This window comes from Raphanus sativus, unplaced genomic scaffold (assembly GCF_000801105.2).
Source record: "Raphanus sativus cultivar WK10039 unplaced genomic scaffold, ASM80110v3 Scaffold0057, whole genome shotgun sequence".
Taxonomy (NCBI): domain Eukaryota; kingdom Viridiplantae; phylum Streptophyta; class Magnoliopsida; order Brassicales; family Brassicaceae; genus Raphanus; species Raphanus sativus.
The window spans coordinates 6,586-76,564 of NW_026615380.1; the positions used below are offsets into that span (position 1 = coordinate 6,586).

Sequence of the window (69,979 nt, forward strand, 5' to 3'; positions counted from 1 at the left end):
ATCAAATCAGTTACTATATGTTCACGTTTTCGTTAATTACTATATAAGTTTGGTATAGTTTCTAAATCTCCATGCTCGTAAGTCGTAATATCATTAATAAACAGCTCGTGTTGTTCCAACTCATTTTCAATGATTTCACCAATTCTCTTTACTTTAATTACATAACGACTACTACTATGTTAAAAAAATTCCATCGGAATTACGTACTCGTTTATAAATATAGCCAGGAGACAGGGAATTATAGAAATAAGTTCATTGAAATCATATGTTATAGAGAGATTCATTCTGTTTCACATGAATACTACTCAAAAGAAACATATACCGGTCCTAAGAAAAGACTATTTATACCGATAAACTAAACTGAATTTTAATTCAAACCGGGTAAAACCGTAGATAAACTGAAACACTTGGCAACTAAACCGAGAAAACCATAGTAAGGAATTTAGATTGGATCAAGAATCGGCCCACGCAGCGAACACCGGCATCTGAGGCAAAGTATGCGAAACGGCCTTGAGCTCAGCATTAGGGTTCGTAGTCCAAGAACTCATGTTTCCTACCACATTTGCGCCAAACACCTTCTGACCAACTTGCGGCAACGTAAAAATCGCGGGAAAACTCAAAACTCTCTCCGGACTACTCACTTCTTTGTTGGAACCACCGTCCACGACAGCGTTAACAGCGGTTTCTTCGTTGTTGTTGTTGTTGCGAACCACGATGCTGTTGATGTTCCTTCTAGCTAACTCTCCAGACAAGAGTGTGTTACTAGCCATTATGCGATCAACGTCGTACCTTGTTATATCAAAGTTAGTCACAGCGTTTGTGCCACGGAACTTGATAGCTGCTACATCATAGGCTTCCGCAGCTTCTTCTTGAGTTCCTAATAGTGTTCAAAAACATTACGTGAGATGGAATCTATTTAAAAATAGCTTTTAATAGACGATAATTATCAGTGAGATTTACCAAAAGTTCCAAGGTAGAGATCTTTGTTTCCGGCGACTCTACCGATCCGAGCTTGCCACCTTCCATGCTGGTGATGTCTAGTACAAAGAGAACCACAGAGTCAATATTTGCATTTTCTAATTTGAAAAGAAAAATAATAATAAAGTTGAATAAATGTATGTTGAAGGACCTTGTGACTCCTCTATAGATGGAAGCACCCCTAGAGAAACCACTGCTTTTCCTTCTCAAGTGAGCAACATATTCTTGTCTAGTCATGTTCTTCATGTCCTCAATCTCTTGCTGATAATTCTCCACCTTTTAAAACCCATTAAAAAAAACTCAATTAGCATAATATTAAACATTAAGGTCAAATGAGATATAAAGTAGGAATTAAAAATTCAAAAGGGAAGAGAAAATGGTTTACAGAGAAATTGGTGTGAGTAGAGGGACCCCAGTACTTGAGTGCAGCTAGATCATATGCTCGAGCAGCTTTCTCCTCCATATCATAACCTCCTATAAAGATTTAATCAAACAAAAAGCAGTCAAAATCCAACATTATTTTCCCGAGAAAATTTAGGGGGAAATCATGAATCCATGAAGATTGAAGTGTGTACTTACCAAGATAAACTGAGAAGAAGATCATCAAGTCATAATCACAAATAGAGAAAAAAACACCGAATGTCAGTAACATGTCAAATAAAAATTATATCATATATTAAGCCTAAGAAATTAAAGTAGATTATATTTAAAATTAATAAAATAAATAATGCTCTAGACCTTGTCTTCCTTTTCTGCTATGACCTTCCTTCTTGAAACTATTGTCCCATAGATGAGCTTCATACCTACCAGTCCATCTGTGTCTGTTTCACATGATTATAATTAACCTTTGAATAAGTACAAGAAACTTTACTAACCAAAGTCAAATAATATTTAAAATTATAACAAAAATAAAACAAAACCTTGTAACGCCTCGGTATTGAGAAGTTCGTTGTCCGAAAGTGTCAATAGATTTTCTGTGAACAATCTGTTTCGGTCCAACAACCATTACTTCATCTTGTCCTCTCTTCTTCTTGGCAGCAGCCACCATTGTTGTTGTCTCAAATCCAACACTTGTCTCCACCAAAGCTTCAGAGATCTGATGGTGGTTTTGAGTTTGGTGGTTTTGGTTTTGGTGGTGGTGAGTGCCAGTGATGCAGCTAGATTGTGACCCAGGGCTCATGGACAAACTCAGTGACTGTTGAAATTCCCCATATACCCCTACATTAAAGGAACCTCCTCCATGTGTCAAACCAGGGTCATTCTGGTAACTTCTTGTTTCTTCCTCATGGTGGTTTCTGGCTTGTGGGAAGCTAAAAAACTCTTGAAAGTTTGTGTTGCTGTTTGGCTCATGAGTGCTATTGTAGAATAAACTATCTAAGCTGAGATCCATGGCTTCTTTGTTACTTGTATTGTTGTGATGGGTCCCAAAGAAATCCTCCATCTTTGGGGGTGAAACTGAAAAGAAAAAAAGAAAAAAAAAACTCCTTAAGACCAAACATGTTCCAATCTTTCAAAAAAAAAAGAACAAAAATGTTCCCATTATACAAGACACAACAACAAGAAAAGTAAATAAGATTATCAACTTGTTGATAACCTAATTCACATTACTACTAACCTTGAGAATGGTGATGCTGATTTGAGTGAGAAGATCTGTTGAGAGCTTCCATTAAGCAAAGAGAGCCGTCAGATCTGAGTGGCATCACAGACATTTGAGAATACATTCCCCCAGCTGCTGAGTTAGATCCATAGCAAACTCCATAGTTGCTACTGTTATCACTAACAACAAGTTGTGGTGGAACAGAAGATGTAGCAGCTGAAGAAGAGGAAGATGAGTAAAGAGCTTCTCCTCCTCCCATTTTCAACATATTTGAAGACAAAGAAAACCCTAACAAATTAGTCGTGTTGCCATGATTATTATCATCATTATCACAAAAGGACTTCATTCTTCTTTTCTTTCTATAATGTATCTCTTTGTTCTCTCTCTCGTTTTTGTTTTTAAATCTCTCGAAGTGGTCAGCTAATTAGTAATCATTGGCTAAACAACGAATACATCATCTTTTTTTTTTCTCTCTTTCTGTAAGCTTATAAGAAAACTCAAAGTTTTGTTTTATCTTTGTTTCGGATGATAAGAAAAAAGAGAGGAAGGGGCTTTAGAATATAAGAGAGGGTTTTTGAAAGGATAAAGAGAGAAGAGCAAAGCACAAATTTGCTGTTTGAATCCGTTGGGATCTGTGTTCTTATTGAGAAAGACGTTTCTTCACTTTTTATTTCATTTTTTTATTTTATTTCGCACTTTCAGCCTTACAAAATTCATTTTATTAATATGATTTCTTAAAAGTCTTCGAGGACATTTTGAAAGTTAATACACTCACTGTTAAGGCTAATAGTATGAGATATGAGTTACAATACAACTGTCAACGCACCCACGCTCTTTTGTTTCTATCGTTTTTCTATTGTCAATACAATAGTATGCATTTGATATGTTCTAAATCGACCTATATAGCAAACATTCACAGATTGAACTCAGCTGATTCGAGATTCTTTACGAAATACATAGCTAGCAGGTTTCAAACAAGAATAAGTTTGAGATTTCTAACCTAATTCTTAATAAATAATTAAATATCAAGACTCGTTAAAATATAAATACACTGAAAGAAAATTCCACTAGATAAATGATAAATCTATGCGAGTTAGTAAAATAATGGTAGGACACTCAATACGCACTCTCAAAACATTTCATACCATTAGGCGTTAATCTTGTGTGTGACTCATTTTACAAATATGTATATAAAATAAAATTGAAACTAAACGTTTTTCTTTTCGTGAATATACGTACGTCTCGTTACTGGGACAGAGAGAGAGAGAGAGAGAGAGAGAGAGAGAGAGAGGGATACGAATACAAACCTATAAACCGACAAAACTATATAGAAGTCCACAAAAGGGTGGAGAAACATCCAAAAAATTACATGACCGACCGTAGAAATTAACGACGAAACTTTTGGTCACGGCTCTAAATGACCCGACATATATAACTCTGCATCCTTTGAATTCATCTGTTTATTTCGTGATCTTCCGAACTCTCTAACCTAGTGGGTCTCTACTCATATTTATATTTGATTTACAATACACTAAATGATATGTATATACACTGCGCTGTCTCTATATGAGTGACATGTTTGTAACTCCAGCTACAAATTATACTTAAAAGCTTAACTAGGAAATTTTTTTGAATAAAAAAAACTTGAATTGTGCCATAGCGGCATGTTTCTGGTTATGTTGTAAGCAGCATATTGTCACGCTTATTCTGTAAGATGTTATGGCCCGAGCCGTTGGACAAATTTATCGGTGGTGTTGATCCGATGCACAGAACAAATAAACTGGGTTAAAAGATAGAAGAAAAAAAAACAAAATTTTGGATAATTTTTCCACATTTTGTAGATGTTGTTTGAAATTTTACAAAAGTAATTTATATACGTAATGTATGTTTTCGCATGTATCTGTTAGGAGTAAGATTTTCTTGTGTACAAGCGATAGTTAACTAGATATGTTAAAAGTTAAACATACGTAGGCCCCCCTGTGATGTCTGCAATAACCAGATGCAATGTAGGATAAGACATCTCTACGGCGCCGTTTTGCTCAAGAACCGCCCATGTGACCCATTCATCTTTTATCACCATGACTCAAGTATCAACCTTTTCAATTTTAAAATGGAAATAGTTTAGTCAATTAGTGATCAATATTCGTATCTTTAAAATATTTACATTTCTCATGTTCTTTCCTTTCTTATTTTATTTACATTAAACCTTACTATTACTAAGTTCGGTAATTCTAATAACTTCATCACTCAGCTTATACTATATAACGTTTTGGTTAATCATTGTTTTTTTTTAATTTTAAGGTAATCATTGTTAAACCTTATGTTTTTAATACTTCTACATTAGTTTCTTAACATTTCATGAGAGTTCTCTTCTGCAATTACAAATTGTAGAAACAATTACAAATTGTAGAAACGAAAGAAATGTTATTATGCTCTCGCTTTGCCATTAACAAGTCCAGAAACCTTTTTAAGTTTAGAGCAAGAAACGTTTTTTCCTCTTTGATAATTTGCTTTTAATGTACAGTCGTTGGTCAGAATACCTGCAGCATGGAGGAGCAGAGGGAACATAAATACGAATATATAGAATAAATCTTCGATATTATAATTAGTTTTCTATTGTAACACGATATTTTTCACACTTGCGCAAATTTTGATAGACTAATCAGTTTTTTGTTTACTAGTAAGAGGTATTTGTTTAACCGAGAGTTATGCGTCGAAACATGGATTAATTGAACCTGGTCATATTTTATTTATTTAAAATAGTCAAATTTTCTTATGGATAAAAATTGTTACTTCGATAAAGATTTTTTTTATCAAAGTTAATATTCTGCTAACGACGATGGACTAAGCGGTGATAATCTTTGAAATTTTAAAGTAAAAACTTTTATATTAATGATTAAAGCATTAAATGATTGATCCTTTAAATGTGCATATATACGGGAAAAATTCCTTCGAGTAGAAGATAGCGGCAATTCTATTATATTTTTACATTCTTTACAAAATCAGTTAAAACGGCGGTGGACAAGTATATCTACCCTTATACTTACATAACATACGATCAGTTACTAATACGAAATCATTATATCCTTAAGTACAGAAAACATAGTATCATCAAATAATAGACAGCGATGATTTGAGATTACGAAAGAAATTACCTAATATAGTTTATTTATGCATGAAAGTGATCAAGCGACAGATTTTCTAGTGTGAATGATTTTGTTGGAATGCAAAAAGGGATAGTGGGAGCAGTTGTTTTGGAGGGAAAATCATATGCACGAAGAGGTCCCTCTTTCCTCCCTTTGATTTTTGTAATGATTAATAATTCCACCAAAATTAAAGTTAAATAGTACATAGTACCATTTTGTATCCAATTATCTTTGTTTATGTTTTTCCATAATACTCATCCTATTTTCTATTCACTTTGATACCATTAATCAACAGGCGACATGAACAAAACGTCAACAACCGCAAGATCGCGACGGAGAACAAAACGGGAAACGTTCTCATCATTCAATTTCTTCTCTACTCACAGACGAAACAGCTGTAGATCTTTAGGACAGAGACGACTCTTTGGCTTCATACTAGTTCTGGAGTGACCATTGTACCCCTGAAGTGTACATGATTATTGGTTTAATTATAATCACTCATTTAATTTTTATTTTCTTATCTAATTTTCCGTAAAGAAATAAAAAATGTAAACGTAAGTATATAGTATTTCATAGATTCTTTCATATCTTGAGTTCTAGTCTTGTTTTGACCCAAAAAGAAGAGTTCTAGTCTCGTTGGAATTTCTATTAGGTACACGTGTTTATATCTACGTACGTAAAACACGAGATTCTTATCAAAACACTGAACAAAATTATCAAAGATAAATTTCATCAGAATCACATCATCTAGCTAAAGAAACCCACGACTTTCATTCTGGTCCATTTTTTGGGGTACGGATTTGAATAAACAAACCAGTTTAATCTAGTATCTACAATCAAGTGCAACATATAGAACTATCCATAAAAGCAGAAACATTTGGTTGGTAATGTCAGCGAAAATACATTAATGCTATTCTCATCCAATTGTTGACAAAAAACAGTTTCAAAAATATGTAGTACCTCACATGTGAGTAGTTATCGAACTTAATGCAAACGTACCACCAAAATGTTTTTTTTAAATTGTTTTAGTTATTAAATATTAAGATGTTAGGAATTAGGACCATTTATTTGTATTTACATAAAATTTCCCGAATGAGACAGAAATGCAGGAGATTTTGCATGTATGGTGAAAGAGAAAGGAGAAACACAATAATAGACAAATCATTAAATCACGATAGATAATTAAACTAAATCCTACATATATGCAATATATTGTATGTGTAGTGTATCTTTTTTTGGATCAAATATGTGTAGTTACTAGTGTATCTCTGTGCGAGAGAGAAAGAAGAAAGAGAAATATTAACGTTGACGTTTGATGACAGGGATAGATTGGTAATTTAATAAGGTACTGAGAATCCAACACGAAATCTAAAATTAGATTTTGCATGCAGAGAAATTCAACTGCCAAATACACAGAGAAGATGAGAGAGTGAAGACAGCGACCCCTTAACAGGGCATGTCTTCTACTTTTTTTTTCTTTTTCGACTTTTTATTACGATTCGCATGCCTTGAAAATAAATAGCCCATTGGGCTTTTTCGATGTATTTAATTATTTATCACAAACAATACTTTTGATTTTGATCGGATGTTCCCGAAAGGACTGATACTATTGAAGTATTGATGTAACTCTTTTCTTTTTTTTCTTGTTCTATGTTATAAACCGCGTCTCAGTGGCGGAGATAGAGCAGTGGCATGTGGGTCAAATGATCCATGTGAAATTTTTTGAGAAAAGAAATTACATGTAGTTGTTGCATAAAAATCTAAAGGATTAAGCTTGTTGACCTTTGTAAAATATAAGTGTTATCAATTTGATCCATCATCCATGTAAATTAATTTTTTTCCCTCAGCCCCTGCCACGTCTAATCGGGATTTTTATTAGATTATAGCGTTAAGTCAGTAGTCAACTAAAGTAAATTTATAGCTTTTTGGTACAGCGCTAATCTCAAAACCTGCAAGTTTTTGGTAGACTTTTAAGTGCCAACAAAACAAGATAACATAAAATAAACTGAGAAGACGGAACATTCTGCAAGTTTTTGGTAGACTTATAAGTATTTAAACGACAAAGAAAAATTAAAGATTCTGTAACTATAGGTTATTATTATACGAGTAATTTAAAAACTGTAAAAATTGGTAGGTCTGAAATGTCGTAGTCCAAGTAATCGAGGCCAATATGTCACGTCACATCTGAATTCTTATGTCATTCTCTCTTTATTCTGCATATTCATTAACCATGGATTGGATTCATCTTTTGGCGTCACCTATACTGGTATACAAATATTGGTTATTAGATTCATGCACATTTATTATTTAATAAATAAAAAACTAGCCTACGTACGTATAGTATACATGCAGAAAGGTCATAGCTATATTCCACTCCGTTGAAAAGAAACTACGTATAGAGATACTTGTCTTCTTAAAAATACTCCCTCCGTTTCATAATACTTGATGTTTTAGAAGGATAATTTTGTTTCAAATTAGTTGAAGTTTTGAGATTTTAAGGTTATTTTAACTTTATTGGAAACTGTTCAACCAATTAGATTTCACAGTCTTTTTTATTATTGGTTAATTGATTTTAAAATTATATCTTTAAAATATTTTTTATTAAAAAATACAATTTTCTTAATCTTTGTGCACTATGGTAAAACATCAAGTATTATGAAACGGAGAGAGTATTTATTTAACAGTTAGATATTCTTTCACAAAAATTGACAAAAAGGCACTGAGGGTATGTAAAAGCTTGCGAAGTTGCTCTCCTTTGTCTAAAGGGTAACAAATTCTGATTTATTTTCCCAAAAGAACCAACTAATGGATTAAAAAAATCATGTCTAGCAGAAATCCATGATCGTCAATTCTTTATCAATTTCAAGATATCGCTTTTGTAGATCCAAGATTCAACCAATTTACTATTGATTCTATGTCTTCATATCTCCTGATATTCTGTTATAATAACGAAATCATCCTAACAAAAATTTATATATCAAGAAAACTCCAAACCCTTAGCAAACTAGGAAGGTGCCTCTTATACTGATAGTCTGATACATGCCTCGCATGAGTTCTGCAAGATCCTTTTTGAATTGTCTTCCAAATTTTAACCATCTTTTTTTTCTTAACACTGTTTATTGGCTTTGGCTTTTCATGAAAAAAGCAATAAGAATGAGACCAAAGAGAGGGCTTTGTGTCTGGTTTTACCCTTTATGTCTATTAAATTTATATGAAACAAAATAAAAATAGCCAATAGATAGAATTGGAATGTACTGAATATGACAGGCATACAACTTTTTTTTTTCATTCTGCTCTATTGATATTTGTAAGTTGTCAATAAGATTTTAGTTATGGTGGACAGGTCTGGATCATTTCTATCTAGAAAAAGTCATGGCCTTCAAATCCTGCATCCATGTTTACGGTTCATAAATCATAATCATGCATATAGAAAGTTTTTTTGCGTATGGAGGTTAATAAATTAATTACAAAGATAAATTTCCTTGAGAATTGTAATTTTAAATTAAAATTTTATATCCATTTTGTTTGTACCATCTTTTATGAAGTGAATGTGTGTTTGACAAAATTATATACTCCCTCTTCTAAACAAGTGGATTTTTAATGATTTCAATAATTATAATTAATCCAACATGTAATTAAGAAATGATTTTTGTTTTATTTTAACTGATGTTTTCAAGTTTTCATGCACAAAATTAAATGTAACTGATGTTTTTGACCATGGGATGTATTCAATTTAACATTTTGTGATTTGATTTTTAATAGAATTTTAGATGATTTCAATAAGTTGGAGAGATTTAAATGATTTTTGTTAAACTACTCTAAAATATCACATAAAATCATGAGATTTGAGTATTATTTTTTTAACTAAGAAAATTTATCCAAACACTCTAAAATCACCTGAAAATTTTAAAGTTCTACAACTTAAATATTTTTCAATAACAGTAGATTTCATAATATTTTACGAAATGTGAAGTTCAATAGCCGTGGATTTTAAATGAGTTTTTAAAATTCATGTTTGAATAACAATAGATTTTTCATTTTAATGCAAATCACTTAAAACTCTCGAATACAATTCCTTTGAAGTGATACGGAGGAAGAGTGCTTGTTATGGGGTTTTTTACAATTATATACTTATTATTGTTAATTTGTTATAGCTTATAAAGCAATATTTAAAGATTGTTTGTAGGTTATTTTATAAGATAGTGTTTTGAGGAAACGTCAGAAAATGTTATTGATAGATATTAAATTGCTGTTGGTCGAAGCTCAACGAAAGATATGATCGAAGCTAACAATTTGTATCGGAAGGATTGAGGTCCCTTTTATTAATTGGGCCTTGAACCAAGGCTTTAGTGAATCTCTCCTCTTAACTTGCCGTTGTTTTATTTTATATCGATCATGATTAAAAGGCCATTCAAAATCCAACACCTATTAGATTAAATATTTATTGGGCCTTAATTTGAAAGGCCTTTAGTGGACCATTATAAATATACTTTATACTTTTTGTCGACAAAATATACATTTATATATGTTACAGTATCTTTTTTTTTTGTAAATGATATGTTACAGTATCTTTCAATTAAATTCTTCAAATTTTCATTAGTTCTCATCATGCAAAGTTTGTTTTACATATTAGATTTTATATTTGATTTCATTTTAAATTAAGCCATTTTGTTTCTATTCGGAACTTGCACACTTGACAATATGACGTCACCAGAGCTATTCTAGTATCTTATCTTCGTGTATTTTCTTCTTTTGTTGTCTAGCACATGCATGAACGAAATATCATCACGTGTATCGAGTAGAAGAGCGAAATGTACGTTGAATGTATAAAATCTTGACACAATGGATGAAATTAAAATGGTGACCCATATGAATACTACTTATTTTGTATAAATTATCAACAATAACAATAGAGAGAAGGTATATGAAAATTACTATGTGACGGAGCCCATGCTTTGATGTCTTATTGTGTCCCATGTCTCTCTTTATTTCTAATTTATCTTTTAGTATAAAACTTGTTTTGAATATATGATTTGGACCCATGCATTATGCATGTTCATACGACTATGCTTCCAGCTTCCTACCAGCAAACATAATCTAAATTTATTCACCTTTACCATACAAAGAAGTAGAGTATCCATGATCGAGAATTAAGATTCGTTAGTATCATTCTCACGTGTTAATTATGAAAATCTATGACATGTTAAATATGTATTTTAGAAAGGAAATTACGTAGGCTATATCATTTTTTTGGTAAAATATTAAATAGGCTATATCATTTCGATAGAGCAGATTATATAATATAAGAACCGTATTCGTGTTAACAAAAAGAAAAGAACCTTATTGTGGTTTAATAGTAGGGTAGTAATATACGAGCTAAAAAAAAAAGTAATATACGAGCTCATCGTAGATGAGAAGAGACCATATCTAAAACAGAGCAATTGGTTTCAAAGTAAAAAAAAACATATTTTACCAAAAAAGTGAAAAAAATATTATGAAATCGTAAATAAGCGGTATCTATTCTATTAAAAGAGGAACATTCTGAAAAAATCTACCTATACAAAGTTACTGTACCTATTCATTTGAATAACAACTATTTTGTCTTACCATCTATCTTATTAAAGTAGAAGTACTTTAAGCTTTTGTTTGGTAATAGAGATAAAAGTTTTTAAGAAATTAAATTTTGTTTGGTAACAAAGATAGTAGAGAATTTTATTTTTTCCTTATTTAAATGATAGATTTAAGTATATAATATCTTTTCCTAATTTAAACAATAGATTTCTTTAATAGAATGAATCTTAACCAAAATTAATTTCCTTATAGATTTTTTGTTAACATTTAATATTTTTCAATATTTATTAATAAAAATAATATAATAAAATCACGCATCAAAATCAATTTTATATATCATATAAATAAAATATAAAATATTTTATTTATAAATTGTTCGTATAACACTATTATAATATAACTCCAATTAGTTATAAATATTAGATTTTTATATGATACACTGTGATATAAATAGACGATTAAAATCACATAAAATAATTATTTAAGTAATAAATAAAAATTTTGTTTTAAAATGTTATACTAACAATTATGTAATACATATTAATTTACACACACACATATATATATTATCATTAGAACAAAGAAAAAATTGAAGTGAAAGCAAATATTTATACAGACACGGGTCAAACTATAGAAATAAACAACAATGGCGTAAGATTTTTTTTAACAAATTATTTTAATTTCAAATATGTTTATATATTTTATTTATTTATAAATAATTTTATTGTTATTAAGAATGCTAAGATTTTAGAATTGGAAAAAATTATGACCCATCTCTATATTATTTTTATTAGGAATTTAAAATTTATATAAAAATATTTTTTAAACTTTTAATTTTTATTATAACTACAAATGTTAATTTTCAATATAAATTTATATTTAAATATTACAAATATATCATTTATAAATAAAAAACTAAATACTTAAAATAAATACCCGCCCAGTTGGGCGGATCAAGATCTAGTATATATTATTAACCTAACTTACAAAATAAATCGTATATCTAGCTAACAATATTTATTACGCCTAATTAAAACCAACAAGATAAAACTTCATATTTTTTGTTGACCACGATACTATGGAACACAATATATGTTTTACACCATGCAATTTAAAGTTTATTATTCATTGAGTCAATCCATATATTATAATCTTATTGATGTACAATAATCAAATCACATGTATTCCTCTCTTTGAACAAAACACGAAGACGTCAAAACTCTGTTCAATAAAAATGTTCAGAGCAGATCATACCATAACCTTAATGAAAGAAGCCATTCATTACCGATCTGCCACAATGATTGTTCATATCAAATCATACCCTAACCTCGATGAAAGCGTACACATTCATTCTCGACCAGCCAAAATGATTCAGAGCAAAACCTAACATATATTATATCATTTTGAATCAAACTAATCCGCCAACATACTGTATCATTTTGAATCAAACTAATTAAGAAAATAGTAGAGCTAAATTCGTTATATAACAAGTATATTCTTTAATAAGGTTCTTAGTTCGATCTTAAGCTGGCAAGTACTTCATTCATTAGTTCATTGTCATCGATCAAATTTAAAATCTGTATTTACTTATCTATCGTGACAAAACTTTAACAAATAGATTCCAGTACATATATATTGTTTTGAGAAAGGGTTTATTCAATATATTGTTAATTAGAATATTAAATAAGATTTTAAAATAATATTATCTACCCTACTTTAACGGAATATATTTTCGAAACTATATATGTTCTATACGATTTAAGAAACAGAAATCTTAAATGTTCGAATACTTGATCTACAAGTTTAGTATTAAATACCATATGTTATCAATTTGTGTTCAAATCATGGAATACTTGATCTAAAAGTTTAGTATTAATAACTATACATAATCAATTTGTGTTCAAAAAATCTCTTACCTACAAAATAAAACATGTAACAATATTGTATTTTTATATTTATTTATTCTTTATCAAAAATAAAAAAATATTTTATATTATTCGTTAGATTTTCTGTATTTTGAAAGTTAATATACAAGAAAAAAATTGTTAGTTGAATTGTTCACACATATATTTATTTCGGTTTACTAAAATCTTCAAAAAAATATATACAATTTTCATTTTCTAATTTAAAAACATTCCGAATTACCACGTTAGCTCGACTCTGTACATACCAACATTGTTTATTTCAATAATGTTTTTTAAATCGTCCTTTCCTAATCATGATTCTGTTTTAAATATTTTGTGCATACACTTCATCTTATAAAAATTCATTAAAATTAAAAAAAAATTACGGAAACAAACCCGCGCTTTCTAAACGCGGGTCAAAATCTAGTATATATGTTTGAATCGCTAACGAGTACATTGCATATGTAGATCTTAACGAGTAAAAGTAGGCTGGACATGCGGGCCTTCGGATATGGTTTGGATCGGGTCCTATTGAATCCAAATTTTTTGGGTTCTGAAATTAGGATAGTTCTGGATCGGGTTTTGTCGAGTGCGGGTCGATCTGGATCTATAATTCTAAAACCTGTAAAATAGGGGTAATTTTCGAATTTATGTCGGATACGGATCGGGTTCGAGTATTTTAGATCAGAAAAACATGACATACTATATTTAGTCAATCTTTATCATATATATCTAAAATTTTACAAAATGACTTAAATTAAGCTATTAATAACTAAAATAAAACATGTTTAAACTCAAAATTTTTAACATCACATTACTTAAAAATGTTACAAATAATAACAAATATTATTAACAAAAGATATTTCAGCTAAATCATAAAATAATATATAAGGTGGGTACAACTCGGTTTTTATCGGGTCAGATCTATTCGGATTGGGTTTTTTTGGGGTCAGGGTCTATTCAGGTCGGGGTTTTTCGGTTCCGGTTCTTTTGGACAACCAAATTTTTGACCTAAAAGGTAAATAAATTTCGGTTCGGTTTTGCATCAAATATTTTTGGGTCGTTTCTGGTTCGGGTTTTCGGGTACATGTTAAAATACCCGAGCCGAAGTGAAAGGTCTCTGAAAGGCTACTGGTTTGCATAACGAATGGTAAAAGAGTAGTTTTACTTTATCTATTTTATTTCATCTCTATGCGTAAATGCGCACACGAAACTAAGAAAATAACAAAAGTTAAATAAGATTAGTTCACATGTAGTAGAGTAGCGCATGCCGCATGAGCTTCTAGGCTTTGACTAAAAACAAAACCAAAAACCAAAGTCCTAAAAACTGATTAAACGACAAACCATTTAGCTGTCTACTAATAATCTACTGGAATAGTCTAACCCTTAAGCTAAGAGAGCCTATCATACATATCCCTCACCTATCATGTCGACACTTTCCATGGCTCCCACTTTTCGAACACGATATCCGATGTTCTACCACTTCGTTATTCACCACATATTACCCAATTGACCTTTTTAACCGCTATATTTCCCTTGTCCCAATGGTTTTTGTTTCTTTTTTGGTTAATTATTTTTTGTCTCTGCTTTATTTGGAAAATTAAAAATATGTTTTCAACCTGTCTCCAATAGCCGACAAAAAAAAACATGTATCCAATAATTGAGATGTCAAAGCTCAATACAAATTCAGTTTTATTTGCGGAAAACACCACATGAAAATCTTATTTGAGTTATGATTTTCTCGCTATTGTTTGGTGGAGATTTTTTTTTTTGTTTGGTGGAGATTTATAACGTTGAATTCAAAACATTTGCATGCATTTAAAAAAAAAAACATTTGCATGCATTTTTAAGCAAAAAAAAACATCTGCGTGCATTTTTATTTGTAAATACAGTTACACGTTTTTCTTCTTGGCTAGGGGATTTTATTCCACACTACTTCTGACAAAATCACGCTCCTCCTGCTTGTTAGTATTTCCGATATTCGTTAATTAGTTAGTATAAAAAATTATTATTGACACTGAAAACGAAACACATCTTCATCGTCATCATATGTAGTACAACTAGTTTGATCTGAGAAGAAAAACATATTTTTAAGACGTATTTAATTGTTCTAAAGTGTATTACATCAAAAATTAATCAAAAAAACGAAGCTAATATGAGGTGAAAATGATGTGTATGACTTGTGTTTAGTTTACTTAGTACTCCTTCTGTTTTAGTTTACTTCATGTTTATTTGGTTTCATAAATGAGATTTTTACATCATGGGTCACATTATGACTTTCTCTACCATGAAAGATCACTTTGTGCTACTAAGGCACTTTATGGATGTTGGAATATCAAATTGTCCCTGATACATTTACTTATTTACTTTCTTCTTTTTAACATGAATTTGGATGACTTAATAAATTGTGATAATTGATTTTGTTTCAGCATTTTTTAAGGTTCTCAATTAAATAAATAGAAACCATCTACTCTAATCGTTTCAAGAATAAACTCATAAAATTTGAACTGCTCCATCAACTATTCTTTTCTGATAATAATAATTTAAGAAACCCAGAAATTGGAGGGGATGTTTGAATCATGGGAAAACTTGTGTGTTTGTTTGTGTTTTAACTATAATCGGTTAATCTATACAACATCTATAAGTTCCGAATGTAAAATCGCCAAAAAAATAAAAAATTCATGAAAAAATCAATTGGGACTCGGAAATGAGTTGCAGAAATCGTAGGAAGCCCTAATTTGAAGAAGACGAGTTAATTACAAAATTACCATTCTAAAAAATATTAAAATTAAGCATAAATGAAGTGTACATGTGTACAAACCGTTGAGTGACATGTGTACATTATCTCTATATATATGCGTCTTATATGTATAATGTACATGTGTACATATATATATGTTACTTAAATTTAAATAATTGTGTACATTACCTCTATAATGATGTTTGTCTGAAAATCAAACATCAAAATTGCAAGAATTTTCTATAAAATGCGTGAAAACCACATGTACATCTATACACATATCTATACACATGTACGCCTTCGGTTTAAGTAAACAAACTTGATACAATAAATTGATTTTGCATTGCTTACATCACATTGTTATATGCTTGTACATGTGTACATTTGTTATTGTGTACAATATTTTTCAGGGTACACATTGATATCTCATGTTTTTATAAGTTTTTAGATTCATATTTTAGAGATTATTATGATCATTTTAGATTGCATTTAGGTCACTAAATTGCATTTGGATACTCATTTGCATTTAATAGGGATTGGAGTGCACAAATTAGAATTTGGGGCGAAAATCAGTGGTTAAATCTGCAATTTTAGAAGTTATGGGGCCAGATTGAGAACAGGCCAGAAGACGAGGGACCAAGGTTGCACAGAGGCCAATTAGCAAGGATGTCCCTACAATTTCAATAGTTTTGGGGTCAGTTCGTGAAAGCTGAAAATAGAAGGGCCAGATGTGCAAAATTCTGAGATCTGGCCATGGTTGATCCTCGAGCTTCTTCTGCGACTTGATTCCGGAGGCGCCATGATCGGACGATGAGCCATCGTTTCCGCAAACATGTACATCGCCCACACAAAGCTCTCTATCACATTGCATTTTCATCTATTCATAAGATATTAAATTTCAGAAGTGGTAAAAAGACAAAGTTTTTGTAGATCAAAAACATAAGTTCAGAACTTTTGTGACGAGGATGACAATGAATCATATTTGACTGAATCTCAAAAATCTAATCACCATTGTGTGAGCACATTTGTCCAAAAACAAAAATACAAGAGAGAGAAGACACAAATTTTGTAGCCACTTTAGATTCAATCTAGGAACAACAAAGTTTCATCTAGTAGAGAGTTTGATCAGAAACGTAAGCAAAAAGAAAACACACAATCAGGTTAGAAGCATGAATTAAATCTCAGAGAAAAAATCAAAACAAGATAATATTGAAATCTCACCAATCATACTTAAAAAAAAAACCAGATGTGAAATTTGTTTAACAAAATACTAGGTAAGAGAGATATACGCAATTTGAATAAAGGTTATAACTCTAAAAAGCTTCTGAAACCTTGGCGGAAGAAAGATAAAGAGGATGAAAGAGATAAGATTTTTATTAGAAAAATAATTGATTTTAGTCACATAATTTATCTGGTGAAAATTAGTCAAATATAAGTTAAATATTAATGAGATGAAAAAAGCAAGAGAAATAGCAGAAGGGTAACATTGGTTTTTCTACATGCTGGATGATGAAAAAGCTTATTGGAAACCGAAAAATGTGTCTAGGTAGCTGAAAGTGATCTATGAGGTAATATAAAAGATGAAATGTGACCTTAAACGTAAATCTTTCTTCGTAAATAAGTGATGTTTTTTTTATTTATTCGAAAATTTAATGTGATCTGAAATTTGTGGTCAGTTACAGAATATTATATTTTATTGGTTAAATTATTTTTATTTAATTATGTGTTTATGTAACTAAGATAAATTTTATAAACTTTTGGTTTTTTAATCTACATGCGTTAGAGCATTTCCAACTCATTGTTATTTTCACCTCTATAATAGTATTTAGAGGTGAAATTGCTCCAACCCACCTCTATTTCTTCCTCTATAATAGAAATCTCTATTTTTTTCTCTATTTACAGAGGAAGAAATAGCATTCCTCTATTTTTTACTCTATATTTTAGAGATTGCTATTTTAGGGGAATACATTAGAGCATATCTCAACTCTATTATAGAGTTCTTCTATTTTAGAGGTGAAAATAGCAAAATACATTGGAGATTGTCTTAACCTTGATACCAAAAGAAAAAAAAACAGGGTGAGTAGTAGTTAGAAAAAAAGAAATATAGCAAACACGGTACAAGTGTGATCGCTGCGTAGTTAATGAAAATAACTGATACAATAAAATGGTAATGATTAATACTATTTCCACAACTTTAGTTGTTAAAGTACAAAAAATAGTTCTTAAATATACTTTTGGGAATGATGTATATGATTATTCATATGTCTAATTTATTTATCAATTTAATTCAGAGCATCTTCAATAGTACTCTATAATTTTTTCTATATTTTTTTTTCTATATTTTTCTATATTTTAAATTGAAAAAATTAGAGAATATCATTTTAGATGGTCTAAGCCAACATACACAAACACAAGGTGGAGCATTTGGAATGATCAACTATATGAAAATACCAACATTCAGACTTTTAAATTGGAAAATATGCTCTGAAAATTTACTAAGAAATATGCGTTAATTTCATATGGCAATATTCAAACTATTTATTTTATGAACATTTTCGGGCTGTTAGACCCTATATTCAGGCCAAAGAAATTAAGTTTGTTGGTTTATTGGTGCCGTATAAACGAATACATTATTGAGCTTTTTAATAGTTGTATTGCATGATCGTATAATCACAACGAAAAAGTACTGTTTAACATAACGAAACATCGATAGAATCATTCGTCAGGAAAAAAACATTGACAGAATCAATTATTATGCTGTAATAAAGAATGAATAGTGTGATAAAATTTGAAGATCGGTACAAATAGTCGAGTGAGGTAATCATATCCACCAGTACATAACTTGAATAATGTAAAATTCGCACAATATAAATATATAAATATATAAATATAAATATATATATAAATAATATTTTCGTCTGATATTAGTATTTATTTTGTCTAGAGTAGTATTAAAAGTAAATATAGTGTAACATTCAGTTTCTGGTCATTAATTGAAACATATTTATGGTTCAAATAATAATCTGCGGATAACTGCAGAATTATGCAATATGATTGTAACAATAATAAAATTGTGTAGATAAATGAATATGCTGTTCAAAAATAAAATAGATATAGATTTTTGTTACGGGACAGTGCGGTGTTATCGGTCATCATTCAAAGCTTAAACTATGTTGGTGTAGATTATCAAATTTATAAACTATTAGTATATCTTGTGATAAAAAAGTCTGTACCCATTTCCCAAAATGCCTTTGGTTTTGTTAGCAGGGTATATAGCTAAGTCAAAACCTATATGCCAGAGAAGAGACTTGAGAAACGTACAAAGGGTAGCCCGCAAAAATCAATGTAATTTTTTCCCAAACTGAAACTCATTTATGCAAAATACCAATATTCATATGCAAACTGGCATCAAAACAAAATAAGTCTAAAACCAAGAACTCGTAAGAAACGGTAACTAAAATCCACACTAGAGTGATTAAAACCCACATGATGGTGAGTCGGTGACTCAAGAACAAACATAAACTAAATCAACACTAGCACCAAAAACATGGTTAACATCCACCCAAAGAGCCACATAAAAACACCAAGCAGTTTTTAGAAAAGAGAAAATACCAATGGTCGAAAAAACTGTTGCTGTGTCTATAGCCTGCCATCCGATATCCTCCACTTCTGCATCCAACCCACACATATCACCGCTGCATTCAAACCAAACTAATGTAAAACTTTTGTGTATTATTTTTTTCCTAATATATCGTTGATAACCTCCTTTTATAATTCTAAAATTGTGAGAATTTAACTGTTCAGATAGAGTGGAAAATTACTTATCAAACAAGAAAATTGATTTTATGTTTATCGTTTATTTTGAAGAAATACATGTAAATCGTTAGACATGAACATTGATTGATGCCCAAAAATATAAAACTAGGTAAAAACAAGAATTGCACACTTTATTTTTGCAGAAAATGATTCCCATAATTTTAATTGAAGTCTGTGAAAATTCAAAAAATCATTTTCACGCATCTACATTTTTCATATGGTATATTGGTAATAAGGTTAGTTTTAGACTAAATCAAATGGAACATTCGTTTCAAATCTCAAAAGTTCTTTGAAAAATTATATATGCATATCCCTCCCCTCCCCCCCCCCCAATTTATAAAAATAAAAAGTTATGCTTTTAAGTTATTGAAAATTTATCAAATCGTCTATAACCTTCAAAACCACATGATCGACCCTACACTCTACTATCAATATTAAAATGATTTTTTAAAACTTTAGTTAAGGTTTGTAAAAAATATCAATGATAAAACATTTTTAAAATTTTTGACTAAGGTTTGTGTCGCTGACAAACAAAATTAAAGTATATGAAAATCCGAGAAATAATTTTAATGCATCTACGTTTATATGCACTGTATCAATAGATTTTTCATAAGTAAGACTATTTTAATGTATTTTGCAAATTTTCTCTAAAATAGTAATTCTATAAGAAAGACAATATATGCTCTAATACATATTCTAAGATATTAATTTTAAATATAGATGATTTTTTTTTCTATAAACAGAAGAAAATATAACAATCACTGTATCATATGAAGAATTAGAATAAGGTCTAAGTAGTTTTTGGCTATAAATACTGTTATAAAGACAAATATAGAGATAAATCGGAGATGATTTAACATCTACTTTCTTGTACAGATGGTGTTGATAGATAGTAAATCAGCTTATGCTCTCCTCTGGTGTTTATGTAGTGTCAGTGGTCTTTTGGATTACACTTGATACGATTATTCAAGAAGCTTATGAAATCGTTGTCATGCGTTTCTTATGGTTTCTTTGTGTGATTTGTATCAATTTTATCTTATGTTTTATCTGTTTATCACTTTGGTTGGCTCTTTGTAGCCTTGTTGTATTCTCCTTTAATGGAGTTTAAACTCTTTTAAGATAAATGCAAATTGGTTTGATAAAAAAAAAAGATAGTAAACTCTTTATCTCTTTCCACCAAGCTAAGTCAATATTTTAATAGTTGAAAGCTTTGGATGTGATGCATGCAATATATATACACATGTGTGTGTTTTCAAGTTTATGGCATGCATACATCATTAACATAAGTACTGTTGATATAAAGCAATTATAAGAGATAATTTGTTTCGAAATGATTACAATAGAGTTGGAGGCAATTATATACATGGTCGACCCAAATAATTTTTTTTTGTAAGCGACAAACTCATATTAACTCTGTGCATCAAGATAGGAGCTCTGCATCCATGTGAACGACGAAAGATGATTGTTTTTTTTGCATTTCGTGTTAGACTATCCGTCTTTTGATTTTGCGTCTGGGATACATGAATGATCTATGAACTATTAAAACTTTTCTAAAAAATTTTGATATCTTCTAAATAACTTGCAAATGCTAGTTATTCTTCTGGTTTTGAAACAATCTTCATCACTTGAGAATAATCTCTTGCAAATGTGATCTGTGTCTGCTGCCAATTTCTCATGCATTTCATTGTCCAAATCATTCCACTTCAGAATAATTCTAACTACCACATCAATCCAACAACATTATAAAACAAAACAACTTTGTTTCTTAATTAACACTTATTTAATGTGTCCGACGAACATCTAGTAACCAGTCACCGTTAGTGTAATATCACTCGATACATCAGATACACGGAATCAAGAAAAATGGCCCATTCCATATAACAAAAATCCACGGGGAGAAGACCAAGATGGTCCAATATTATCATTGGAACCACGTGAATCTTGATAAATATTTGGTACTCCACTCAATACAACTATGGAATTGGAAAAGAGAAACACTTTAAACTTTTGTTTGTCCATTTAGGATTTTTCATACTTTTGGCAATTTTTGACATGTTTTGCCCTTCGTTTATGAAAAAAATATTAAACATAACTTTAAAAATGTAAAAAAATATGAAAATGATTGGAAACATAGGTATGATAATTTATATGTTTAAATTTATTTTTTAAAAAATGGAAAATCATATTTTATTTTCTCTTCTAACCAATATAGAATACACATTCTATTAGTCTGCTTAATCTAGAAAATCGATACTAAACTTAATACATAGATATAGCTTGGGTATATATCGTAAACTAAAGTTTCTTCTACCTTATATCTGAGCTAGAATTAGTTGCTTCACAATCTAGCAATATGTCTTCAGTGTACCAGTAGATATATAACGATATATAGCCTCAACTCTATGTTGTACCTTACTTAGATGTTGTGTCATAGTCTCTTCTGCCTTTTACCTTATGTGACGCCTAAGGAAGAATAGGCGTTGCATGTGTTGTATTGTGTTCTGGGTTAGGTATATTGTATATTCTAGGCAAATCCGAAAAATATGGAAATTTCCATTTTCGGTTTTAGATGTTTCCTAAATCTACTCTAAAAATCTCAGAAAATATTTTCTTGATATCCCACATCTTTCTCCTCCATGATCCCCTTCTCTTTGTTTTTTGTGTTTATCTCTTATTCACTGCCATATCTTCTCTTCTCTCTTTTCTTTTCTCTCTTCTCTCTATCAACATGACTCCAATATATGTTAAATATGGTGAATAGATGTCTAATTCCAGCGGCGTGTAGAGTTTCATGGTAGACAAAGACAGGTGTGGTCGAATGACTCCATTAGAAACTACTACTCCGTTTCGAATGATTCCATTAGAAACTACTACTCTGTTTAGCTTGTGCTATGTTAAAGTACCAGTTCGATAGCATTTTATTAGTTGTGCAATTGTATAATAGCAGAAAACAATTGTTATTATAGCATTATTAAAAAAATAAAAATATATTTTTAAAATTTATATATCGAAATTGTTTACAAACTTCTTTTCAAAAAAAAACCTATACACAAAATTCTATACCTAAAGTTCTATCTCCTTACGCCCGCACCACACCACGACCGACGCCGTAATAACGAGTTCTCTAACGTCACCGTCTTCCAGTCACACACCCTCTAAACCTAATGTCCCAGAGGCTAACGACCACGCTTTTGCTACCTCCTCTTAGCAGCTGAAACAGAGTTACATAAGAATATGAAGATACAAAATATTTTTAATCAGCATCCTTGCCATTAAGTAGAAGCATCAACTACCATCCAGATCAACGAAACAAACGACAAAAGGTTAAATACCTCCAAGCCCGATCAACGATACACATGAGATATAAATAAACCAAAACATAAAGAGGTTCAAGTGTGGTAGAATGCTCTATCAAGAACAAGCTTTGATATGTTGAAATCAAAGTTAAAATTATTAGCTCAAAAGAAATGTCAAACTGAGAAAAATAAGTTGAAGTCATTATGTAAAGGTTAAGTATATACCTCATGCTCACGATCCTCAAACGTCTTCCGTAGTTAATCTCCAACAATGAGTCAATAATAGTTTCTTTCACCATTCTTTCTTACTGCACATAAACATGTTTTTCATTGTTATTATTATAATAAAATTTATTCAACAAGTGCTAATCAGTGAGAACTTAGCTCCTAATAAAACAAACACAATCTCTTACCTTGTACAGACCGATAAGATCTCTGGAGGTTTCATGTTCAAGACCTTGGTAATATAATAATTGTTGACGTTAAGTTGCAGTGAGTGGAAAAGTTTCTGAACTTAAATTGGTTGAGCAAGCTTACCATTGATCAAATACTTGTGCCTTCCACCAACAACAATCTTCAAAGGTAGCCAAAAGACAAAGAAAGAAGAAAAGCAAATCAAGCTGAGACCTTTTTCAGCATAGTCTCATAACAGTTTAATGAACCAAATAATTTTAAGCTTTTAAGTAGAGAGATAACTAAGTAGAAAGAAAAGAGAATTAACTTACACAAGAGAAGACCAAATCTCGAACCATTGCTTGCCCTTTGCTAGAATCCACCAATGAGAACCGCCTTCGACGCTGCTCCGCCTTGCCACCGGAGATGAGAGAGAGAACGAGGTGTGACGGAGATGAGGAGATGCAATGAAACCCTAACAAGAAATCTGGAATGGAAACAAGTAAATTTGAATCCTATATTCAGTAGAAGAAGAAACAAATTCTGAGAAATCGACATGTGGATCAAGGCTTGTTTGAGACCAGTGACGATGGAGACGAACCGGCGGTGGAGACGAACTCAGTCAATGACGATGGAAACGATCTCAGACCAGTGACGATGGCACGAACTTAGACCGGTCTGTTCTTTCTCCTGCAATTTCTCATCTCTCTCTGCCTCATCTCTCTTCTCTCTGTCAGGGTTCTCTATTGAACCCTAAATCGTTATGGAAGACGACGACTCCATGTCTTTCTTTTTTGTCTACTTTTATTTTATTATAACTTTTTAATATTTTAACATTTAAAATCAATTACAAAATTATAAATTATAATTATAATTTAAATTAAATTAAGGGTAATATGGTATTTAAAGGGAATCAAAATCCTATTTTCCTAAAACATCTTCTAAAAATCTTAGAGTGACAAACCTAAGATGAAGATGTCTCTTTTTTCTAATTTTCTCTATTTATTATCTGAATAGGACAATTCTTTTATTTGTTTTCATTAGTAAATAAAATATCTCACTTAAAGTGTATGTTAGACATACGTTGTGCAACTTTTCGTAGTCATCGCAACCTTTCTTTCTCTAGTTTCCTCTGACTTCTCTCTAAAGAGTTTTTTCACCGTCGATTCTCAGCTTCCGGCCGGCGGTTCCGGCTCTCTTCGCCGCCGCCGGTCCGGTCATCGTCTTAGGCTTTCTTTATCTTTGTTTCTTCTTTTCTTTTTAGTTTACGGCCATGCATCCTAGTCTACGGTGGTGGTCCGTCTTTGGTTGTCCGGGAAACGGAGGCGTTTGTTCCGATCATCGCCGGCGGTTGACTCTAGGACCGTACCATTTCCGTCTTCGGTATTGGTCGCCGGCTTCTGATTCCCACAGATGTGTTCGGGCTGAGCGTAGGGTTTTTCTTTATGGTGGTGGGTGGCTGAATTCGGAGGAGATCTCGGCGACGCCGATGGATGCTCTCTGAAGATCGGGCCCTTGAAGATTGATGCCGAATCCTATACCTCTAATATTGTCGTTGGAGGTGGTTTCGGCGTCCTTTGGTCTCTTCCCGGTGATTCCGGTGGTTCTGATGTCGTTTGGTTCAGATCAGCGTCGACCTCTGTTTGGGATAGAGTTGGTGTCTTGTAACTCCTGTGAAGGTGCGGTGGTGGCTCTGGTGGAAACTCGAGCCGTGTGAGAAGACGAAGCACCTGTGTCCGACACGCGTCTCTTCGGCGGTTGTGGTCTCAACACGTGGAGGTGTGTGCTGCGGGGAAGCGGTGCGACTGTTGGATCGCGTTTTTCCTTTGGGCTTCGAGTGTTGATGTTTGTGGGCTTTTGGTTTGATTTGTTTTGTAGTTTGGGCCGGTTTGGACCTTTGTAATTTACCTCTCTATCTAATATATTTTCGGTTGGCAAAAAAAAAAAATGTTAGACATACGTTGTACATATACACTCACTTTTAAAGTATATACCCTTTGTTTCCTTCTGCAAACTCTTGCAACAAAAAGGCATTACATGATACAATTATCCTTTTTTTCCTGTCAAATATTACCATTATCTTTTTACCAAAAAATACAATCCTTCAAATATCTAAATATATGTTCACCGCTTAGATAAATTAACGTTGTTATTCATAGCTAAATGTGTTGCTTTATTTTTAAACCATGAATATAAAGCATGGATAAATATGTTGTAGCATGTCCGAGATCCGGAATGTGTTTTTTAAGTACACCATTCTTGTCTCCTCCCAAAGCTTCATCTCTCCCAACCAATTATCATATTTTTAAAAGAATATCTTTTTAACAAAAAATCTAATAATATTATTATAAAACAAAAACAAAAAACTTCAGCCTCGTTCTTCTCCCTCTGTCTCTCTCATCTTTGCTCAAGCTTTCTTCCTTCCCATGGCAACTCTCTCTCAAGTCATTATCTAGCTTTCCTCTTTTTTTATTATTACTTCTTTTACACTTCTTTATATGGACATTGGGACTCATGTTCCCGGGTCGGTTACTAGTAACGTAAACGGGTCACCAGATCTGAAAGAAGACAGATCCGGTTTGCCACGAAGTTCCAAGCTATCAAGAACAACAACAACAGCAATGGCTGAAGAAGACAAGAGCTTGTCTTCCCCTTACAGCAAGTCGTTGGGGTTCCCACTTGCGAGATCTGCTTCTGACTCTCTCCGACAAGAACATATGCTTAGCTTCTCAGACAAACCAGAAGCTCAAGACTTCAGTAAATATGTCTGTTTGGATAACAAGAACTCTCTCTCACCGTTTCTCCACCAGTTCCCACCTCCTCAATATAGAAGCTACTCAGGAGGTCTGCAAAGTAGATTTTTTGATGAAATGTGTTTTTTTAATGTAAATAGATTTTTTTTTTTTTTTTTTTTTTTAAATGCAGGAGGATATGGTTGTGGTGGGATGATGATGGGCATGCAAGGGAAAGGACCTTTTACATTGACTCAATGGGCTGAGCTAGAACAACAGGCGTTGATCTATAAATATATCACAGCCAATGTCCCTGTTCCTTCTAGTCTGCTCATCTCTATCCAAAAGTCCTTTTACCCTTATGGATCTTTGCCTCCTAGCTCTTGTAAGCTCCATTTCTCTCTACTCTCTAATTTTTTCATTAATGATCATTAATGATTTCAAGATTCTAGTTGTATTTTAGATATGCAAAGTCCTTTTATTACATTGATTGGGTCTTAAAAAGATTACTATTCGTTTGGCTTTTGGTGCAGTTGGATGGGGAACATTCCATCTAGGTTTCGCAGGGGGTAACATGGATCCTGAGCCAGGAAGATGCCGTAGAACAGACGGGAAGAAATGGAGGTGCTCAAGAGATGCTGTTCCTGATCAGAAATACTGTGAAAGACACATCAACAGAGGCCGTCACCGTTCAAGAAAGCTTGTGGAACTCCAATCTAACCAGACCGCTGTTGCTGCAGCTGCGTCCAAAGAACAGTCTGTGGTTGCTGGTGGTATTAACCGTAACCGCAGCCTCGCCACCCCAGCTCAATACACCAATCCGTCTACAGACTCTCTACCTAACAATAGGTAGTGTATCTTTCAAAACCTTACATAGTTGTCGGTTCATGTTCGTAGCTTACTTGCATTTTGTTGCAAAGCAGAGTCCAGAGTCAGGTATATCCATCAACGGTTAACTTGCAACCCAAGGATTCTCCTAAACAGAGAAACAACAACAGCTCTTTTGAGTTTGGACACATATCCTCTGATTCATTGCTCAACCCTAACTCGGCAAAGAGCTTACTTGGATCAACGTACTTGGATTTTAGCAGCGGCCATGATAAGCAACATGGCAATCACAGTCACAGCACTTGGCCTGAAGAGCTGAAGTCAGACTGGACGCAGCTCTCAATGTCAATTCCAGTAGCATCATCGTCTCCTTCCTCCACACACATCACTGGCGAAGACAAAACCACTATGTCACCTCTCAGGCTATCTCTCGAGTCCGACCTTTCCGAGCAGGAAACGCTCAAAAAGGTGAATACGTGGATACCGATCTCATGGGGAAACTCCTTAGGAGGTCCTCTAGGTGAAGTACTCAACAGCACAACGAATAGCCCCACGTTGGGTTCTTCTCCAACAGGGGTTTTGCAAAAGTCTACGTTTTGTCCACTCTCTAACGGTAACGGCAGCCCCATTGCAGAGAGCAATGACAGAAACACTGGTGGCGACTACTTCCGTTACACTAGCTGAGGATGAAGCTTTTGTTCTTATTTTATTTATCTTGAACTCTTGTTTCTTGGTGCATTGCTTTGTTCTTTTGTGTTTCTTTCTATGCATAATGCTGACCTGATATAATCACAACCATGATTCTTTTGGTCAGATCCTTTTAGGGTTTTCTTGCTCTGTAACTGTGGCTTCCACTGAAGGTTAGGGCTTTGGTGCTCTTCAAACATATATGGACTTGAGGATCTAATTTTTTATTGGGCCTACAGAACCAAAACTTGTTTTGGGCCCGACATCACTAATGGATAAACATGGCTCCCACATTGTGATAATGGATATATTAAAATAAATATTGAGATGTAATAGTTTCTTAATTATTCGTGCTAAGTGCTAGCCTGTTAATTACTTTAATGGTTCAACTTATTTAAAAAAAAAATTAAGTAAACTTTGCTGTCATTGCGCACAAAAGCTTCCCATGAAAGTTATCATTGCATTAATGTAATAACTCTTTTAGTTATTTATCATAACACGACAACGATCACTTCCTACGAGAGTGGAAAAAAAAAAGATTACAAAAAAATAAAACTTTTTTCATCTTCTTCTCCTTCTCGAAAACTATCCTTTTCTCTGCCCTAACCTTCAATGTCATTTACATAGAGAGATAGAGAGACAAAGAAAGAGATTGATGGTATCGTTCTATTTTTTTTTTGTTTTTTTTTATTTACTTATATATCATATGATCAGTGATCGAAGATGGGTTTTGTTCAGTCATGATCATTCTCCGGTTATTGAGTTCCCATTGTTGTTGTTGTTGAAGTTGTCTGATCATCTGGAACCGCCTCATCTCCGACAATCTTAACCGGAGAATGTCTTGTTCCGCCACGAGCTGGATATTGTCTGTAGTCACTCGTTGAAGCTGGTATGTAAATAACTGGAGTCGGTTCTTGAGCTCACGGTTTTCCATGTCGAGCTGGTTTACTTGGTTGCTTAAATTATTAATGTGACTTTGTTTACGCATTCTCGACCTTTTCGCCGATTCCCGGTTCGATTCCATCCTCTTCCTCTTCTTCTCCTCGGTCATCTCCGGTTGAATTAGTTTAGTCCGGTTATGATTCTGGTCTCCCGAGTCGGAATTCGCGATGGCTGTCCATTGTTTTGGGTCGTCCGAGTCCGGTTCATCTGGTACGCCGTGGGAACTGTGAACTTCGTCAAAACCGGGTTCAATTTTGTTGAAACCGGTGTGTTTTTCATCAGAACCGGTTTTGATGTCACCAAAATAAGAATTAATTTTGATGAGACCAGAGTCGGATTCACCATAACATGGACTGGGAATGGCCGGTTCAAGAGACAGTTGGTTAACGGAAAAAAGATCAGAGCTGTCCCATTCCCAAGGAGTGAACCCGGTTTGGAACCCCGAAAATTGATTAACTAAACCTGGTTCAGACATGGAAAAGGCCGGTACAGTGGACAACATAATTGCTTATTTTTTCTTACTAGAGAGATGAGAGAGATTAGAAGGGGAAAAGGGAAGAATTGCATTGTTGGAGCTTGATATTTATGGGCAAATAAACTGGGGGTATTTTAGGCACTTTAAAATACGGTATACAACCTTATAATATACTGTATAAGCAACTTTTGAGTCATGTTGCACTATGGCAGGTTTAAAAACTTGTAGAGCCAACTTTGTAAAAGCAGGAAATATTTTGTGGGGCACCATTGCTCGTTTGGGGTCCATATAGCAAAAATAAAAAAAATACTTTTCTTGAAACTAAATAACCAAATGTCTGTAATACCTTAGTGATGAAGAAACAATCGACATTTCACACGTTTGATATATTACACAGAACTAATTCAAGAAATAGAATGACATATTTCTAGAAAGGTTTACCTTTCAGATTATCGAAGACTTTGTTTAATTTTCTTTGGAATTAGTTATTTGTGAACATATACTTTAACTACAATACCATATAACATTAAAACAACATTCCACGAGCATTTCAATCTTATAGATCATAATTCTTTCCTTTTCTCGCATAGCATCGCATCAACAAATGTATTGCGAACATATACTTGTTATGATATTTACAGCCACGATGGAGTTTTTTTTTGTTGAAGAAAAACGAAAATATTCTTGATTTCTTTCTACACGGGATGGACAAAGGAGAGGGACTAGAATCATCATTTCGATCTAAAAAGAAAAAGAAAGTAGACAAAGGGTGGAGTAAAATTAATCAAACCGAAAAGAAATAAAGAATCTAAGGAACACTTTCCAATTAACTGAACCAAACTGGTGCTTTGCACGAGAGATGAAACCAATGCTTTTGTAAAGAACCCTATATCCTACATTCCTACCAGCAAAAAAGAATATATACTTGCTTGCTACACGGAAACATTGAAACATAAACTAGTAACATGCCGACTCAAAGTATAAGTGAGAGATTTCTTATTTTAATTGATTAATACTGAGAAACGGGGAAATCTGAAATTTTAGAGAAATATACATTTCTCATCAAAAATATTTTTGTTGTTAATATGACAATTAGAAAATACATGTATTTAGCTCACAACAGTCACATGCATTTCATATATAATAAAGTAGAGGACAACAAATACATATACATTGCTTACTTAAAAAAATTCTACATGAACCTTTTCTAGTTAGCCAGGCTCATGTTTGGTTCGATCCCATGTGAAATCACACTTTGATTCCAAGACAAAAGCTTCATATATTAGCTTTTTAATAATTCCAATTTTATTTCCTATAATATAGATCAACATTCCATTGTGTATATGCTATTATGAGAATGCGCACATTGTAAGTCTTTCTTTCGGTCTCATGTGAAATCAAACTTTAATGTCTAATTGAAAAGCTTCACATATTGGCTTTTTTTGAAAATAATTTTCATTTTATTACAGTATAAAATTATATCAACATTCCATTGCACATTTACATACTATTATGTATGTGTTATATAATTACAAACTTTTAAATTAAAAATCTCCTATCAAAACTGTTAGAGAATTATAAAAATCACATTAATACTTTGTTTACGTATTTGTAAACATATGTATGTACAATCTATATTAATACTCTCTTGAATTTAATCTTAATAATGTCCATGCGAATCATTAAGAATGCATTTGATTCTTACCCTTCTGCTAGTTAACGAATTTCCCTCTGCTTGACGAAACGACATTTCAGTTTTGAGGTGTATATATATAATCATGTAGAATTGATGATTTATACATACAGATTAGTACATGCGACGGCTACATACTGTTTACGTCATATTTAGATATAGAACTTCTATTAAATCTCTAATTAAAGTCGAGGGGGAAATATTTTAATGAAAAGTATGGGACTATCTTTTACATATTTTCTATCAATTTTAATTCAAATAACGCATGTAAAGTTACTAACCACTACCAAACCATGTCATATACCGACAAAATTTTGTAAATTGGTAAAACCTAAATGTGTCGCTAAATCATATTTGGCAATGGATGTTAACAGGCAACACTATCGCCTTTAAATCATCTTTAACAACGTCTGTCGTTTCTAAGAAACTGAGTTGCAAATTTGATGTTTATTAACTGATTAAAATTAAAAGGAGACACGGACTGTATATTGGGATATACTGTATATGCGTATTAGCAAAAACAAACAAACAAACAATACGAATTAACGATATATTTAATCCCGATGGACTAATATGTTTTTTAAGTTTTTTTTTTTCTGACAATCCAACGTCAATTGTTCAGTTCATTTTTTTTTGTAACAGGATCCATTGATCCAACGTCAGTTTCATCTCAAGAATACATGCTTTTTATGTTTGTGCGTGTATATATAAGCGTAAATGGATGCAAAGCACGTTATGAATCCACTAATTAATCATGGCTTTTTACCTTTGTAGACATATCTTTTGTTTTCTATAAACATGGTGGTGTATTCGTTGAGATTAATCGCGTGGCGTCATTTGATGCGTCATTAGAGGTTTTTTTGTAATAAATGCGTCATTAGAGTTCTTCGTAAGTATAGGTCGACTATATATATACGGACCGTGTGTCACGTAGATGTAATATGTCCATGCACGCATATGGTCAAATGTTATTTATTATATTGCTACATGACGTGGTAACTTTCGTAGATGTAATATGTCCATGCATGCATATGGTCAAATGTTATTTATAATATTGCTACATGACGTGGTAACTTTAGTCGATTTTTTTTTCTTTAACATTAAAGGTCGATCGTTTTCTCGGAAAACAACTTTACATAGTGGTGAGTATTGCGATCAATGTACTAACTAGTTGATTTTCCCGTACTCATGCACGGGTACAAATATTTATAAATTAAATATGTTACAATAGTTGATTGTTACTCCCTCTGTTTTTAAATAATACATGTTTTGAGATTTTTCACACTTTTTAATAAAACATATTAAAATTTACTTATTAGTGCATAATTTTTTGTTATTTTATATTTCCTATATTTCTGAACCAATAAAATTTCAAGAAATGCAATTAATGTTTTTGAGATTCACAATTATTCATAATTAGTTGACAAAAATTACATTGAAAATATGAAAAATACATCTTTTTGAAACAAAAAAAATTCCTAAAACATACATCTTTAAAAAAACAGAGGGAGTATTTAGTTTTAATTTTGAATTAATTTATAATTTGCATGCATAATTTATACTAATAATATTATATTATTTTAATCAGACATATGATTTTAAATAAGTTATCATTTGGGTATATTGGATCGCATCAATCAATTTCTCTAAATTCAACTAATATTTTTTATTTTTAAAATATATGAAAATATGATTATTTGCTTTTACTTTGGTTGTTATCTTAGATATGTAAATATATTTGAAGAAGATTATGTATAACTTAAGATATATTGTGCTTAGAATGAAGTAAAAATAAACTAAATGTTGATATTTGATTCCAAATTACAAAAATTAAAATTAAACTATATGTTGATATTTGATTCCAAATTAGAAAATTAAACTATATGTTGATATTTGATTCCAAATTACAAAAATTAAACTATATGTTGATATTTAAAATAAAATATTAGAAAGTAAAATGATAATCAATTGGAAGTTACTTACATAAGTAACTAATACTTTTTGGAAGCTCATGAACACATATCAATATTTACAATAACTAAAATATTTAAATAATTTTATGTCTTATATATATTAAATGGTAAACTGAAATTTATGCAAATAATCCTAAAAATAAAAATTCAAATTTGCGTTGGTATTTTGATTTATGGTTATATTAACTGTGACAAACATAAAACATAAAATTTAATATTAAAAACATTTTTAATAATGATAATATATAATATATCTAACTTGTTAAATTATATAGTGTTATGTTAATTTAAAATATTTTAATTATTTGATCAAAAGTTAATTTTACTTTATTTTTAACATCTCTTTAAAATAAACAGTTTAATTTTTTGTGATTGTATTTTAGAAATCATATTATATAAGTAAAATATAATTTATAGATTACGAAATCACATTATATACAAATATATATTTTCATCTAAGAAAATATAGATATAAATAAATATTTTATTACTTCAAAAGTATATTTTATGTTATTTAAAATAGTCTTAAATGTAATATTTCTATTTTGTGAAATTTCTTTTTTTTTAATGAAATCATATTATATAAATATATATTTTCGTTTTAAATTTTTTAAAAAAACTTTATAAATGTTTCCTTTTTATTATATATGTTATTTGGAAAAATTTAAAAGGAAACTAAATAAAATTTTCAATAATAGTATTTAAATGTAATTTTTTTTAATTCATTAAGGGTATCAGCGTAATCAACCATCGTGAAAGTTAACGTGAACGCGACACATAGGAAACTGAGTTCTCATATATTTAATAATATTATAGAGATGACTAGTGACTACGACAAAAATATGTACCAATGATCATGGCTGAATCATCGGCCGAAGCAACTAAAATGAAATGGACCATATGTGACTGTGATGTTCAGGTCAATGATGGTGTCGAACTTCATAAGGCCAGGTTGAACCCCAAAAAAAAAACTTTCATAAGGCCTTTACATTCGTAATTTTGGCCCATAATTAAAACCAAATGTTGACTTTTATATTACTGTAATACGTCAACATTTTTGATATTCATTATCAGATAAGGAAATTTTGTCTTTGATTAATTTCTAAAAGGTACACCTGATAGTAAAAAGTTTTTCTTTTGAGTTAAATTTAGTATTCAGTTGAAGTTTTTTTTTTGTTTCCGTCCAACCTCCGCTCCACTCGAGTTACCAAGCCAATACGCGGTGGCAAAAATATTCATGCTTCTCGTGATCGACTTCCATATTTTTTTGTTTTGATTAATCTAGGGATGGCCCATGGATCGACTTCCATATGTTTCAATATAAAGAAGATATGGTATTTTTTTTTGATAAAAAAGACATGGCAAATTACTCAGAAGAAAAATAAATGTACTGTTGTTGTTGAATAGGAATTATATATACAGCTACATTCTTTTGGTCTGATGGTTAATATTTAGAAAGTTATTAGCATACTCTAAATTTAATCAAATTCAACAAACTAAAAACAAAAATAATTATGTTTGAAAACTATATACATTCCTCTTTTTCTCTTCCCAGGACGAGTGAAGAGATATATGTGTTTTTTTTATATGTGTTTGTTTACTATTTTTGTGTGTGTGGAAAAGATAAGAACACTGACAAAATAAAAGATAAGAAAGAATAAAACGTTCTAAAAGTTGACAAAAAAAACATTCTAAAATAAGACTATATTAAGAATATAGTTAACCAAGAATGACTATATAAAGATTGTTTGATGATCATTGGTGTCAATATCCAAAAATTAATCACAAAATGGATAATCTCTCTACTTTGCTCATGGTGGCTCTTGTCCTTTGCACCGCCACGGTAACGTGCACCGCCCGCCCCGAACCGGCCGATTTCCCCTCCTTCACTATCTCTCCAGCCGACATACTTAGTCTGGTTAGTCATATATATATACATACCCTTATTATGTACTCCCTCTGTTTTTAAAAGATTCATGTTTTAGAAAAAAAAAATTGTTTCAAAAAGATATATTTTCTACATTTTCAAGACATTAATTAATGAAAAATTGTATATTTCCAAAAATATAATTGTATTTATTAAAATCTTATTGGTTCAAAATTTGGGGGAATTGTTAATTAATAAAAACAATGCATTGGTAACTAAAATTTTATGTTTTTATTAATAAGTGTGAAAATTCTAAAACATGGATCTTATAGAAACAGAGGGAGTAGATTTTATCCGTAATTTATATGTTTCATTTCTTGATTCATATATGTCTAATTACATTTCAGGAAATGATGGATTCAAAATTATATGAAGCGGCGGGAGGGAGCTGCGAGAAAGACGATGACGAAGATTGCTTGACGAGAAGAACATTAACGGCTCATCTTGATTATATCTATACACAGAATAACCCTTAGCTAAATTATTCTAATTGTCGTTAATTTCAAATCACTTCCACTTGTTACATATGTGTATATAGAATCACTGGTTAATCCTTTTAGGGAAAGTGTTAAATTATCACATGTATATAATTGTATAGTATAGAATCGAGTTTAAAATATGTTTTTTAATTTAAAATGGTTACAAAAAAGTTTAGCCAATCAAAGCCATAGACTCCAAAATCCCCGATTTAATATGAACATGATTTTAAAAAAATCAGTAAAGTTCTGCAGAATTACAAATTGATTCTACTATTCCACAAGTTACCATAAAAAGTTAATAAACATTATATCTTATATTTCTCTATGGTTTTATTAAATAGATAAAACAGAATAGGTATGTCGAGAATTACAACCAAAGGAAGCACTTGCAAGGGTATATAAAATGTTTTGTCCTGTATAAACGCTACCATCTGGAGAGACTTGCAGGAGTTTGAAGTGATAAATCTCCCCATGATGATGATGATAAATCAAATGCTAATGATGAAGAACTCTCATTCGCTGAATTATCTAAACTCTTGAACGGCTTAAGCACATCATCGTGCGCAGGTGCACCAGTTAGCCTCTGAACCAACTCCTTGAAGTTCACTGTGTCGACTCGGTAAACCTGGGGCTGCATTGACTTCAAAGGCGATGATACAGGCCTCTTCAATGGCTTTGAAGGTTGCTTTCTGGTCGAATGGAGTGACATTAGGTAATTTCTTGTTGTCAGTGTATTGGTTTCTTGGGCACTAAGGTAACTCCGAGACATGAGTGCGTGAGATTACAGATTTTGAAAGTTTTTAGGATAAGCAAAATTTTCTGGAGGTGTAAGTTTGAATGTGTGGGATCTCCCATATATATTATGAATTTATAATATCATTGCAACATTTTCAAGGCGGGTCAAGCCTTTGGTTTTTGACTCTTCTAATGATTTGACTTTTGAGAACATTTTTTTTTTTTAGTTTCCTTTATTTATAAATTTTGATCATGAGTGAATATGATGGAAATTTTCAACGAGTGCGTTCTCAATATTTTACTGATTTTGAGTTTTTTTTTAATGTGTTTGACAGGAATATTATAGAACACCTCGAACAATTTGGTCCAATAGAATAGAGAACGCCGTCCACGTGAGATTTTATTATTGTAATGATGAGAAGAATATGAGAAATTTTTGGTTTCATCCCCATGAAATTTAGTTATTTTAAATTCAGTATTATTTCTAAAAGACTAATAAAAATTTATCAAATTATGTTTTATTTTAAAAATAAATAAAAATAATATTAGTTAAAAAAATTAATAATGTTAACACCGTTAGCTAAACACTAAACACTCAACAATAATTTTTAAACTTTTGTATAAATCCTAAATTTTTAGTAAATCCTAAATTATGAATCATAAATATTGAAAAATAAATCTTAATAACATTAAACCCTAAATCTTAACGCTAAACTTTAAATCATTTGAAGAGAAAAAACAAGAAAAAAAACAGCCTTCAAATTTTTCCTTTAGAAAAAAAGATTAAATGCAAAACACCATATAAGATTACAATGTTTATAAAAAAAAAAGATTATTGACATTAAATAATCTTATATAATGTTTTGCATTTAATCTTAATGTTTATAAAAAAAGAGATTATTACGTATCAACAGCCTTCGGACTTTTCCTTTTAAAAAGAAGTCTTCGGATTTGAATATGTGGAAACGAGTGCAATTATTATACAGATAAAGAAATTCGATTAAACTTACGATTCTTAAAAGTAAAATACGGTGGACTAAACTTACTCTTGTCTGACATTGACATAACTATCAGACTATCATGTAAAGATAATCAAAGATTTCCTTCTTCTATTTTCTCTATCTATATCATTAATCTATACAGAATACATGATTCACTAATCGTTAAAAATTACTTTTTGCTAAGTGGCGTATAGGAAATCTAGAAATAATTTGATTTTTCTTAACAAAGGTTAAACGTTACGCAGCAAGAGTTATTGAACGTGCATGTCGATGTTTATCAATGGATTACGAGTTTAAGACTACTTTGAAAGTTACCCCACACGAATTTGCTACCGCCTAACTCAAATTAAACACCACTTGTTTAATCTTACTCTTGATCTTGACCAAGTATAGGATGGCTCACATGCAACTATGCTCTCTCTGATTCAGCATCAGGAAGAGTTGTGGCAGATGAATGTTAAGTGATCATCAAAGAGCTTCAAATTATTAGGGTTCCGCTACTTTGGGAGCTACATCAAGCCTTGAGGTAAAAGGTAAATCGTTGTATGGATTTACGAAACATTAAGAGGGTTGCAATTCAGTTTTTTGTAAAGAAGATGAGAAGATGTCACAATACTAAACATGATTAAAACAAGCTTGGATTGCTAAACTATCATCGATCTAAGCTGTCATCATGTCAAAAATAATTTCAACGTTACAGCTCTCATGTACTAGTTAGAAAGGGACAACCCAATAACTTTGTTTGGTCAATGCAGACTCATTCAGACTCCATTACTTCAAGCTTAATATAATATTGATCTCGTTAGAAACGTTGAAATTGTTATATATGATAAAAAAAATGGTTCAAATACGTTAATTTGTCTCTAAGTATTAGTTAGCTTAGCTGTTATACGTTATTTCAATTAGTTTCATGGTATAATGTTCACATCTTCTATTTTCATATTTTGAAGTCAACTGTTGAGTTTACATTTTTTTCTCTTGCACATAATATAAAAATAGTACAATGGGTCTAATAATTTGGGGATCACAATTAAATAGGCGCCCCATTTGAGAGTAAGATAACCTTTATTTTGATTGTCATAATAAAATTTTAGCTTGTTAGTATGGTTTACATCAAACTCTCAACATCTCATGTTATAAAAATTTAGTCAACGAAAAACTCGTGCTATACTTATTAAATACTATGATATCTCCGTACGCAAATGCCATCAACCATATTTTATTAAGTTTGATATCAATTGCTAAATTTCCCGAGCGAAACTTTGTAGTACTAAACTAACTTCTCTTCTCTGTTTAAATACAGCTTTCTTTTTGTGTGTTTTGGAAAAGTGGGAACTTTGGAATCTCTTGTAAGAAAATATGAGCACGAAAAAGGAGACCAGGCTACGGAAGTACATAAAGGTTCCCGTAAAGATTTTGGTCAAAGCTAGAGACTTGTACATACAAAGCATGAATCAGTTATCTTCCCATGACCTTGGCGGCACCATGTCTTTTGGAATACCAGTCTGCTCCGTAAGCTCTCTCCCACGAAGTCTAAGCACAAGCCACTCCCAAAATTCCGCGAGGGCCATAGAGGATCGTGTAGCTCAGCTTGTAAGATCCGCATCAGCTAGGAGTACGACCGTTTATACGTGCCATGGACCGCCCATGAAATTGAGGAAGGCAAAGAGTGTGAGAAGTTGCGATGATCATCACAGGTTTGAGAGAATTGATGAGACAAGTCCTTTGATTAATTTTGGGAGTAATCACAAGATGACTCAAAGGAGTAAGAGTTACAGTGTTGCTAAGTATACTTACGCGCTCCAGTAACTATTGTATGTAATATTCCGTTTCTTGTGTGGTTCAGTGTAGGGGTGGGCGTTCGGATACCCGTTCGGGTTCGGATCGGGTATTTCGGATTTTCGGGTATTTCGGTATAGGAGTATAAAACCCGTTCGGGTATTTCTGTACTTCGGGTCGGGTTCGGGTATTTTTAGTTCGGGTTCGGTTATTTCGGGTCGGATTTTCGGATATTTAGATTTTGCAAAAAAAAATTAACTTCTTCATTTCTCAAGTTTTTTTCTTTTAAAAAATATAAATTTTACTTAACTGATATTTTATTTTTAATACATTGAATGATTTGAAGATAAAATCTTAAAAATAAAATACACTAATTTGATTATTGTTTTAAAATTTTAGCTGTAGCTTTTGCTAATGCATGAAACTAAAATTTGGACATGCATTTTAAGCATTTTAAGTGAGCAAAAAATCAATTTTCTTGCAATTATATGTATATTATCTAATTTTAAACCATGTGTATAATTAATATAAGTATTTTGAATAAAATTAGAGAAGTAAATTATGAATATATGGTTAATAGTACATAAGTTCGGTTATTTTCGGATATCCATTCGGGTTCGGGTATTACCCGTTCGGGTTCGGATATCCAATCTCTCATAATTCAATACCCGTTCGGGTATTTTGCTACTTCGGTTCGGATTTCGGTTCGGGTTTTTCGGGTCGGGTTCGGGTGCCACTTCGGATATCGGGTAAAGTGCCCACCTCTAGTTCAGTGATTGAGTCATTGGGTCTCTTTAATTGATTAAAGAGTGAAACAAATGTGTGTGTACTGCTTTACCATATTGTTGTAAAAGTGAAAACAAAAATGTCTAACGTAATGTCGTTTGTATAATATTTTAAACATTCCATTTTCTTCCATATATAATGAATTAGTCTTCTCTCATATATCGTTATTATTATAATTAATAGATGTGTTACGTGTACGCAAATACACAAGGTCCTATTATACATGTGCTTGTGATATGATATCTAACCAACTAGGCAGCTAGATAGTTAGATATGTACATCACCTGTTAGGATTTAAACCTTTGCTAGTGCTTTAAACTTAGATAGAAATCAATATCAAAAGTTGCCTTAATTCACTTAAACCAGAAAAGTGTTTCACAAGAACAAAATTAGAGATTATAAGCTAACAACTAAAACAAACGAACACGTTTTCTGTTTGCTTAATCCCTTGTGCTTTCTCTCTCTCTGTCTCTCTGTTGTTCTTCTTTTATCGGATGCCCTTACAAGCTTAGATCACCTCTCTATTTATAACTTCATCACCATCTTAATTTTCCTATTCTCTGTTGCCTTAGTACGTCGTCTTTGACCGACACAATATAAATGGAAACTAACTTCTTTTCCTTAATGTGTTTTCTGTAGGATTCTTGTTGGGCTGAATGGGTTAAGACAGAATTGGGCTTTTTCTCTACAATCTCCACCTAAAACCCATATTCTTGCCCTCTCTCTCTCTCTTGTCACCACCTTCAATGATTCTTACGAAGCTTTCACGCTTCCATCTCTTTCCTCCTTTGATCTGAGAATCTCATGAGACAGTGATGATGTCTCTCCGACGAATCCTTCCGTCTCCGGCGAGTACTGTCTCTTCACCCTCTCTCACTTTGATTCCTAACAAAGATGACCTTTGCATCTCCAATGAAGATTACCTATGACCAGAGCCTGTCTCACCCCGTGAACTGTGAACTGTTGAGTCTCTGATCAGCTTCACATCGTCCTTGTCTTTAATCCCATCCATGGTGTATCTCTGCAACTCCGACATGCTCCACGCAAATGACCTTTCAACGCAGTGAACAAAACCACAGATGTCTAATTGCTTATCCTATTCCTCTGTAGGATAGCAATTCAACTTCTCAAATCTTCAACTCAACCTCCTGTAAAATCGCATCATCTGAACACCAGCTTGTTCTTCATCATGAGATGCCCATAATCTCCAAGAAGCTCGCGAGTTCTTCATGGTGACTGGTGAATCTCTATTTTACCTACTGGTGGTGATCGATTTAATCTGTCTTACCGGTGATACTGCAGCTTTCCGGTAAGATTCTCTGACTTTTGAGCCTGCTTTGAAGATTTTCACTTTTTTTCTTTGAGAAGTTGTAAGCTTTAACTCCCGTTTGATTTTGACAGTCGTTCCTGCGTTTACGGTGACCCTATGGAAACTCCTCTCGTTCTCTGACGAACCCATTTCGACTTCCACTTTCTGGTAAGGTACTTCACTTCCCTCTAACTTGATTAAGATGATGCCGGTGATGTTATACTTATTTGGTGATCTGCTTTGTTTTCCCGGCTGTGATACTCGTCTCCCTTCAGCTCTCCTTGGTGATTATCCTCCACCATAGCAGCTGTTTAAGACGTTCTCCCCTCTCCGGTTCCTCTCTCCCTGACCTAAATACTCGTCTCCCTTCAGCTTATCTTGCTGTTTAAGACGTTTTCTCAGGTCATTCTTTGAACTTTAAATTTCTTTTTAAAGTACCTCATCCGTTGCTTTAGAGCTTTTGACAGTAACTTTTCTTGTGTTTCAGCTGCTCCACCTTGAACTGAAACTTCTGCCTCGCACCTATGCTCACAGGTAACTCTCTTTAAGCTCCACCTCCTTGAGTTTTCCCATTATCAATATAAACACGAAACTGACTCGTTTCACCTCCTCTGTCTCTGCGAGCTTTGAAGACAGCGTTTGATAATGGCGTTACCTGGAGCGTCTCCCTTCTTAGGCGGAAACGCAGCGAACCTGAACCTCTTGTCCAGGTACTGCTTCATTTAGAAAATCTGTTGGATTTTTCTTGGAATGAATCTTAGATAGCGTTTGATTCTCCTTGACTCTATCTCCAAAGATACCCTCTCCCAATATATGTGACACTTTCCTTACAACTTCATTCTTAAGTTGTATGTCTACGTCCTCTTCTTTTCCAGCCTTCCAAACCTCCTCATAGGCTTTTGTAGTATTAAGCTCTTCAGGTGCAGCCAAAACGTGTGCTAAGAGATCACCATCCTTATGCCTTACTTCTTTTGCAAACAAAACATCATCCCTTGAAGATTCTGTCCGAGATTCTTCGTTGCTCGCCTTAGACTCAATTTCTTTTGTTTTCTCTGTTAAGAAATAGTCTCCACCTTGAGCTGATGTGTCTTTTGTTTCAAAACCGTATGGAGTAGGTCCCTGAATCAGATTTGTAGCAAATGTCACCGTCTTTGACGACTTCTTTCTGATTTCTTTCTCCACTTTAGGCATGTTCTTGTTACTTTTAGCAATTGTACCTTGTAGATAATAAACTCCATCTTGATATTTTCCTGATATCACCCTCTTATTATCTTTGTAGAAGTGCACCATGAAATTGCTTCCTTTATACTTGCATCCTGATTTTTCTAACATCCCATAGGAAATTAAATTTCTTCTCACTTCCGGTATGTATCTAACACCCGTGAGTATCACTTCAGAGCCATCTGAATTCTGAATCTTTATTTTCCCAATTCCTTTGATGTCGCATTGAGTGTTATTCGCCGTTAACACTGAACCACCGTTGAACTCCTTGAGATCAAACATTACCTCCTTGTTTGATGTACTATGATAGGAACATCCAGAATCCATGATCCATTCTTGCTTAGTGTCTTGCACACTAGCTGTTAACACTAACGGTTGCTTTGGCTCTGTCGCAATGTTCGCAGATTCTCTATGTCTCCTCTCTGGACATTCCCTTTTCCAGTGTCCTTCTTCCCCACAGATAAAACAACTTGTTTTGTTTTTATCAAACCTTTGCCTTGACTTAGATCTGCCCCTGCCGTTAGTTCTTCCTCTGTCACCCTTTTTCTCTGCTCTGCCCCTTGACTCCACGTACAAACCCTCTGCATCAGACCTGGATTTATTCAACAATCCCTTCTCCTTTAACTCCACTTCCTTGGAGTATGCTGAATTAATCACGTCGTTCATCGTAAGAGTTTCTTTTGCTGTTCCGTACTTGAGCGTGTCAACTAATGAATCAAATTGCTGGGGCAAGCTAGACAGAACTTGAATTGCCTGGTCTTCATCGCTGATGTTGATGTTAAGACTTGCAAGATCAGAAACTAACTTGAGAAAAATATCCAGATTTTCCTCAATGCTCTTGTGATCATCCATCTTGAAGCTTGCAAACCTTTGCTTCATGTAGATCCTATTAGGAAGTGTCTTCGTTTGGTAATCTCTTTCCAAAGCCTTCCAAACCCCTAATGCAGTTGTCTCCTTCATCACCTTACGCAGAACCAAATTTCCTAGGCTCATGCATATTAGATTCTTTGCCTTCTTGTCCTTCAAAGGATCAACTTTGACGTCCGTTTTATCTTCGTCTTTCTCCGTGTCCGTTTCAGAAGTTGTTTCTGAAACTTCCTGAATCGTTGAATCTAATCCTAGAAGCTCCAACTGCATTATCATCTTGTACTTCCATAACCCGAAATCTCCTTTTCCATCAAACTTCTCGATCTCGAACTTGAACTTTCCCGGTATTGATTCCATATCTCCTCCTAGCACTTGCAATCAAACCTGGATTGCTCTGATACCACTTGTTAGGATTTAAACCTTTGCTAGTGCTTTAAACTTAGATAGAAATCAATATCAAAAGTTGCCTTAATTCACTTAAACCAGAAAAGTGTTTCACAAGAACAAAATTAGAGATTATAAGCTAACAACTAAAACAAACGAACACGTTTTCTGTTTGCTTAATCCCTTGTGCTTTCTCTCTCTCTGTCTCTCTGTTGTTCTTCTTTTATCGGATGCCCTTACAAGCTTAGATCACCTCTCTATTTATAACTTCATCACCATCTTAATTTTCCTATTCTCTGTTGCCTTAGTACGTCGTCTTTGACCGACACAATATAAATGGAAACTAACTTCTTTTCCTTAATGTGTTTTCTGTAGGATTCTTGTTGGGCTGAATGGGTTAAGACAGAATTGGGCTTTTTCTCTACATCACCAATGGTGTGGATGATTTGAGGAAATAGAATATAATAAATTTTACGATAGACTAGTCACATTTTTTCCGATGCATGTTTTTGTTTTTTTTTCGATGCATGTTGAAGCATATTGTGACAACCCGTCCCGTGGAACACCTGCCCATGGACCCCAGGTTCACAGCGCTGCAGCGCACCGACCCCAACCCCTCTATTATGAGATCTCACTATCTCCATAATTAGGTTGTTGGTGAGACTCGAACCCAGGTCCTCACCCTTTAACAGCATTCCCACAGGACAAGCTGTCACCAATTGATCTGCAGCGCTGTGAGCCTGGGGTCCATGGGCAGGTGTTCCACGGGACGGGTTGTCATACATATGATATGATATTAAATAGCTTTGACTTATATTCATAAATTCATAATGTGTTTCAACTAAATGCAAAAGGTTGGTCGTGTCATGCATGGGACATGGATAAAACTTCTACGTCCAATTTCTTTTTTTAGTTTTAGTTTTTTTTCTTCATTTGATCTATCACTAAAATTCTTCTAATCAAAGACTAATGTAATGAACTAGAAAATATTCCAAACCATTTATAATAACTACAAAATTAAACCATACAACAAAAATCACCACGTCTCATCGGGATAATCGAACGGCAGAGGTTGGAGAGGAGAAGTCTTACTGAGATCAGTATGAACGTACCCGTACGCGCGCATCACCTGATTATCAGCGAAATTAAGGGCTCTAATCATCTCATTCCAACACGTGTCACCATCATAACTCGGATTGTGGTCCCCGCTACAAGGCTGACAGCCCGTGAAATGCGTCACGAACGCTCTCCGGCGACTCCCTCTCCCTCCAAACTCGCCCTTCAAAAACCTCTCCTCTCTAAACGCACCGTATCGCTCGCTCACCTTCTCCGCGTGCCGTCTCCGCAACGTGGCCTCTTCTCGCTCCATCTCGAGATACCGCTCCGTCACGTTAGCGAAGAAACCCCCGACGACACCGATCCAATACCCTTGGAAATAATACTCTGCCTCGAGGTATATCTTAGGGTAATACACCTCTTTGTGTTTATACAGCAAATAAATCAGAGCCGTCTGATCATCCGACTCGGGAAACAGCTTATCTTTAAATATAGACCGTTGGATCGGACCCCACTTAGCGTAGTCCGGACTCACCGGGCCCATACTTTTCCACGTGTCGATTAACTCCATCGACCATTGGCAGTTCCTAATAAGGAAAACGCCGGCGTTAACGGCCGTCCAACTCTGTTTATCGTAAATAATACTCGGCCAACCGTGAACGACGAGATTGTGATAACGGTAACGGTGCAACGGCGGCGTAAACTCCATATCGGTGAAAATAGCGTCGGAGTCTACCCACCAAATCCACTCCGCCTCGGGGTGAGCGAGCATCGCCGCCTTAACCGCCGGGAGCTTCGCCCAATACGAATTCATCTTGGGGTGAAGCAGAGAGTTGCCGTAGAAGATGTCGTGGCCGTGGATTCGGCAGTAGTCGACTTTGTTCTTGAAGCACCGGAGCAGCAGGTGGTCTCCGATCGGGTTTTTACACGGAGCCGGTTGAGAACCGGTTACCATCACGATCCGGTTTTCCGAACCGGGTTTGAACGAGGGGTGAGATTCGAGCCATTGCTTCCGTTTCTCGTCCCATCCCGTGATTGGTCTCTCGATGGAGTAGCTTAGGTCCGGATCGTCGTAAAAACCGGGATCTTCCGGGTCGGATTGCATGTCGAAACCGGAGCATTTAATCGGTTCGTTGTCTCGTCGAAATAAGGTGAAATTGGAGGAAGGTGAAAAGATTGAGAAGTAAGACCAAACGAGAGTTAGAGACATGAAAGCTCCGGCAAAGAAGACAGCTCCATCTGAGATACAGACAGAGGTTCTGGTCTTTGCACCGACGTGCTTTCCCATAGATGATGATGAAGATGGAAAATGGGAGAACCTCTAACTGTGAAAAATATTAAAACTACAACGTAGCCGATTTGGGTGGTAAAGTAAAACTCTGAAAAACAGCTTTAGATGTATTGCAAGTTATTAGCTTAGATGTGAGGTGAATTGGTCAACTAAATGTATGGTTTGAAAAATAGAAATTAAGATTATTGACAGAAAATCTTTTCTTATTTAGAGTAAAATCCTGAAATCAAAAGACATATAAAACTAGCTTATTCATAAATACGTTTCCTTACAATGCAGTTTCCACTGATAAAAAGATAAGCTCTATATATAGATACCAATACATATAATTTGTAGCATCATCTCCAAAATAAGAATGATCATTAAAGATCACTATTGAGTAAATTAAATAGTAAGCAAACCTTTGTAATGCATTAATTTTTCATGGTTATTTTCTTAATTAATTTATATAGATTTTTTACGACAATTTATTTATATATAGTTATATAATGTAATATATACATAAAGTGGTGATTTTGGGCCTAAGATAAGATTATCCACAGTTTCAGGTTTTCAGCATTTTCAGGCCAGGATCCATCTTAGTTTTCAATGTTTTCGATTTTGTTACCCAATCTCCTATATCTTTCTTTTTTTCCTTTTTACCTAGCAAAAGTTGAAAAAGTCAATCATGAAAACAGAGCTCTGTATCCATCAAAGACACCTATCTTCTTAGTGGCAGATCTAGAATTTTTTTTAACTCTAGGGCAAAATAATAAATCAATTTTGAAAAAGTAACCCAAGTTTTGCTTGAATGCATAATAATTAAGAAAACTATTATTGGTTAACAAATTTTCAATAAAGTTAAAGTACTTTAAAAGTATCAAAATATCTTATATTTTGAAACATTAAAAAATTTCCCGAGCATTTGATTGGTTCAGTGTTTTGTCGAAATAAGGTGAAATTAGAGGAAGGTGAAAAAATTGAGAAGTAGGACCAGGCGAGAATTAGAGAGATGAAGGCTCCGGCGAAGAAGATGATTCCATCTGAGAAATAGACAGCGGTTCTGGTCTTTGCACCGCCTTGCTTTCCCATCGACGCTGATGATGATGGAAAATGAGAAAACCTCAAAATATTAAAACTACAACATAGTCGATTTGCGCGGTGAAAAGTAAAAACTCTAAAAAACAGCTTTAGATGTATCTTAAGTTGATACTGATTTTGGGGTTATTAGCTTAGATTTGAGGTGAATTAGTCAACTAAAATGTATGGTAAGAAAAATAGAAATCAAGATTATTGACACCAAATCATTTCTTTTTTCGAATAAGATCCTGAAATCGGTCGACATATAAAACTAGCTTATTCATAAATACTAGCTTTTCGCGCGGATATATGTTCTACATGATTATATGTTTTTGTTTGTTGTAAATTTTTTTTTATAGATTATTGAATTCTGTAAAAATTGATGACAAAAAAAAAGATTATTGAATTCTGACATTGGGGCATCTTGTACATTTTGTTTATTGTAAAATTTTAAACTATAACGTTGTATTCTTCTTTTTTTGGTAATATTTTCATTAGACTTGGTGATAGAAAAATAATAGTGTAAAATATTAGAGTATTTAGTTTTGATGTTGTGTGTTTTCATAAAATTATACTATAAATTTAGTGATTATAATATAATTTATAAATTATAATCTGTATTTTTTAAACAAAGTAGACAGAAACAATATAAACTATTGGAAAAGTTACCCAAATACATTTTTAAAAATACAGATCTATAGCAATTAGATATATGAAGTCCAACTGAATAAATTGAATTAGGCCATTTGTTATGATTTAAAAACTGGTAGATCATATTGGAAAAAAACCCAGTGGACCTTAAACATCCTATAGAAGCCCATGTATTTTTATTTTGATGTAAATAATTCTAAATGATATATTGATATTTTCAGGCTGCATTAACCCGGCAATAAGATGGTAACTATATAATATAGTGGTTTTGATTCTGCAGACCAAAAGTAACCAAGGTATTACGTTAAATGAAATTCGATATTGAAGTATAATTATGAAAAGCTATGTAGGAGTGCATGTAATGACTCATATAATTCACTAGACCATGATGAAGTAAGGTCACGTAGCAATTTAATTCAATGTATTATGTTTTAGGAATGTTAACAATATGTAGGAAATTGGGATGGAAAAGTTACGGTTTAGTAATGGTTTAGTTATTAATTGGGATGGAAAGTTACGGTTTAGTAATGGTTAGTTATAATAAACAACGACAGATAGGAAAACTAAATTATTATGTGGTTTATAATTGGTTTTTCATTTCATGAGTTAGTAATCACGCGAAGGATTATGGGTTTTATAAGGAAGAAAAAAACAAAACGATTTGTTTGTTAATGCAGTGGCATTGAGTGTTAATTATTGAGGAAATTTGTGACATCTTATTCGAGGTCATTATTAAGTAAACCAGGAATTTTCCTGCATGTGCAGACTTAATTTTTTCAAAAAAATTATTAATTTATATTTTATTAATTCAAAAATCAACATGATAACTTATTATTTATGTTTTCAGAAAAATTGAATCAAATATCAAAAAATATATATATATATATATATATATGACAAAAAAACCATTAAAAGATATATGTTTATTATTGTATTGAAATTTTAAAAGAAAACATTCACATATTAGAAATAGTTTAGAAAATATATTTATACAAACTGGTTTTAGTTGATTAATATTTAATTAATTGTTTATATGTTATTTTTTAACTCTTATAAGTGAAAAATAAAGTTTAAGATAATAACACAATATATAAGAATCATCTTATTTAAAAAAAAATTATATTATTAATAAATATTTTTTTAATTATATATAAAATTTATTAAGGATAACATTGACTTTAATCACTTAATTATTATAAATTGTTGTATATCTTATTTTTAAGATAATTTGTCATAAATATTTGGAAGAATATACTATAAACAAAACAAAAAAAAGGAGTTCTAAAGATGACATTTTTTTGGTGGGTATTGGATAGACTTTCCATAGCCCAACATATGGTCTGAAGATTAATAAATGTGATTTATTTCAAGACGAAGATTACAGAAGTAGACAAAAACGTCCACGTGGCATTCTCTCGTCATAAAATTTTCTCTGTAATTGTTATGCTGTAAACATAATACGCGTCTTTAAAAGCCTAGCTAAAAAAAAATAGAGAGTCTCGAGCAATATACATACTATCCCCTATATATTAATCCTGGAACATTACAGCATATTTTGTAGCCACGTGTCATCACTAGGATGATTTTCAGAAATCCTTAAAAAAATATGTTGGTCCATACAAATATATATTATACTTTTCATTAAACTAATTATCATATTAATTAATAGTCTTAAATTCTTTCCTTAAATAAAATCTACATAAGTTTATTTCTATAAATAAAAGCTACGAAATTACCTAATATAATTAATATATATATGATAATTAATGATTACAAATCAAAATATTTGATAAAAAAATTTGTATCATCTACATTTTATTTTAATTAATATTATAAAAAAAATCACTTAAACATATTTTAAAAAAATAGATTTTTCATATATGTTATATTTTAAATTTTTTAAAATGTCTATAAATTACCAAAAATTGTAAGATGTTATTAAGATGATATTAGAACGGAACCTGATCCGAAACAAAATATTTGGGATATCGAATATATGTTGTGTGATCTGGGCCCATAACATTTTATTTGATTCCAAACCAGACCACTCAGTTATTGGGCTAAGTAACTTTAATTATGGTTAGATTATAAGCGGAGTAATTGTTATGCGATGCACTAAGCCTTTAGAATTTAAATCCAGTGGCATATCTATGTAATTATTGTGGAAAATTTAGAGTTAATTCTTTTTTTGTACTTCAGTTTTAATAGATTAGATTAATAGAGATAATATGATCGTGTATATAATAAATAGTTATATATAATATGTACTATAATTAAAAAGTTATTTTAATAATTTTATGTTTATCTATTAGATTAGATAATTGAACGTAAATTAATATAATACAACTTTTGGCCAAAAATAATAAAACAGTTCTAATATATATTATGTTGTTATGTGAAAATAATATTTTTAATCATTAAGTTAAAAAAAAAATTAGTTTCAATAATAGTCATATATATTAATATTGTAATGAGAAACTGTATTATATATACATATCGTCAATTTAAAAATTTAAGAGTATAAATATAACTCATCATGATAATTGTTGAAATAATAATATATATATATCAATAAATATTTATAAAATTATTAAGCCCGCATGAGCTGGCCAAGTATCTTTATATATAAAAGACAGTTTAATCTCTCCTGGGCGCGCCAGTTAGGACGCCACCTCATCAATTTGCGAGCTCTTGTAGCGACACGTTGAAACGCACCGTTTCATTAATGTGTTATTCTCATTGTTTCGGGCCTGTTGTTGGGCCTTATATCGCCCAGAAGTCTGTATGCGCTAACCCTAATCTCAAGTCTCGAAGACAATCATCTGCGTTCGAAGCCGATAGTGACTCCTGATCTTCTTCACGATTTATGAAACGGAACACGTTATGGTTTTTTCGTGATAATTCCTATTAATTCGGACGTCCACTACGAGTTCTTCAATGCGTTGTTGCGTCGGTGAGGTTGTGGGATATCAGGTATAAATATGTCAGTATTTCTCTTCTGGAAATCATCCTCTTCATCTCTTTTATAGTATTCTAATTCGCTGTTTAATGGCTAACTCGAGGGTGATCTTCTCCGATTTGAAGTCCGGCGAGTGTTCATCCTTTGATTAGCCGGAGAGAAGCTTACAAGTGAGGAGAGTAATAAGGATTCTGCTCCGGTCGATACTAAGCCTCCTACCGCAGCCTCTGTGAACGTTCTTCTGAGACAGGCATTGCATGGTGAGAGCGTTCTCCATGTGTTTCTGTTAACCTTTTTTAATTGCTTGCTTCATTGTTCTTAGTTTTGCCAATCTACAGGTGATTGCTAACTCGGTTGCTAAGTTGAATTCAGCAGAAGTTCTCAAGCTTCTTAATTCCCCTCTACCAATACTACAATCTATGTGAGACTTGAAGATGTATTGTGGATGTGATTTGTTTATGTTTTCGGTGAAGCTGATCTTGATATGGTAATTTTTTTTATTGCAGGGGTGCGGTTTTAGTGGATAAAGTGTCAGTTACTTACTCATTCCAATGGGATTACGTCCCAAGAGTCATCCTTGCTCGCTTTGAACTCCATGTATCAGGTTAGGTTAGGAGCTACATAATGTGTCTCTGTTAGTAAAACTGAAAGCTGGGATAGATAAATGATCGGTATCTATTTAATTGGTTGTGTATTCAGCTCATCGGGTATCAACCCTTCACACTGCCGTAGAAGTTTCAAGCTGCTTAGACTTGGTATGTATTGTATTTCCCTGAAACGAGGAAGAATGTGATTTCATTGTGCCGTAGCATTAAATTTGGTTTTTTTATTCTATTGATCACCTTGAGAATTAAATAACGCGATGAAAGTTCTGAGCTCGCTTTGCATCGATAAGCGGATTAAGACTGTATGTTACTGATTCTTCATTGATTGTGTTAATGGTAGCTTGTGCACAATTTAGATTAAGAAGAAGAAGAAGAAGAAGCAGGTCTTGTGATCTATGAGGACAAGGACACTGATGATGAAGTAGGAGAAGGACCAAATGAAGCAATGGAAAAAGATGAAGAAGGTGCAGGCGAATCAGAGTATGAAGCAGCTGATGGTGTCAATGAATTTGAAGATTTTGACATGATCGATTAAGAAGACTTCCTGAAAACGGAAATGGAGTTTTGATCTGTGTGAGGCTGTTTGGTTGGTTAGATGTTTAATGTCTCATCACGGAATCTCTAATACGTAATGGTTGTATTTATTTGTAGTACTGAAATTAAGAGTTTTATTTTGACATACGAAAAAGAGTTGACGTGAATATATAAGGCAAATGTTAAAAATGGGTGATCATACCAACCAAAAGTCAAGCATGGGTCTAGAAAATGATGGATCATAAGAGGTAACCATAATAAGGGCGAGAAACCTTCTGTGGAACATGGAACATCATTGAATATACAGAAGAAAAAATGTTGAGGAGTTCAGTGTGAGGGCCGGCCAAATAGTGGGCCAAGCACATGTCAGTGAGAGATGTGCAGGCAAATAAACAATACCACATCAGCGTCTTTGGTATTTTGCAATTTTCAATTACATAGAAGGAGGCTCTAGGTGAAATGGGATTCATATGTATAAGAAGGCAGATAAATCAGTAGAAGGTTTTGAGTTTAATATGTAAAAGAAAAACTCTCATCATTAGCTGTGAAGACTATTTCTATTGTCTCTGTTTTGTTTGTAACAACGGTTATAAGTTTGATGAGATTTGTTTCATCTCTATTCTTCAAATCTTTGACCACCTTTTTGGGTTTTATAGAGACAAACCATGTACCATTAAATCACAGTTGTTAGTATAAGTTAAAATTCGAAAAGACGGACTAAAGAATAAATTACATGTTAAAAATTGATGCTTAAGCCAAAACATGATACTAACAGCTATTAAGTATGAGTAAAAACGTCTTATACACAACTTTCCGCCATGCCAAATCTTAGCATCCTCGCATCTATAGCTCCAAAAAAATTACAAACCAAACTCTTGACCTTCAGTAGTAGAAGAATAACACAAAACCGTAACATTAAAAAACCCACTGTCATAATAACAAACTCAATATATAGTATCCCTTAGCAAACCAGTAATATCTTTATCTGTATAGTAATAATTAATATTTTTTTCATTGTATTTACCAAACTTAAAAAAAAATCTATAAAAGTTAATTATGTATTTACATTTTGGATTATTTAAACTATTGATTCCAAAAGAATAGAATGAACTAATCTATCAGTATGGCAGTTAATTATGTATTTACATTTTGGATTATTTAAACTATTGATTCCAAAAGAATAGAATGAACTAATGTATCAGTATAACAGCTAATTATGTATTTACATTTTATTGTTTATATTTTAAATAAACCCAATGTTTTGAATGTTAAACCTAACCAAAATAATAAAAATTATATTCCATTTGCTATATGTATATATTAAAATTTGAGCAAACGCTTAGGAAACTATATAACAATTACAATAATGAAAATATTTTCTACCTAATATAAATTATGATATCTAACAACACTAATAAGAATATAAATAATGTTAGTTTAAATTAGATGTATACAAAGATGAGATGAGGATGTGTTTTCACTAAAAATGAAAGGATACAACACAAAAGAAAGATCATAACTAAAATAGTACAATATCGTAAAATATATTTGACAACAACCAAAAAACGAAGACACATTAGAAAAATAAACAAAATCACATGTTAAACGAAATATACAATTTCGTAAACATAGAATACAAATTTAGCTATGCATACCTATTATAAACACTAAAAGTATTGATCATAGTTATATAAATGATCCTTTCAAAATATGTTAAAAATAATATAAAGTTATACCAAAATTGTACACAGAATTTATTTGTATAATTCAGAATAGTCAATTTTTTTATGTTAAAAATTAGAATATAACCTCTAGACACCAACATTTAAAAAAACCTTAAATATTATAATTCATTTTTCTTGTAAAAGCTTATAGAACATACTCAAAAATAGGATACAATTATATATCTTCATACATCATACATGAATCACACGTCCATCGCTTCCATTAATATTCTATAGAAACAAAAAAAAAAATTGTCATCTGGAACAAACGCAGTCAACTCACAACACCATCACAATCAAAAGATTATTTTACTGATACATCAATTTTAAAATGTGTCAAAGAGTTCCAAAATTTCACCTCCAGTGAAACTATCACCTACTTATTATATTCCAAATAGAATCAAACGATAACTCCAGAAACAAATGTAAAAAATATAGAAAATAATTCAAACACTGTTTATTAAACATATATTCAACTATTAAAATTATTTTGAAAACTATATCCCGTCCGGAGGACGGATCGACCCTAGTGAATATATAAAATATAAAGCTGAATGAATATAAAGACGATATTGGAAACATTCAGTAAACAACCATAAAATCGAATATATGAAAAGATCGACATGCTAGCTCATACGTCATACCTCATTTCGCAGTGGACGAGTGTAGCAACGTCATTGCAAATATAAAAAAATAAGATATTTATTTAACCTTTTTTATTAAACAGATATTTATTTAATCATTGTTCTTTATCTGAAAACATACATTCTCCTTGTACTCTTTTCGTCGTTTTGTTTCGTATTATATATTTGATCTCAAGAAATTGTACATGTTGTCACGTTTATTATTTTTTGGTAAAATATTGCCACATTATTTTGCCAAAGCTAACCATATAACAACGTTTGTCAGAGTCAACAATAAGTCTAAAAAACACCTGGGTAATTTTTCATGACAACGTTTACATAAATAGACAAAATGTCAGTTGTGACGGATGTGAAAAGATACAGATTAACAGATAAATGAACAAGAAAGATTAACACAAAGATTTAACGTGGTTAACCCATCGTAATTACTTTCAAATGCAAAGGTGAAGCTATAGCTGTAAACTGGGCGAGTCCACGTCCATTAACCCGTATCCATTTGTCCATTTATTGTTTGTGGACAAAGAGTGACTATGTCCATTAGAACCATGTCCATTAAAAACCATATCCACTAAAACCCATATTTTTATGGGCTGCCATAAAGTCCATAATAGACCATATAAGAAAACTTTAGATTTTAATTTATAAGCTTATAATTTATAAGCCTATAATTATATATACAAGTTCATAAAATTAAAATAATCCATAAATACAACAATTTTGGTTTTGGCAAGAAAACTTGATTTTGCGGTTTTAACGGAAAAATTCGATTTTACGATTTTGGCGGGAAAACCTGATTTTCTGGTTATGGCGGGAAATCCCGATTTTGTGGTTTTGGTAGGAAAACTCGATTTTGCAGTTTTGACGGGAAAATCGATTTTGCGGTTTTGGCCGGAAAACCCGATTTTATGGTTTTGGCGGGAAAACCTGATTTTACGGTTTTGGCGGGAAAACCCGATTTTACGGTTTTGGCGGGAAAACCCGATTTTTCGGTTTTGGCGGGAAACCCCGATTTTATGGTTTTGGCGGGATAAACCGATTTTACGGTTTTGGCGGGAAAACCCGATTTTCCGGTTTTGGCGGAAAAAACCCGATTTTCCGGTTTTGGCGGGAAAACCCGATTTCTCAGTTTTGGCAAGAAAACTTGATTTTACGGTTTTGGCGATTTTACGGTTTTAGCGGAAAATTCGATTTTCCGATTTTGGCGAGAAAACTAGATTTCTCGGTTTTGACGGAAAAATCCGATTTCTCTGTTTTGGCGGGAAAACTAGTAATACTATGAAGCCAAAACAAGTATAAGAAGTAATACTATGGATACCACATCATAACAAGAAAGGCAATTATACGTACGTACGGTTTTAAAAGACCATCTTTAACTAACAACAACGCGAACGAGAATGCGTGCTTAATTGATACCAATACAAGAACACACGATTAAACTCTATAAAAATATCATATTATAAAACCAGCTGTTAATAATAACATAAGTGTTTTTAATCTAACACACAAAAGAAAACAAAAAAAAACGCATTAGAGAGGTAAAAGTATAACAACTAATTCAAGTCTCCAAGGACACGAGATCCTCACTCTGATCCATCAACATCACGTTAATGGTCGATCTATCAATATTAAACCAGTGGTCCGGTATTCCTTTTATTTCGATCTTTGTCATATCATTGCTTCGAAGGTCATAACAGAGAATGTGAAAGGGAGAAAACATATCCTCTGGTATAAAGAAAACCTTGTTATTGTCAGTTGTACCTTTCATGGTGTATATAGTTTTGTTATTAATAACCAAAGGTAGCTGAGAAGACTGCAAAACCATAGTTTTCCTTGTAAAACTCTTCTTGTTCCCAGCATCTTCCACAGCCCATAAATCCAGCATACCCTTTTCCCTAAGATTGGTTAGGTCAATGATAGTTACTTTGCCACCATACTCTATAAGACTCACATTCTTCATCGTCCTTAGAAACACCTCATCTCCGTCCCTACCAGGTACTTGGATCATTTTGAAGTCTCCGGATCTAATGTGGAAGCTCACAAGCCCTAAACTATACGTACCAGTCCAACCCATGTAATATATAACCCCATCAATACACATTCCTCTTTTGGCCGGAATGTGAGGAAGATAGTCTGGTGAAGTTGGATACGCCTTTTTCCAGGAACCTTCTCCTCCAGCTTTTAGGACAAAGACCAGATGCTCTGACTTTGTCTCTCCCAAATGTTTCACGTAGACACCAGTTGACCAGAGCACATAGTACTGGTCGATAACTGAGTCATATCCAAAATAGTAATTGTATGATTTGAAGGCTTCTTCTTCTGGAGGAGCTGGTATGATGTTTTGGGATTTGAAGGCGGCAGGTATGGTGACTAGTTGTCGGGTGGCAGGGTTGTAGAACGTCGGCTTTCTAAAAAAAGGGTAGCACATGAAGCCACGAAGATTTTGTAAAACGTAGCCTCCCACCCGAGGGCTGGTCAGATTGTGGTCAACCACAAAGCAATTAGGATTAGTAGTGTCTGGAGCCAATGATAGTGTTACATTGTTTCTGAAGTCATTGTTATCCTGCAAACACATGTAAATCCGAGGACGAGGTCGGGTTGGAACTGTGAGAAAACGGTTACAAAAATATCTTGAGCTGATAAGCGATGACCAAAGCTTTGAGACACACTTGAATCTCATCAGAGATTTTGCCGGCAATCTCGCAAGGATCTCCTCCATCACCACATCATTAGGAATCTCCATCTTCTGCGGTATTCTTCTCTTCATCCTCTTCGGATGATGGATGAAAGACAAACCCATGTCGACAGAGCAGTTAAAGAAACCTATGAATGAAAGACAGAAAGAGGGAGAGGAAGAGGGAGAGGAAAAAAAGTCGCCCGTTTAGGTTTTAACACAGATACATGTAGAACAATTACTTATTATTAATGAAAAGTTGAAGCTATTGTAATCTTAATTATTAAAGGCACTCAAAAAAATACCATACTTTTGTTAAACGGTAGTCCTTGAAAGTTTTCATAATGTCAAGCACTCACACTTTTGTAAGTTTTCTATTTTTTTTTTCCAATTGTCCAATTTCTAACATTTAATTTCTTATATGATAGTTTTCTATTTTCTATCGTAATGGTCCATCATCATTATATAATCTCTATTATACACTTGAAAACAGAGGCACATATATTTCCCATCATGAACGATCATAAGAGGGATACCCGGGTCCTGTGTAAGACCGATAATCCAAGAAAACCATTGTTGTTTTGGTCACCCTAGAAGAGGGCAAAAGCATTGTTGTATCCACCAATCTTGTAGATATTATAACCCAAAAACTCACAAAAGGAGAATATAGAGTTGCGACTGAGACCAAAACATTGCCACTCACCGACTTCTTCTCTGCCTTCCTAGTTCCTAGTGGAGGTAGTACTATATATATGGTAAAGCATGGAGCGAACCATCTGCGGTTAGGTTTAGGAATATGCTCAATGATTCCTTGAATCATTGAGCAAAGAAGCTTGGAAACCAAGGAAAGAGTTGGATACATAGTACCATTTGGTTTTATTAGGTTAAGAGAGGATGTTTTGGATTTTGTCTGTTCAGTACTCGTTGTGAATATAAATAAGAGAAACATTTGCTTACACATAGACTTTTACACAATCCAACTTTTTGGCAAAGCTACAAAAAAATAAGATTCAAATATCCATCTTAATATTCAACATCCTTCAATATCTCTCCATTTGAGATACACAAGCCCTGCTCTATAATGTGTGAAGGCACCAGCAACCACCAGAACATGAAACAACTGATGGCTATGTCCAGCTATATCAAATTTACCAGGCATCCATCTCTCAGGTATCCTAGTCACATAAACCAAAGCTCCTAGCCCGTAAAGCAAACCCATCAAAACCTCATAACATGTAGTGTGAAGCGCTTCAGGCTGGTCCCAAAAGATGATCAGCTTGTGTAGGATGGGAGCTGCTCCAGAGAATCCCATTCCAAAGAATAGAGAGGCCCTCACAACACGAAACTCTGGTGTTTGGAAGACCGGTACTAAAGAGACAAGCACGGTGGCAATTCCTAAGATTGTAATGAAACCTAAGTAGAGGTTGCAGAAGAAAGGATCACACATGAAGGAGTAGTAGACAGGAGGGTAGAAGGAAGTAGCGATTAGAGCTGCGATTCCTGCGTAGTCAAGCCTAAGCATTATGTAAGCGACTCGCTCTGAGTGACACGAGAGGAGGTGGCACGTGCTGCTTGCTAGTAGACAGAACATTGCACCGCCTAGAAATGCATAGAATGGCCATCTGGTGATTGGTCTGAAGATTAAAGGAGCTATCATGTTTGCAAGATCTTCCTTCACCGAGTGCTTCAACACAAAGAGAAAGATATTATTAGAGACAAAGTCTCCAACATCTACAATTGAAAATATAGGAAAGGAACCTAAATAATATATAAGATAAATATGTAAGAAAAAAAAAATAATAATAACAATAAATAAGTCAATATATTTATCTTATATTAGTTTTAGGTTGGAAGTTCATCTACTTTAACAATATGAACTACGTAACATGTTTGAAACCCTAATAAGCAAAGATAAGAGTGTTTTTCTTCTTACAAGAACACACATGTCGGTGTAGTTGCCATGAGAGAATCTTTCAGGCAGACAGTTATAGAGAAGCTCCATGACATGCCACTTAGAAGGACTAGAAGGAAGGCGAGACATGAGGTCAGTGTGAAGTTTGTGAAGATCTGTCTTCCTCAAGATATCAGGTAAACGGTGTTGAAGTGAGTGAAGATCCACAACGCTTGGTACTTTGGTAGCTGTGTATATAGTAAGCGCAAGAAACAGGAAAAAACCAATCAAGTGCCTGCATATCCCATGCACACACGTACAGATTCAATGTTTCTTGGATCTTAAGAAAGGGAAAAATCAAGAAAGCTTTGATTGGATTTGATTACTTACGTCCAAACATTCAAGGTCTCGTTGTGGATAGTAAAGATGCTGAGAAGGATTTGTTTGATAGGCCATTCGGATCTGTAATGACCAATGATGTACTCGTTGTCTCTCAGATAAGCAGGCAATGCGTGATACTCCACCAACTGATATTTCACTTTCTGCCATAATCTCTTCCCTTTCACATTGCGTTGCTTCTTCTCTATTGTTTCGGATGGAAGATATTTAGGTTTTAATTGTTGCTTGATCTCTGCGTCACCACCCATCCTCTCTATTTTAGAGACCAAGTGAATCAAACTTTAAGGTCATTTAAATCAGACAGATCTAAATCACGATCCGGAAATAAAGTTTAGACATTTATGTTAAATCTTGATTTTTTTTTTTTGTGGACAAAGAAAATTCTCCGAATAAATGGGAAGCAGAGAACGTGTAGATTCAGCTACTTTCATTACAGCAAGCATTGTACTTTTGTTTTAATTAAGCTTAAATCTACAAAGGGTTTTGAGAAACTTTACCTGAATTTACGAGGAAAATAAGAACAAATTATTCAAATCCAGAAGGGTGTTCTTGGGATCTCAAACTAACATCGAGAGATAAACAATAATGAAAACAGAGTATTATGCTTTACACAAAAAAACAGAGTATTATGAAACGTTCTTATTAGATTTAGTGAGGAAAGAAGAGATTCGGCAAGAACACTTTACCTCGATTTCGAATGACGAGAAAAATCTTTAAACCATGCAAGCAAGATAGAGAATGAAAGTCAAAGCAAATAGATCTCGAAAGGCTCTGTTTGTCAAAAACAGGAGAGAGGGAGAGAGAGATTCAGATTCTGTTTTGGTATGAACTACAGGGTAGGTTCTGATGCCATTTATAGCTATCTTGGCTATAACTGGAATAACCAATATGGATTAAATAAATAATTATAATGAAAAAAAAATCAGATTTTTTTTAAAAGTGAATAACAAGAAAGTAAACAATTGTTTATAAAACTATTAATACATGTATTTTTTTGCTAGCATTTGGTATATTAATAAATTAAGGAACATATTTTTGTTTGTTAAAAATTATTTATTTCTAATTTATTTATTTTCATTCTGTTTATTTACATTTACTTTATTTGGTAAAAACCTTTATAAATGGTTCTTAATAACATCAATTTAATATCCTATATTCTCTTTCTCAAATTTTTTTTTATATACTCCCAAATTAAGACCACAATTTTGTTATATATTCCCAAATTCAGGCCCTTATTTTGTTCTTTATTTTCGTTTGGGCGAAGGATTAAATTTCAAAGCCATTTATGGCGTTTTGTTGTCCTTGAGGAATATGGAAAATATCATATTCGATTAACAAAGAATCGTAAAAGTCCCCACGAAATAAGGTGAAACTTAATGGAACATTCACGACCTCGGCCATTTTAGCGTTTGGCGACTGATACTGAAAATGGTATACTCATAAGTCTTATACAATCAATCACGCATGCGTTCTTGAGATTTTTGAGGAAAAAATGAAAATCATGATTTCCTCGCAACATAAATAGTGAGTTGTCTTCTATGTATGATGGCATATATATATGAAAGAGACGTAGCAGGTAATGAAATATCTACCGTGAAGGAGTATCTTTGGGTGTCTCGTGGGAATATTACTATTTCTTACATTGATTCGGATAAAAAGGGAGATATTCGTTCTCTGGCTTGTTATTATCCCACCTTTGTAATTTTATGTCGGTACGTAATCCCAACTTAAAAAAAGATTGTGGCGATTGTAATTTTACACTGTTTATCAACTTTATCATATGTGACATGCTAATTTTCCTGCCAAAAAACAATAGAACATATTATAAGTTAAATGGACAACAACATTTTATAATTTAAAAAAAAAACATATTATAAATTAAATTGAAGGTCGTTTATGGTTTCTTTTTTTTTTTTTTCCTTCTGAACTTCATTTATAATAAAGTTTGAGATACAAATAATAACATAAACAGAGCAAAACAGAGCTCTCTCCAATCAAACCAACTCTCTCACCTTCTGGTAACAAAACCCAACCGCTAAACCATAGTCCACAAACACGACCAGATACAAAAGAGGATGTCAGAGGCCTCGGCTCTCATTAACAAAGAGTTCAAACAACCAGCTAGGATGGCCAGTTGCAACATAAGACCGAAGTCTTCTTTGTCTTATCATACTTTGAGCAATGAGTGCAGCACCTCTATTCTCCTCTTTCGATACATATCTCAGTTGGTACTCCTCTACACCATTCAGGATTCTTTTTAGCTCCCTCACATGATAGTCCAAAGCCGGCCATCGATGGGGTTTTTGCAATGCCAAAAATATTTCCTTAAAATCACCTACAAAAGTAATTTTAGAATAGTGCAAGCTTGACATGCTCTCGGCGACCCATAATAGCGTGGAGTATCTAGCCTCCTCCAGCGAACCAATGTTCGAGAAGGCTCTCCTACTATGAGTCATTACCACTCCCCTGAAATCTCGAACCACCCAAGCAACTCCTAAAGTCTTTGAGCCTTTGTCTAGCTCAAACGCAACGTTACAAATAAGCCACCCTTGCTTTGGAGGTTCCCATTTCCGTTTTTCCTTGGTCGCCATGATTTCCTTCTCATTTGACATTTCTTCTTCCACAAGTTGAGCTAGGGACCATTCTCCCGCCTCATGTCTGGCCTTATGAATTATTTCCTGTGGTTCACATCGAATCCCATTGAACAAGAAGTCGTTTCTACTCTTCTAAATGAACCACACTATCCATGGCCAAGCTCTGTGATTCTCTGCTTCTGCCCCTTGTAAAGATCGAACCTGCAACAGGTAATTGATATTTGAAAATAACCCGCCATTTTGAAATCCCCATTCCGGTTGAGGGATGTCAGCTAAAGCCCAGGCTTATCTTGCAGGATCACATTCAAACAGCGCATGAAGGATCGATTCTCCACTAAGTCCACAAAGCTGACATCTTTCATCTATCTTCATCCCTCTTTTGATGATCAAGTCGGCCACTAGGATCGCATCACTCAGACTCTTCCATAAGAATGTGCGTATCTTAGGAGCTATTGGCAGCAACCATATCTTTTCTTTGACAGGGTTCGTTGATGGCAAACTTAAGACCGTTGGTTGCTCTGCTTTAATCTTCCTGTCTCTTGCAAGCCAATATGCAGATTTGACAGTCAAGTTGCCACTTCGATTATACTTCCAAAGATAGGAGTCCTCTCTCATGATCGATGGAGGATTGGCCAGAATCAACTCAACATCCGCTGGCACAAAGAGTTCCTGAAGCACATCTCGATCCCATGTTCGAGTATTGACATCTATCAACTCACTGACAAGTAAATTGACATCAAAGGTTGCATTTTTTATCCATGGCGCTCTCATCCCCAACTCTGGATCGGACACCCATTTATCAATCCAAACTCTGGTCTTTCTACCATCTCCTACCTTCCATTTTAATCTTTTTTCTAGCAATTCTCTGCCATATAACACGCTTCTCCAGACAAAGGATGGCCTAGCTCCCATCACCGCTTCTGAGAAAGATGAGTTTGGATAATATCTGCTCTTCAAAAGCTTGGCAACCAGGGAGTCCGGTTGATTGACTAGTTTCCATCCTTACTTGGCCAACAAGGCTTGATTGAAATATTTCAGGTCCTTAAAACCTAACCTTCCTAGCTCTTTTGGCAGACACATCGTATCCCAAGCGATCCAGTGGATTTTATTGACATGGTTGTCCGCATTCCACCAGAACTTTGCCGTTTATGGAAACTTTATAGATCGAGGTTGGTCTCCTACATAAAATAAATAGTTTGAGGGGCTTTATGCAATATCTTATATCCCTTAAAAGCCCACTTTGGTGGCTCTTTAGATGTGGTTGGGCTAGTAAAGGATTCCAGAACGCTTCTTAAAACCCAACTTGGTGATTCTATGACTTGTATGAACAGAAGGAAAAAAACCCACCTTCGAATCAATTGTGTTTGTGTAGTCACGATTGGTAGTTTTGGAGTGAAGGACCGAACCGGTTAATCGTAATCGAACAGCTTTGACTCCACGTGGTGACTGACACCTTAAGCTCTCACGACCAGAGACATTTAGTGTTCGGCAGTGAAGCAGAAGAAGAAGAAGAAAAGAGTTGAATTAGCATTAGATAAATAAAACCCTACTCACGGTGGGTCCCACAACTGCAATAACCGCCGCCTTCTCCGACGATAGACCGCCGTCTCCGTCGGTTTAATTCATTTTTTTTTTTTTGTGAAATTTAGTTGAATTCTTCTGAAGATAATGCAGCGGGGAGCATTATTGGGTTCTTCGAACTGCTATGTTCCATCCCAATTTCGCCAAACAAGAAAGGATCTTTCATCTCTGAGGCCTGGTGAACTCCGGTTTACCTCTCCGCGGTTTAAGCCGGTTGGTTCTCTGGCGGTGAATTGCAATATGTACAACAACAGCTACGCGGCGAGTGCAGGCGGCGATGTGGAGGAGGCTGAGCATCAGGTGGACGACAAAGAGTTCGTGCGTTGGTTCCGCGAAGCTTGGCCTTATCTCTGGGCCCACGGCGGCTGCACTTTCGTCGTCGTTATCTCCGGCGACATACTTACCGGCCCTTACTGTGATCCCATTTTGAAGGTTATCCTTTTTTGCAATGAAATGTGGTTTACAGTTCTCAAACGTTTATTTTAAGTAAATTTGATTTTACAGGACATAGCGTTTCTTCATCATCTTGGGATAAGATTCGTTCTGGTTCCTGGAACTCAAGTTCAAATCGACCAGCTTCTGTCTGAGAGAGGTCAGATATGAATAAAACATTTGCCTCCCTCTAGTGGCTTAGGATGTTACAGAGTAAATAAATATTTTAAATAAATATTTTTGCAGGACGCGAGGCTACATATGTGGGACGTTACAGAGTAACGGATGAAGCATCGTTGCAAGCTGCCACGGAAGCTGCAGGAGCTATCTCAGTGATGCTCGAGGCTAAACTATCTCCTGGACCTTCCATTTGCAATATCCGTAGGCATGGTGACAGTAGTCGTTTACATGATATTGGTGTCAGGGTTGATACCGGCAACTTCTTTGCAGCTAAAGTGAGTTCTTCTTTGTACACACTTATTTGCAACTCCTTCAGTCTCATCTCATCACTGGTTTGTTGATGTTGGTGCAGAGGAGAGGTGTTGTTGATGGTGTTGATTTTGGAGCGACTGGTGAAGTGAAGAAGATAGATGTAGACCGCATTTGTGAGAGGCTTGACGGTGGTTCTGTAGTCCTGTTGAGGAACTTGGGACACTCTAGCTCCGGAGAAGTCTTAAACTGCAAGTATGCTCTCTCTCTCTCTCTCTCTCTACATGTTTTCATTATGTAATATAAATGACACACACACATCCTTTACTTGTGCAGTACCTATGAGGTTGCTACAGCTTGTGCATTAGCTATAGGAGCAGACAAGCTCATTTGCATAATGGACGGTCCAATTCTTGATGAGGGTGGACATCTTATTCGTTTCTTGACACTCAAAGAAGCAGATACGTTAGTGAGAAAACGTGCACAACAGAGCGACATTGCTGCTAATTACGTTAAGGCTGTAGGTGATGGAAGAAGCATCGATAAGGTTACTTCTCCTCCTGGTAACGAGAGAGGCGCGTTTTTTTGGGGAAACGGAAACCACACTCCCATCTTTCAAAACGGTGTTGGGTTTGACAATGGCAGTGGTGAGCAAGGTTTTGCTATTGGTGGTGAGGAGAGACTAAGCCGCCAAAACGGTTATCTTTCCGAACTGGCTGCTGCTGCGTTTGTCTGCAGAGTGAGAGAATTAAATGAAACACCTTGGTCTTCATATTCACTGGTGGCAACACCATTTGAACTGAACCTTTTGTTTTTGCTTCAGGGTGGAGTCAAAAGAGTGCACTTGTTAGATGGTACTATAACTGGAGTTCTATTGTTGGAGCTTTTCAAACGAGATGGAATGGGGACTATGGTTGCTAGGTATACTTTTTATTATCTTGGTCTTGAGCCCCGGTTTATTCCTCTTACAATGCTGTATTATTGCCGCACCACAGTGATGTATACGAAGGAACACGAGATGCCAAAGTGGATGATCTTGCAGGAATCAGACATATCATCAAACCTTTGGAGGAAGCTGGGATCTTGGTCCGCAGAACCGATGAGGAGGTCTGTCTTAAAAGCCTTACCTATCTCCCCCCCACATCTCGTTGTATTAAAGAGTTGATAATTTGATGTGCAGCTACTCCAAGCTTTGGAGTCCTTCGTGGTTGTAGAAAGAGAAGGCCAGATCATCGCTTGTGCAGCTCTGTTCCCATTCTTCCAAGACAAATGCGGAGAAGTTGCAGCCATCGCAGTTGCATCAGACTGCCGCGGTCAAGGCCAAGGCGATAAACTGCTAGGTAAACTAAACTAAACCAAACACTAGTAAAAACATCAATGACACAGTCTGTTTATGTAGATTACATAGAGAAGAAAGCTTCCTCTCTCGGGCTGCACACGCTGTTCCTACTCACAACGCGTACAGCAGACTGGTTCGTGAGACGAGGGTTCCAAGAATGTTCAATAGAGGTGATACCAGAGACTAGAAGGCAAAGAATCAACCTCTCAAGAAAATCAAAGTACTACATGAAGAAGCTACTCCCTGATAAGAGTGGCATCTCAATATAACAACAACAACAACAACAGCGTTCATTATTATTGTTTAAAAACCAAAAAAAAAAACATTTTGCAATCAATCAAACTTTTTTAATTTCTATTCCAAAGCAACAGTAGCACCAACGGCTTTGAGCTTCTCCATGATCTTCTCAGCTTCTTCTTTACTGAGACCTGTTTTAACAATAACAGGAGCTTTCTCAACGAGATCTTTGGCTTCTTTCAACCCTAGCTCCGTGAACGCCCTGATCTCCTTGATGACCTTGATCTTCGAAGCCGCATCGAATTTCTCCAGCTTCACATCGAAAGCCGTTTTCTCCGCGGTTTTGGTCTCGGCGGAGGCGGATGCGTTTGGGAGATCTCCGGCGGGGGAGGAAACGGCGGATCCGTAGCGGTTGAGGCCGAGTTTGTGGCTGAAGAGGATCGAGTAATCGTAGAGCTCGATCCTGTTGAGGTTGAGCAAGTCGTCGGCGATCCGCTCGAGGTTCTTCGTTCTGGCTTCGGGGGAAGCGACGGCGGATAGGTGGCGAGTGGCGGCGGTTAGAGGTGGGGTGCGGTGGAGGAAGCTGATGGATCTCGAGAAGAGACCGGAGATCGGAGATCGCATCTTCGCCGGTGAGTGGGGTTTTTCGCTTAGGGTTTTCTGTTCGTCCCGTGTGATTTCATTTTCATTTGTTCGTTAAAATCGCATGGGCTGAGTATGTGGCCCATTTAAAGAAGCCCATATATAAAAACAACTTCCACTAATAAGACCGCAGCAGACCAAACCGAACCCATTTGAAGATATGATCGATTTATTAAGATCATCAGTACAGTAAGTGATAAGAAAACTATTGCAAATCTATGAAGAAAATAATAAATATTGTAGATACTTCAGAAGTTCGTGCATCTTTGCATTGAGTCATATGTGATTTTTGTTTTTGTAGACCAAGGTTTTTGTAGACCAAGAGTCATGATAATGTGATGACGAATACCACCAGAATATGGTTTCAAGAAGCATGAGACTGAAAATTTCGTTTGAATCGTTTTTGTCACAAAAACTTAAGAGCATGTCCATCGGTTTGGATATTACAAAAGGTATTAAAATGTTACTATTTTGTAAAAAAATTAAATCACATATCTGAATAGAAAATATAAACCACTAGTAATATAACAGTTGTCCAAAAAGTTTATATACTGGTTCTTGTGTGGTTTTAGAATTTTTCAACATTCTCTCTCAACTTTTTCTTGTATTTTTCATTTAATCCATTGTTAGATATTGTGTTTAGAACCCTGCGTTAAAGGTGCTCTTGTAAACCTACTTCTTTATATGATTTTTCCAAAGCTCATTTCTCTTAGTTATACAATACAAATGTGTTGTTTCCTTTCTTTCTCTATACATAAATAAGGGCTTCTGCGTTTAACAACACTCGATTCATCATGAAAAGGGTTTAAAAGGACCGTATAAATTTTTATAACCTTTTACATTATGGAATTAGTTGAGATATTCCCTATGAATTTAGGCATTTTTAGTTAGATGTGTCTTATGGTCAAGTCGTGGTATAAAGGGACCTAACAAGGTTTTGATTCTAGTTAAAGCAAAAATGGGCCAACTAGTAGATTTTTATTGTATTGATTTGCTTTCTGCATGACTTTATAAACACGAAAACAGACCAAAAGAAGCTAGGTTTTTGAAAAAAAGATTAGCTTAAAAAGCGAAGCTAAAAGATCTACCAATATTAACATGGGGGAGGCAAAAGCCACATCAAAAGATGCAGGGAGAAAGAGAGTTGTAGTGAAACTAGCCACATATCTCAAAAGCAGTTCCCACTACTTTTTCATAATTTATTTTCTTTCTCGGATTCAAAAACTAAATATGTAACTGATGGTATCAATGGATTAACTATTTATTTCAACTGTTCGCTTTTTATGGGCTGTTTTCTAAATAAAAACATGATGAGGGTAAGGGGGGCCATAAACATTTAGGTATATGCATGTGTAATCCACTGAAGACATAATATATGTATAGATGTATATGTGTGAATCAAATAAAAGACTGGTCCCTTTATCTTTTTATAAAGCTAAAGGTGAAAGATGATGCATTATTAAAAAGCCAATATAAATAAATGGTATACACTTCACAAGAGCCACAAGTGAATAAGCTATCATTTTGTAAGTGATTAACCGTCGTGTAAGAAACGTTGATTTTTTTTTTGTCTTTGGTTTACAAACCACGCCTCAGAATGTGAACCGGAAGAACTGTAAAAGCAGTTAAAAATATTAATGTTTCAAACTAGATACCATCGAAATTATAATGCTCTAAGTTTGTTTATAAATGATCAAAAAATACGTTAATCCATCTTCAGAAGAGTGCAGGGCACTATAGAGCTGCATTCTCGAGATTCCAACGAAGAGATTCCTCCTCGACCAAACTAGCTGTCCTGAGATTCTATATATGTATACAAGAACCAGATGAAGTGAAGTAGTGAACAACCTCTCTTTAGAGACAAAGCCTTTACGTGATAGAAACATGGAATATATAACTACGTACCACAACTTGTAAAACCTCTAGTTGAATCTGAAGACCTTTTAGTCTTTTTATATTTTTATCCACTATCAATTCCAGTTAATTGATCATTCAATGTAACAGTAACTAACTCATATCAAATGGTCACTTAGTTTAATTAAAAATAAAATCACACGATATAGTAGTACTTAAGAACTTCCTGTATATGAAAAAGACTTTCATTATAAAGGAAAATAAACCATATTCTTTCGCATGAATCAAACTAATCACAACATTTAAAAGAAAATATTAAAAACAAAATAAATATCACGAATTTATGAACCTTGACAAATCTCCTCCTCAATATTATGATTTAATCAGTCCTATTCAAAAGCAAATTTCAAATTATGAACGCATTATCATCATATAGTAACTCTCAATCCCAAAACCCATATTAAACCACAAGTGTGAAACCATCTCGACCAACCCTATTACGCTGGCCGCCACGCACTGGCCCAAACCACCGGCTGATCCCTCCAGCAAAGGAATATTCCCGTGGCATCCGAGCACTGTACCATCGACCACACACCTTCTTTATATCTCCTCAACAAAGCTCTGACGTCATCAGCAACCTCATCACTATACCCCACGGCTCCAAACCCTCCGTTCCTCATCCTCCTCGACCACTTCCTCGCCGTCTCTCTCCTCTCCGTCGAATCCGAATGCTCACAAGCCACCAAGTCGACGATAGCACGTCCCGCCACACGCTCTAGCATCAACCTCTCGTTGCTCGTCCTCGTGAAACTCTCTTCCAACGACTCAAAACAAACCCTAAACCAACGTAAACATTCTCCAAAAGATCTCAAAAACTCATCATCGAACCCTTCTTCCTCGCCCACTAGATCAGCTTCTTCTTCCACTATGGTCACAATCCTAGGCCTTAACCTTCGGAAGTTAGATATCACAGCGTCTCTAGGGTTTCCACGTGGCGTGATCCCATGCATGGCGCTTACGCAGTTCACTGCCAAGACCTCGTCCGCTTTAAGATCGAGCTCGTTGAGATCAAACTCGGATAAATCTCCCACGTGATGAATAATGTTGAATTTAAAAGGGACTCCCATGAGCCTAGCGAACTTCTCCATGCGGTTTCCTATCTCTTTCATCATACGATGCGTTGCGGTTTGGTCGTTGACGTGTTTATTAGCGACTACGACAGTGGTTAGTCTTAGGTGTGGCGTGTCGTCTGATCTCGTGGCTAAAGCTTCTAGAAGAGTCGGCCATTGAGTGCAGAACGTTGAGCTTATGTCAACGATGTGGATCTTTGCTTCTCCGTCAACTGCTTCCAAGATAGCTCCGTTGGCCGCCACGTGTCCAAACGTGGCCCACGGGCTAACTTCTTGGAACTTGAGCACGGTCTTTCGCGTTGACTCGAAGGAGCAAGCTTTCTCTGTGGCTGCTGCGGTTACCATGGTTCGGTAGCAGCGTTCGCCTGAGCCGGTCATGCGGTTGAAGAGAGCTTGGAGGAAGTAATAAGCCAGTTTCTGCTCGGTGTCTCCGTAGGGAGAAGAGAGCTCGTTGAGCGTCCATAGGATTTGCTGCGCACGTGTGGTGTCTTTGTCGGAGAAGGCACGTGCGGATTCGAGGAGGATGGAGTCAGCCCACTTGGCATTGGATGAAAAGTCGAAAGAAGGAGGAGTCTGAGGGATGGAGAAAGCGGAAGGGTCATTGTGGTGGCCGGAGGAAGAGTACGGCGAGGCCAAGGCTGCGGCTGCGGTGGAAGGAGGGGTTGATGATGCGGCGGGATGGTATTTGGGTGGGAGTAGTGAAAGGAGAGTAATAGCTGCTAGTAGGATGGTGATGGTTGTGATGAGAGGAAGAAGAGGAAAGGTCTTCTTCATCCATGAAAAAGTTGAAGCATTCTTCGACGACGTCGTTTGTTGGGAAGTTGTTGTGATTGTAGTGATAAGCAGTTTGTGGAGAGCCAGTAGTGGTGGTAGAGGTTCTGCTTAACGAAGACTGATTTGTAATGATACTATCGGATTGTTGTTGTTGTTGGAGACTGACTAGTCTAAAGAGAGTATCCATCTTTTTTTCTTTAATATGGAATAAGAAAATGAATAGA

The 69,979-nt window shown here is 34.1% G+C and overlaps 11 protein-coding genes, 1 long non-coding RNA gene and 1 pseudogene across 14 annotated transcripts; 4 read left to right on the forward strand and 9 right to left on the reverse strand.

Annotated features, from left to right (window-relative positions):
* Positions 1-238: 238 nt before the first annotated feature.
* On the reverse strand, positions 239-3,179 carry LOC108855859 (AP2-like ethylene-responsive transcription factor ANT). Its single transcript, XM_018629774.2, has 8 exons — positions 2,594-3,179; positions 1,899-2,433; positions 1,717-1,799; positions 1,558-1,566; positions 1,364-1,452; positions 1,130-1,254; positions 961-1,037; positions 239-877 (listed from the first exon to the last, which is right to left on the reverse strand). Exons 1-8 carry the CDS (start codon positions 2,919-2,921, stop codon positions 453-455), a joined length of 1,671 nt encoding a protein of 556 aa, XP_018485276.1. The 5' UTR covers positions 2,922-3,179; the 3' UTR covers positions 239-452.
* Positions 3,180-22,829: 19,650 nt separating this feature from the next.
* LOC130500906 (uncharacterized) lies at positions 22,830-23,938 on the reverse strand. The gene is made up of 4 exons (XR_008939410.1): positions 23,586-23,938; positions 23,462-23,505; positions 23,274-23,356; positions 22,830-22,963 (listed from the first exon to the last, which is right to left on the reverse strand). It is a non-coding gene; the product is annotated as an uncharacterized LOC130500906 (long non-coding RNA).
* A 1,830-nt stretch (positions 23,939-25,768) lies between these two features.
* LOC108849679 (growth-regulating factor 2) lies at positions 25,769-27,818 on the forward strand. The gene is made up of 4 exons (XM_018623270.2): positions 25,769-26,285; positions 26,367-26,558; positions 26,707-27,022; positions 27,097-27,818. Exons 1-4 carry the CDS (start codon positions 25,940-25,942, stop codon positions 27,683-27,685), a joined length of 1,443 nt encoding a protein of 480 aa, XP_018478772.1. The 5' UTR covers positions 25,769-25,939; the 3' UTR covers positions 27,686-27,818.
* A 310-nt stretch (positions 27,819-28,128) lies between these two features.
* Positions 28,129-29,317, reverse strand: LOC108851890 (basic leucine zipper 34). Its single transcript, XM_018625364.2, is given in 2 exon segments — positions 28,129-29,140; positions 29,143-29,317. Coding segments are annotated over 2 exon segments (921 nt in total). The 5' UTR covers positions 29,303-29,317; the 3' UTR covers positions 28,129-28,379.
* Positions 29,318-34,541: 5,224 nt separating this feature from the next.
* Positions 34,542-35,290, forward strand: LOC108849905 (putative phytosulfokines 4). The gene is made up of 2 exons (XM_018623512.2): positions 34,542-34,689; positions 35,046-35,290. The coding sequence occupies exons 1-2, from the start codon at positions 34,561-34,563 to the stop codon at positions 35,172-35,174; spliced, it is 258 nt and encodes an 85-aa protein (XP_018479014.1). The 5' UTR covers positions 34,542-34,560; the 3' UTR covers positions 35,175-35,290.
* Positions 35,291-35,476: 186 nt separating this feature from the next.
* Positions 35,477-35,997, reverse strand: LOC108853037 (VQ motif-containing protein 29). The gene has a single exon (XM_018626503.2). It carries the CDS (start codon positions 35,944-35,946, stop codon positions 35,602-35,604), a length of 345 nt encoding a protein of 114 aa, XP_018482005.1. The 5' UTR covers positions 35,947-35,997; the 3' UTR covers positions 35,477-35,601.
* Positions 35,998-38,093: 2,096 nt separating this feature from the next.
* On the forward strand, positions 38,094-38,766 carry LOC130500905 (uncharacterized). The gene has a single exon (XM_056995828.1). It carries the CDS (start codon positions 38,273-38,275, stop codon positions 38,720-38,722), a length of 450 nt encoding a protein of 149 aa, XP_056851808.1. The 5' UTR covers positions 38,094-38,272; the 3' UTR covers positions 38,723-38,766.
* Positions 38,767-43,989: 5,223 nt separating this feature from the next.
* LOC108852756 (glycosyltransferase 6) lies at positions 43,990-45,748 on the reverse strand. The gene has a single exon (XM_018626243.2). The coding sequence runs from the start codon at positions 45,601-45,603 to the stop codon at positions 44,296-44,298; it is 1,308 nt and encodes a 435-aa protein (XP_018481745.2). The 5' UTR covers positions 45,604-45,748; the 3' UTR covers positions 43,990-44,295.
* A 9,502-nt stretch (positions 45,749-55,250) lies between these two features.
* Positions 55,251-56,607, reverse strand: LOC130500904 (F-box protein At2g40910-like). Its single transcript, XM_056995827.1, has one exon. The coding sequence runs from the start codon at positions 56,577-56,579 to the stop codon at positions 55,338-55,340; it is 1,242 nt and encodes a 413-aa protein (XP_056851807.1). The 5' UTR covers positions 56,580-56,607; the 3' UTR covers positions 55,251-55,337.
* Positions 56,608-57,386: 779 nt separating this feature from the next.
* Positions 57,387-59,584, reverse strand: LOC108848363 (heptahelical transmembrane protein 4). Of its 3 annotated transcripts, XM_018621704.2 has the most exons (5): positions 59,430-59,584; positions 59,241-59,305; positions 58,735-58,996; positions 58,387-58,639; positions 57,387-58,137 (listed from the first exon to the last, which is right to left on the reverse strand). In XM_018621704.2, the coding sequence occupies exons 3-5, from the start codon at positions 58,989-58,991 to the stop codon at positions 57,484-57,486; spliced, it is 1,164 nt and encodes a 387-aa protein (XP_018477206.2). In that variant the 5' UTR covers positions 58,992-58,996; positions 59,241-59,305; positions 59,430-59,584; the 3' UTR covers positions 57,387-57,483. The 3 variants fall into 3 exon arrangements, with proteins under 3 accessions (XP_018477206.2, XP_018477208.2, XP_018477207.2); XM_018621706.2 differs by lacking the exon at positions 59,241-59,305 and having other exon boundaries at positions 59,430-59,577; XM_018621705.2 differs by lacking the exon at positions 59,430-59,584 and having other exon boundaries at positions 59,241-59,416.
* A 3,094-nt stretch (positions 59,585-62,678) lies between these two features.
* On the forward strand, positions 62,679-65,482 carry LOC108855845 (probable amino-acid acetyltransferase NAGS2, chloroplastic). Its single transcript, XM_018629759.2, has 10 exons — positions 62,679-62,892; positions 62,987-63,350; positions 63,423-63,510; positions 63,597-63,805; positions 63,883-64,034; positions 64,116-64,518; positions 64,603-64,700; positions 64,775-64,886; positions 64,960-65,119; positions 65,179-65,482. Exons 2-10 carry the CDS (start codon positions 63,006-63,008, stop codon positions 65,385-65,387), a joined length of 1,776 nt encoding a protein of 591 aa, XP_018485261.2. The 5' UTR covers positions 62,679-62,892; positions 62,987-63,005; the 3' UTR covers positions 65,388-65,482.
* LOC130500907 (uncharacterized) lies at positions 65,303-66,041 on the reverse strand. Its single transcript, XM_056995829.1, has one exon. It carries the CDS (start codon positions 65,977-65,979, stop codon positions 65,473-65,475), a length of 507 nt encoding a protein of 168 aa, XP_056851809.1. The 5' UTR covers positions 65,980-66,041; the 3' UTR covers positions 65,303-65,472.
* Positions 66,042-68,082: 2,041 nt separating this feature from the next.
* Positions 68,083-69,979, reverse strand: part of LOC130500908 (protein SHORT-ROOT-like) — a 1,975-nt pseudogene continuing 78 nt past the window's right edge.

Excerpts from the sequence above, each read along its gene's own strand:
- LOC108855859 (XM_018629774.2), bottom strand. The coding sequence starts at position 2,921 with ATGAAGTCCTTTTGTGATAATGATGATAATAATCATGGCAACACGACT. Across the intron at positions 1,800-1,898 it reads CAATACCGAGGCGTTACAAG|ACACAGATGGACTGGTAGGT; the intron begins GTTTTGTTTTAT and ends CATGTGAAACAG. Across the intron at positions 1,255-1,363 it reads CTACTCACACCAATTTCTCT|GTGGAGAATTATCAGCAAGA; the intron begins GTAAACCATTTT and ends GGGTTTTAAAAG.
- LOC108849679 (XM_018623270.2), top strand. The coding sequence starts at position 25,940 with ATGGACATTGGGACTCATGTTCCCGGGTCGGTTACTAGTAACGTAAAC. Across the intron at positions 26,286-26,366 it reads ATATAGAAGCTACTCAGGAG|GAGGATATGGTTGTGGTGGG; the intron begins GTCTGCAAAGTA and ends TTTTAAATGCAG. Across the intron at positions 26,559-26,706 it reads ATCTTTGCCTCCTAGCTCTT|TTGGATGGGGAACATTCCAT; the intron begins GTAAGCTCCATT and ends CTTTTGGTGCAG.
- LOC108849905 (XM_018623512.2), top strand. The coding sequence starts at position 34,561 with ATGGATAATCTCTCTACTTTGCTCATGGTGGCTCTTGTCCTTTGCACC. Across the intron at positions 34,690-35,045 it reads CAGCCGACATACTTAGTCTG|GAAATGATGGATTCAAAATT; the intron begins GTTAGTCATATA and ends ATTACATTTCAG.
- LOC108853037 (XM_018626503.2), bottom strand. The coding sequence starts at position 35,946 with ATGTCTCGGAGTTACCTTAGTGCCCAAGAAACCAATACACTGACAACA.
- LOC130500905 (XM_056995828.1), top strand. The coding sequence starts at position 38,273 with ATGAGCACGAAAAAGGAGACCAGGCTACGGAAGTACATAAAGGTTCCC.
- LOC108852756 (XM_018626243.2), bottom strand. The coding sequence starts at position 45,603 with ATGGGAAAGCACGTCGGTGCAAAGACCAGAACCTCTGTCTGTATCTCA.
- LOC130500904 (XM_056995827.1), bottom strand. The coding sequence starts at position 56,579 with ATGGGTTTGTCTTTCATCCATCATCCGAAGAGGATGAAGAGAAGAATA.
- LOC108848363 (XM_018621704.2), bottom strand. The coding sequence starts at position 58,991 with ATGGGTGGTGACGCAGAGATCAAGCAACAATTAAAACCTAAATATCTT. Across the intron at positions 58,640-58,734 it reads GAGACCTTGAATGTTTGGAC|GCACTTGATTGGTTTTTTCC; the intron begins GTAAGTAATCAA and ends TGGGATATGCAG. Across the intron at positions 58,138-58,386 it reads ACACCGACATGTGTGTTCTT|CACTCGGTGAAGGAAGATCT; the intron begins GTAAGAAGAAAA and ends TTTGTGTTGAAG.
- LOC108855845 (XM_018629759.2), top strand. The coding sequence starts at position 63,006 with ATGCAGCGGGGAGCATTATTGGGTTCTTCGAACTGCTATGTTCCATCC. Across the intron at positions 63,806-63,882 it reads GCAACTTCTTTGCAGCTAAA|AGGAGAGGTGTTGTTGATGG; the intron begins GTGAGTTCTTCT and ends ATGTTGGTGCAG. Across the intron at positions 65,120-65,178 it reads CCAAGGCGATAAACTGCTAG|ATTACATAGAGAAGAAAGCT; the intron begins GTAAACTAAACT and ends CTGTTTATGTAG.
- LOC130500907 (XM_056995829.1), bottom strand. The coding sequence starts at position 65,979 with ATGCGATCTCCGATCTCCGGTCTCTTCTCGAGATCCATCAGCTTCCTC.